Below are 72,089 nucleotides of genomic sequence, written 5' to 3' on the forward strand. Positions count from 1 at the left end.
GTCTGGCTAGCCTGGTCTACAAAGGGAGTTTCAGAACAGTCAACACTACACAGAGAAACCCTGTCTCAAAAAACAACAACAAAAACAAAAGATTAAAACAGAATAATTTAGGCTTATTTACCAAAGAGAAAATAAAGCCCAGGCACACTAACTTACAGCGCCCCCACCAGTCAGGACTGAAAAATGCACCTGTACCAAGACTTAATTACTCCATATTATACTATGCTCACCACTTACAGTGAGCACAGGTCCTTGTTGGGGTATTTCTGAGCAACCAAAAGCAACCTTAGAGCCCCTTTCTCTAAGTCATTTCTTGGACAATTCTCTCTCCCTTCCTGTGGGCTAGGGTTGTAACAAACAAGTGTTTCATGAGAGCATATACAGGGACTCAGACCAATTCCTCAAAATTTTGAGTTTCCTGCCCAACCAGGATGCCAGAAGTTAGAAGAAAATGTTGGCTGAATTCTGGTATCAGGTTGGCATTGACTCAGACTCTTCCTGTCGTTTGCCTCCAACACACCAGCCTCCCTCCCCACCAGCCCCAGAGCAATGGTTCTAAGGCATCTTCCAATCCTTTCCAATCTGTATTGGGTTCATTTCCCAGGCTCCCCTGTCTTCCTTTCTTATGGTTTCTATTGCTGTGAAGAGATACCATGGTTATGGCTATATACTCAAAAGGAAAAATATTGATTGGGTGGCATACAGTTTCAGAAGTTTAGTCCATTATTATTACAGTGGGACACAGCATCATGCAAAGTAGATATGGTGCTGGAGAAGGAGCTAAGAGTTCTGTATCTTGATTGGCAGGCAACAGGAAGTGAAGTATACTAGACATAGCTTGAGCATAGGCAACCACAAAGCCTGTGCCCACAGTGACAAGGCCACACCTCCTAAAAGTGGCACACCTTATGGGCTTATGAGGCCAGTTACATTCAAACTATTACATTCCCCACCCTCAGTCTCAGAACTGTTAATGTCTTTTCTGAGTCCTCTAATTGCGATACTCCCTCTGGACTTGTGCCCTCAGTATCTCTTGCTCACCCTTCAAGATATAGCACAAAATCCATCCTGCCATTCATCCTCCTGACTGAGGAGTGAGGCTTAATGCCATCATTACCCTATTCATTATTTTCTTTAGTGTGGTCTGCATTCACTGTATGCAGAGACCACTGAAGTATTGGGAACACAGCCTGAGTCTTCTCAGGAGGCCACAGTTTAGTGGGAGATAATCTCATTGGTGTAGGAGTTCCTTTTGTTTGTGTGTTGCTTTCATTGGTTAATGAATAAAGAAACTGTCTTGGCCTTTTGATAGGGCAGAACTTAGGTAGATGGAGAAGACAGAACTGGGAGGAAGAAAGGAGAGTCAGGAGAGAACTGCCATGGAGCCACCAAACCAGACATGCTGAATCTTTCCTGGTAAGCCACTGTAACGTGGCAATACACAGATTAATAGAAATAGGTTAAATCAAGATGTGAGAGTTAGCCAGTAAGAGGCTAGAGATAATGGGCCAGGCAGTGATTTAATTAATACAATTTCCGTGTGGTTATCTTGGGTGTAAGCTAGCGGGCAGCCAGGACAAACAAGCAGGCCCCTATTCTCCTACAACTGACGCCAACATGATGGACTAAATCCACTTAAAAACCTGAGAGGGCTTAATGCTACACACACACACACACACACACACACACACACACACACACACACACATGAACAGAGTTTAACACAGCTTTTTGCTGTTTGCTAGAGGTGTGCCACAGAGAGATTTTCCTGACTCTGCAACAGCAGCAGAAAAAAAGCCACAGCATTTTAAAACGAGGCTTTCTGGGCCCTGCCGGTGCAAACTCCAGCTATGGAGCATTTGGGGGCCTGGTGTTTGTGTGTCCTCACTCGGGGTCAGGAGGAAGGTAGCTGAGACCATGCCCATGGCTTGGATCTTCCTGCCTGGATAGGCAGCGGGATCAAGTCTACTAAACTGGGGCAGGTGGGAGAGCATGGTGGATTCCCGCCAACATACACAGAGATGTTTCCAGGCTGTGCAGTGCTCTGCGTGGCAGATTTGGCTGTAACTCAAATAAAAAGGGTTTATGTGCTGCACGTTCATTCTCAGGGTTGGACTGTTGAGCGTGGCTCCTGCCTGGCGGCCCCAGAGCTAACACTGGTGGTGCTTCCATCATTTTAAAATTGGAAAGAGGCGGAGCCAGCATCCAGAGCAGCTGCAACCAAGCTGCCTAGCATTTTAAAAGCTCTTCTATACAGTAGAGAATTACAGATAATGCAATAATGACAGATTCAGACATAAAAAACCTAAAAATGAGTCACAGTGTTGGATAAATTTACATAGGCTTGGGAGAGAGAAGAGAAAGTGTATACAGCGTCATAAAATAGAGTTAATGCTTAAAAAAAAAAAAGGGCAAAGTCTTTAAAGAGACAGAGTACAGATAGTCATAGATTAAAAGAAGTAAAGAAAAATAAGCCATGTAAAAATGGAAAATTCACAGAGAGTCTGAATTATGTATTTTATTGTGTTTTCTTTGAATTTTTTGACTGTGAAGGAGTTAAATAAAGAGAGGCATTTCATTGAATGGGCTGCTAAGCTAAACCAGCATGTATATTATAAACGTATCATGACTTTCAAATTTGAGTCTAAGGATAAGTTGCTTTGGAAAAGAGGTTCTTCTTTTATTTTCACAGAAGATGAGAACCTGTGAATTGCCTCCAGGTGAATATGGTTTCATGGATCAAGGTCTCCTGAAGGGTTGCCATGCATGCCCTCAAAAATTTACTTCACTTAACTGCTGACTGAGATAAACCTAGCACACAGGATACACCATAAAAGACCTGATTAACAGAGCCCCCATACAGCATAAAGCAGTTTGGAGAGAAAAACTATGTCCATATTCCCAAATATTGTTTATAAATGTACTTTTACATTTAAAGGGGACTATGATATAGATATGAATAATTTACATTGGTATGGATCTTGGTTTATTGATATAAATTTAAGGTCAATCTTATTATATGTATATTTCTGCTCTTGATTGAGGTGTTGTGATTGTGTAGTTCATTTAAAAAATGTAATGTATAATTAAGGAATATAGGTTAATGAATAAATAATCCTCTGTAATAGCCAAGTTGGTAGTCATGTTAGATTTTCTAGATGTAGAGAGAAGTATTTCATATGAATAGGAATTCTTCAAATCTTCCAGAGACCTTCAGAATATGGCTTTTAAATGTTTTAAAAATTTAGAATTTTTCATGACAGTGAGACACATCTGCTCCTAGCAGCACCAAGCTACTTCGAGAGGAAGATGGGCATCGAAGAGGCTCCTTTGCCATTTGCACAAGTAACTACTGTTGCCTGGACTGCTTCACTGGACATGCATGACCTGCAGAGAGATGACTGCTGAACTTGCTAAAGGTGAGATGGTCCTTTGGAGTTCCTGCTTCATGAAAGAGTGTGCCAGACATTCTGCAGGACAAAGAAGAAAGTGACTAAACTGTCTTTGAAATCTCCTGCTTTGTGGAGAAATATGCTGGACATGATGAATCTGTAGGCTGATGATGGATGCTCAATAGTACAGAAAAACTTTGGGTGACTGTCCAGGCAGCAAGATGTCTCTGTCATTTTTAGAGTTTTGGAAGTTGCTTATAATGTACTTCCTGTTTACTTAGATAATATTATATCCTTTTGGAGTAGAAGAATAGATAGATGGTTATAGATATAGTTTTCTTTAGTTATGATAAAAGAGAAAGTAGATATAACTATTGTAACTGTAATTCTTGTTTGATAACTGTTTTGTTATATGTAATTTTACTATGTTAAAGTTAAAGTCTTCCTTTTTGTTTAAACAGAAAAGGGGAAATGGTGTAGGAGTTCCTTTTGTTTGTGTGTTGCTTTCATTGGTTAATGAATAAAGAAACTGTCTTGGCTTTTTGATAGGGCAAAACTTAGGTAGTTGGAGAAGACAGAACTGAATGCTGGGAAGAAGAAAGCAGAGTCAGGAGAGAACCACCATTGAGCCACCAAAGTAGACATGCTGAATCTTTCCTGGTAAGCCACTGTCACATGGCAATACACAGTAGAAATGGGTTAAATCAAGATGTGAGAGTTAGCCAATAACAGGCTAGAGATATGGGCAAGGCAGTGATTTAATTAATACAATTTCTGTGTGGTTATTTTGGGTATAAACTAGCCGGGCAGCCGGAATGAACAAGCCAGACCTCTCCAAACAATATCTTATGACCAGGTACAGTTTGACAGGAGACTCCATGGGATACCAGGAATTAGGGAAGCACCTGATCAGCCAGGGTGTTGAAATCATGGATAGAAGGCTTGCTGCATCAGGGGACATGCAATCTAAAGAGACGGATGGGAACGAGGCATTAAGGATGCACAGGAACCCGAGAGAGAGAATAGAGCACAAAGAAGTGAAACATCTGTCTCATCTCATTTTAGTCTAGAAACTAAAGAAGGGAGGGATTTGAAAAGCGAGAGAGGGAACCAAGAGCAGAAACCAAAGAAGCCAACAAGTGCCAAGCTTCACAGAGCCCTATAGAGTGTAGTGAGGCAGCTGGGTGTAGGGGATCCACAGCTGACTCTAAGCAGAGAGACAGTGGTCTGGCTTGTTTGTTTAGCTACATGTCTCTGGCATTGTATGTGGGGTGGACTCAAGGAATGAGGACAGAAACAGAAATCCCTAGAAGGGGTCTTCAATGGGTCACATTTGGTCTTCTAGAATTTCAGGAACCTCAGACCATGACCCCACTTGTAAAAGCAGGTATTAAAGTTGTAATTGGTTAAGATGAAACTTCTCTTAGGTTCAGAGTGTGACTCTGGATGGAAAAGACACAGACACAGAGAACAATATGACTTGAAGACAGAAATAGATGTTGGAGTGAGGAACAGCCCCAACAGCCCCATGCACTGCTGAAGCCAAAGGAAACCAGAAAAGAATCGTGGGACACATTCTTCCTCAGAAGCCTCCAAAGAGAAAGCAACACTCTCCCCCCCACCTCCATTTTGGACTTTTGGACTTTGGAATACCAAGAATAAATTTTGGTTGTTTTAAAACATCCAGCCTGTGGTTGTGTTATATCAATTGTATTATTTTTGTTGTCCCTGGTTTTTGGCTTGTTTGTTAGACACGGCTTCTTTGTGTAATAGCCTTGACTATCCTGAAAATCACTCTGTAGACCAGGCTGGCTGTGCCAATTGTAAAACAACAATACTAGTACAGAGACTGATGCAGCCTGCTAGGTAAGGTGCTTTTGCACCAGACTGGGGGTCTTCGAAATGAAGACACAGAGAACAAGCAGGAGGAGTTGGTTGCTGAACTCTATCCGGGAGCATCTGGAAAGTTCACCCCAAGCCTTGGTGTCAGAAGAGCTGAGACTGACCTATTTCTCCATTGCCCCCAGTCCATCCTTCCTGGCTGCCTGGTTCCTGAACAACGTTGGCACTGCCGCTGAGATTGTGTCCTAGCCCCAGCACTCTGCTCCTGACAGGGCCAGGCAGAGGCCAACTCTGACTCCTTTCCTAGACATACCTAGAGCAGAACCCTGGACTTTAGGACCGGTAGACTCACACCTGACCCCGGACCTGAAACTGTCCAGATCTAGAAGTCATTTGGAAGATGTGAGTACCACATGCACACTGTTAGAGGGACTGATGGAGGTGAGCTGGAAATAGAGGAAACAGACAGACTTCTCTAGAAAGAGGAACTGTTCCTTTAATCAGAGCCACGGAAGGACCACAGTCTCTCCCAGGAAGTAGAAACTGATCATGTAGCACAGAGGGTTGGGGTTTTATAGGGCAGAAAAGAGGACTTTGGGGTGAAAGATTCCAGCTGTAGGTTACTTCCTGGGCAGTCTCAGAGTGGTTGAGACTTCTCAAAGAGCTATGTGAATCCTCTTATTAGAAGATTCTAGAAGGTTAACACAGCCCACAGGTGTCATCAGGCACCCTTCTGTTCGGAGTTTCTCTGTCCACCTATGGCTGTGAGGTCAAACCCTCCACTATCCTTTTCAGAAAGTCAAGGGGCCCTGCGATGTAAGGGAAGGGGAGGAAAGAGCTAGTCTTTTGAATTATTTATTTCTTCTAATTTTTAAATTTATACTTCGTGGTGTGTGTGTGTGTGTGTGTGTGTGTGTGTGTGCGTGTGCGTGTTTGTATGCGAGTACACACAGACATAGGTTGGTACCATGGCACATCTGTGGTTGTCTGAGGACAGCTTGTCTAAATCAGTAAACCCTTTCCAGCTTGTGGGGCCTACAGACCAAACTCAGGGTTTCAGGGTTGGCCCAAAGAACCTGGTGTTCTCTCTCTCTCTCTCTCTCTCTCTCTCTCTCTCTCTCTCTCTCTCTGTCTCTCTCTCTCTCTCTGTCTCTTTCTCTCTCTCTTCCTTCTCTCCTTCCCTCCCCTCTCCTTCTTTTACACACAGCATTTAATAATTAACATTTATTTAGAACTTAGTGCTATGAACTAGGTCTCAGTTTAGAAACTGTATTTTCTTTTAAAACAGTTTTGAAATGTATTCTTTAACAACTTCGCACACACGTATCTTATTTATCCACATTCCTTTCTCCTGTCCCCTTTCAACTCACTCAGGACTCTTCCAAACGCATCCTCCTCCTACTTTCAAGTTTTTTACTGTTTTAAAATAACCCACTGAGTGCAATTAGTACTCTTGCATGTGAATGGGTGTAGGGTTACTCTCTACAGGGAAAGTCGACTTTCCGTTCCAACCCCCCCCCCCCCCCGCCCCTTTTCCCTTTCTTCTGTGGTCCGACCACCCACCTGCTTCATCACTCTGTCCTCAAGGTAATTGTGTTCTTTGTGGGGTCTGTCCTGGGCACCAAGGGTCTTCACAGGTGGTTTCAGGATTACTTGAGCAGCTGCGATCTGATCATAGCGAAGCCTGGCACCAAAAAGGCTCTAGAGGGCTAAGATTATCTCCAGGGTACCCAGGGAGGCCCAGAGCGCATCCTGCCCGGGGATCTCCAGAGAGCGTTTTGTGATGAATATCTGAAGAGTACAAGGATAAAGCCAGGGCTCAGCCTTTAACCTGCCCACCCCCTTATAAAACTCACGGTGTGAGCTGGGAGGGGGGGGGGGGTGTCCAGCATCTCCTCTGCTACCCCTCAAAGCTGCTCCTGCTGTCGCCAGTCAGTGTGTGACTTCCAGGTTGCCTTCCCGGAAGAGCTAGAGCATAAGGGGTGCGGGTTGGGGAGACATGAGGACTGTTGAGTGTGACCCTCGGACCCAGTATGAAGCAGAGATCAACATGCAAGTGTGACTCCCTATTCCAGGATCCTGCACCCCGGACAACCTTGGGCTTCTCGTCACGGATGGTAGCGTAATGCTTGTACTAGAGGACATTAAGCTACCAACTTCTGTGTTGCTCCGACAGTGGGAGTGCCTATGTGTAGCGCCAAGTGCTTACGGGGGAGGAGGGCTGGTACCGGGCAGGTGTGCATGTATCTCGGTGGGTGAGACCTTGCTGTTTGTGTAAAAGCTCGGCTTTTTATGTAGCTCATGTGCACGCGAATCCTGTGAGCGTTCTAAGTACGCTAACATAATCTACAGGCCAGTTTATGGGAAGTGGGTGAGGGGGTGTGGGCGAGGGTGCTGTGCTCCCTCTCCCAAGGCTGCACAACTCTAAAAAGTGCTTCCCGGGAGTCCTCCTACCGCAACCACCCACCGAGGCTGCGTCCCGGGGCTGAGCTCTTTTTCTCTCTATCTCTGCCTAATTCCTCCTCTCCATCTCTCTTATTCTCTCTCCTGTTTTTGCTTTAATGTCTTTCATTCTCCATTTCTCTATTCTCTCGTTCACTTTTTTTCTATCTCTAGTTCTCTTGTCCTCCCTATCTCTCTGGTTCTCTCCCATTTCTCTCATCAAAAGCCCTCTCACGCCCCCAGCTCTCCAGACCCTCACTATGTAATCCAGGAAGATTTGGAATTTCCTATCCTCCTGCCTTCACCCTCCCGTGCCCAGTGCTGAGATTTCAGGTATAAGCCACTACTTCCAGATTCCCACTTTGCTTTTTTAAAAAGTGAGGTAAAAGCCACGTAATGTATAGTTCACCTGTCTGAATGCATCAGCCCTGAGCTATATACCACACTCACTGTGTTAGGCAACCATTATCTCCATCCGATTTTAAAACCTTTGCATCACCCCTGAGGTACCAGTAGCAGTCACTCCCCCTTTCTGTCCCTCTGTCCCTGAAGCCCTGGGATCTGCTTTCCACCCCTGTGCACTGCCTGTGAAGGGCATTTCCTAGTGACAGAGTCAGAACTCACGTGGCCTCTTTTCTGGGTTCTTTTACTTAACATCAGATTTCCCACCTTGGCCATATTGTGCCTTGTATTCTATTCTTTTGAGTCAGTATTCTATAAATCATTCATTTAGTATAGAATGAAGCATTTTATATTAATAAAATAATTAAGCATTTTAATTAGCATTCACAATGATATGTAACTATGGCATTTATTATTTCCAAGACTTTATTTTACTAATATGAAAGAAAATGTCGTATCCAAAACAAAGAAAGCCATAAAACAACAGAAATTTTAAAAATTAAATTCTGACAGACTAAAACCCACTAGCAAGTACGTCCCATTCTACTTTACCCTCATTTCCTGACACTAATCTGCCTTCTCTCCCTGTGGACTTACCTAGTGATAACATTCAAAACAAAAAAAGCACACACTATGTGCTCCTCCCTGCCTGGTTCTTACATTCAGTACCCCATTTTTTAGGGTCCTCACACTGCTGCAGGATCTGTACTGTGTTCCATCACTGAATGACATTGTTCAGATGGTCCCCCCCTTTTTAAACCATTCACATGCTGCTTCATCTTGCAATTTGAAGTAACTGTGCTTTGCATCAAGACAAAGAACCAGCAGGGGAAGCAGAGAACAAGGATCCTGTTAGGACACAGAGGAGAAGAGCTCCACCCCCAACCCCTGAAAACTGGGGCAGATGTGACAGATGCCACTTAGGTACAGAGAAGAGAGAATCACTGTTCTACATCAGCAGGTTGGTGATGGGAAGATCCTGGTAGGGATCAAGAGAGAGAGGAGAGGCAGAGACTAGCTTGGCTGTCAGTGTGCAATGGGTATCTGTGAGAGCAACCAGGAGTTTCAGGTCTGCTTGGACTAGATGCCAAATTCCAGATCTATATGGTGAGAATCGGTCTCCCAAAACATAACGTAACAGAAGTCATGGACAAAGAGGGAATAGCACTGGCAAAAAACCAGAGGCAGAAGGCTCAGCTAGTGTTAGAGGATGCAGCTCCATGGAGCTGCTGTCACACTACACCACAGCTCAGTACTTAGAGCTCATCAGCTCAGTTACACACCCCCACAACACCACTCACACAGATTGTTGCTCATTGCTCTGCATCTCAGAGATGGGAGTAGTTAGTCCTTTGTCATGCAACTAGTGAGATGTTGAGACTAAGCATAGCCTGTACCCCTCTTCTACTCTCAGTGAAGGGACGACTTCCCAGTAAAGCTGCCAGTCAGACGGATCTGCTCCTTAGTCCTTGAAGGATTTGGATGTGTGAAAATAGGGAGAAGAGTGGAGAGCTTGATATGAGTGAAAGCAGAAAAGCACAGAGGGGATGGGGAGTGTGCAGCTGATAATAGTAACACCAGTAGTCATGTAAAATAATAATCATTCATATTGTTTATTAAATTCCCAGTGTGCCAGGATCTGCACTGATCACTTAAGATGTTATTTAAACCTCAACACATTATTTATTTTATTTTACAAGGTCTTATTATGTAGCCCAGGTTCCCTTGAACTTATGAGTTTACTGCCTCTACTTCCCAAGTTCTGAAAGTATATTCATGTACAATGAGTAACACATCCTTTTAACTAATCACTTGAATGGGTATACTACTTTCTCCAGGAAACTTGCCCTGACAGCACTTGGGGATGACATGCTTCTAAACATGTGGTTTAATTCCTGCTCTATCAGGTGCAACAAAGATGCTAGGACCAAACTACACCACAGTGTCTGAATTCATCTTCATTGGCTTCTCCAACTTCCCACAGCAGCTCATGCCTGTCTTCTTTGTGGTGATCCTACTAATGTACCTCTTCACACTGCTGGGCAATCTGCTCATCATGGCCACCATCTGGAGTGAACGGAGTCTCCACACGCCCATGTACCTCTTTTTGTGTGCTCTCTCCATCTCTGAGATCCTCTATACCTTGTCCTTCATCCCACGCATGCTGGTTGACTTGCTCTCCACCCATCACTCCATCACCTTCATGGCCTGTGCCAACCAGATGTTCTTCTCCTTTATGTTTGGCTTCACCCACTCCTTGCTGCTTACCATCATGGGCTATGACCGCTATGTAGCTATCTGTCACCCACTACACTACAACGTGCTCATGAGCCCCCGGGGCTGTGCCTTCTTGGTGGCTGGGTCCTGGGCTGGAGGCTCAGCTGTTGGGCTGGTAGTGACAACCTCCATTTTCCACCTCCCCTTCTGTGGACCCAATCAGATTCAACATTTCTTATGTCATGTGCCCCCTATGTTGAAGCTGGCCTGTGGAAGTAATGTGCCAGTTGTAGCTCTGGGTGTAGGTCTGGTGTGTATCACAGCCCTCCTGGGATGCTTTCTCCTCATCCTCCTCTCCTATGCCTTCATTGTGGCAGCCATCTTGAAGATACCATCAGCTGAGGGTCGGCACAAAGCCTTCTCCACCTGTGCATCCCACCTCACGGTGGTCATTGTGCACTATGGTTTTGCCTCTGTCATCTACCTCAAGCCCAAAGGCCCCCACTTTGAGGAAGGTGATACTCTCATGGCTACCACCTACACGGTCCTCACCCCATTCCTCAGCCCCATCATCTTCAGTCTCAGGAACAAGGAGCTAAAGAATGCCATGAAGAAGGCCTTCCTCAGGAAATTATGTTCCTCAAACAACTGAGTGGTCAATACGGAATGTTTGGCAGGTGTGGATCATCACTTTATCAATGCCCAGTAAATGTATAGAGCTTCTCTTTGGTTTATGAGTTCTCATTAAGTGTTTACTAGAATGTAAGATGTCCGTTGGGATACAGTTCAGGTACTATGTAGTTTACTCATCACAGTGCACATTTCACCTGTATGTTTGGAACTAGGCAACCATCAACAAAATTAATTTGAGGAAGATGTTCATCACTTAAAAAGAAAACCAGGATGGAGAGATGGCCCAGTGGTACCGAAGTTGAGTTCCCATTGTCAAATGACCCACAACTGCCAGATTCTTGTGGCTTTCTTAGGCACTGGTATATAGTCATATAGACACACATGCATATATATAAATATAAATAAGAATAAAATAAATATTTTAAAAGAAAGGCAATTATACTGTTAACAGTTGTTCCTCAGTTCTTTTTCTATTTGTATGTTTATTTGTTTTGTTGTGCACATATTTGTATGTGGATGTACACGCACATTCACGAGTGCCTGTGAGAGACATTGTTAAAATGGTATCTAACCCGGCATGGTAGTGCACACCTTTAATCCCAGCACTGGGGAGACAGAGGCAGATGATCTCTGTGAGTTCAAGGCCAACCTGGTCTACAAAGCGAGTTCCACAACAGCCAGAGCGGTTACACAGAGAAACCCGTGTTACAACAAAGTACCACTGCTCTGCCCATCCACAGCACCAGGGTAACAACAGAGCATCACTGCACCCAGGTCTCTGCCCACCCACAGCACCAGGGTAACAACAGAGTATCAATGCACCCAGGTCTCTGCCCACCCACAGCACCAGGGTAACAACAGAGTATCAATGCACCCAGTTCTCTGCCCACCCACAGCACCAGGGTAACAACAGAGTATCAATGCACCCAGGTTGCTGGTGGGGGTGGGTGCACGGTAGGGCAGGGCAGGTAGCCTGTCAGTTCTTTGTAACCATGGCTGAAAGAGGATGTTGAGAGCTTAGAGGATGTGTGCAGCCTGATCTACCAAACAGCAGTCAATCTCTCTGCCCCTCCCTCCTCTTTTCCTCATTCTTCCTCCCCTCCTCATATCTCCCCACCTAATATGAGGTAGGAGTCTGTCACAATGATTTTTTTTTTCTCCGCTGTGGGCTCAGAATCCAAAAACCAAAGACTTTGGAGCCAATCAATAATTAATCTCTCCTCCTTTTAAGTTGTTCTGCTGGGATTTTTGTCACAGTTAGCACCCTGCCCTTTGTGGACAAAGCAGAATTTCCCTTAAATCTTAAAAGGCCTTTGTAACCCTGCGCGGTACCCAGATAACAAGATGTGAACTCAACACTCTTTCAGTAGGCTGAGAACAAAACAGTCCATTAACCACCCTTTGAACAGTATTAACAGACCACTTCTATTTCTTTTTATTTCCTTTTTTGAAAAAACTTATTTTTAATGGTGCCTTAATGGAACATGCCTTTAATCCCAGCAGGCAGAGGCAGAGGAATCTCTGTGAGTTTAAGACCTGGTATACATACAGAGTTACAGGCCAGTTAGAACTATACATTAAGACACACACACACACACACACACACACACACACACACACACGCACGCACGCACGCACACACACACATGCACACGCACACACACACGCACAGGCACACACATGTACGATCTTTCTCTCCTTCTTGGTGTCATGCATTAGGCACAAGCAAGTTGAGAGCAGGCATTTCATATAGACTACTTGTTAACTTATTAAGTTTGCTGCCTCCCACTGTTGGGTTTGTCCTTTCCCACAGAAACCTTAGAGAAGAGATGCCTTCCTTTGTCTGGTGGGACTGAAGTCTCTCTTTGGAAGCTTGCTGTGCCTGTCATCAACCTTAATATAGCCCAAGGACAACTATCTTTCATCTATGTATCTACGTATCTATTATCTATGTATCTATTTATCAATCTGTCATCTATCTATGTATCTATTATCTATTTATTTATGTATCTATCATCTATTTATATATTATCTATCATCTATCTATCTATCTATCTATCTATCTATCTATCTATCTATCTATCTATCTATCTTTTAGAGATGGAGAAGAGAGGAAAGAGGCCTGGAACAAGATAAATAGGCATGTCCCACCTCTAACTCCCCAATCCCTTCTCCCACTGTGACATAACCTACTTCCTTCAGCCATCCCCACCTCTTAAGGTTTCCAGAACCTCCCTGAACATCAGGCTTCATTTCATGAGCTTTTCTAGGAAGGATACTTTATATCCACATCTTTCTTTAGAAAGAAAAATGGAAGAAACATACTTCATGGAGTATTTTTTGGTGACTTTGCATTGTGTCTAAGACACTGGTTAAGTGGTTGCTGCCTCCATCAACTACCAAGGTCTCTCTGGTCTACTAGAATCCACATGGCTTGATCTGTAAGGTCAGGGTGCCTGGATCCTCACATTTTTCTTGGGAAAAGTCACTAACCAATAATCAATGGAAAAAAGTCATTAACCAAAGCTGGGGAGGACATGTATCCCATCTTTCTTTCTTGCCTCTAGTTGAAACAACTGTGAGGTGTGACCTTCAGGGTTTTGAGGAGTCCTGGAGGGCCCAGGCCAAAGTTCTTCTCTAAACATTGTTAGATGGGGACTGATGGAATCTAAGAGAAGACAGCATCTGCAGAAGCACAATTGTTCCTTTAATCAGAACAACCAAAGGAAATCAGTATTTCTGCCAGAGTAGGGACTGTGCCCAAGAGGTGGGGACTTTGTAGTTTTATAGAATGGGATGGAAGATTTCACCTGCAGATCAGCTCCCCTGCTGTCTCAAAGTGGTGATGTCAGCAGGGGGTCATTTGTTGATCACCTTACCAGAAGCTTCCACAGCTGTTCTACTGGAGGCCAACTTTCCTGTCCTGAGCTTCTCAGTCCACCTGAGGCGTCAAGGATCTTGCCTAATATGACCCTTTGTTTTTCCTCTGCTACAGTTTGAATCTGAACCATTTCCTACAGTCCCTTCCATGCTTTTAATGGTTGGCCCCCTGCTAGTGGTTTTATTTTAGAAGGTTCCAGAAACATTGAGAAGCAGGATTTAGCTGAAAGAAGTGGGTCACTGAGGGTATACTATCTCAACCTTCTTTCTATGCTGCCTATGCTGTCTTCTACCTCCCAGTGCATACATGACATGATCAGCCTCTTCCACACACTCCTTCCATCACGAACTAAGCTGGTCTGCTATTCCCTCCCTACATTATTCTTGCCACCACAGGGCAAGGGCACCTAGTACCACCTTCTCTCCTGTTCTCTCCTCATTGCTCTTCCCTTCCCTTTCCTTTTGTTTTCACCTCTCCTTTATTCTCTTCTCCTCTTCCATCTCTGATTTTTCTTCTTCTGAGATTGGGTCTCACTATTTGAGACAGATATCAAACTTTCATTACTGCCCATTTTAGCCTCCAAAGTTCCAGTATTATAGGAATATATCATCAAATTGTCTCCTTTCTTTATTGTTCTCCATCACTTCACTACCAAGTTTGTTTCCTGGAAATACATCTTAATGAATCCTCACCTCAGGTCAGTCTTGACTCATAAGGACCACGGGGATTCATAGAAGAACACTTTCTTTATTTGGAAATTTATCCTAGATATTTATCCTGTTGTACGTGGATGTTTCTTTCCTGCCCACCAGTTTCCAAATAACTGACAGAAAGACTTAATTAATTAAAAATGTTCAGCCAAGAGCTCAGACTTATTACTAGCTAACTCTTACATTCTAAATTAAGCCATATTTCTTATCTATGCTTTGCTACGTGGCTGGGTACCTTTTCTCAGAACTGCACACTCATCCTGCTTCTGTCTGTGTCCCCTCGATACTCCTCTGACTCCATCTTTTTTCCCACCATTCTCTGTTTGGTGCTTCCTCAACCTTACACTGTCCAGCTACTGGCACATCAGCTTCTTTATTAAACCAATCACAGTGACATTCACACAGTGTAAAGGAATACTCCAGGAGATCAGAAGTACTAAGATTGTCTTCAAAGTGACATTCAATCTTTGTAAAGTCTTAGGAAAGTTCAGATTTCCTGGTCAGTCATTATGCTATGTTACTTTTTCAAATGAAAGAATTAATCTTATGAAACTAAATACTCGGAAGTCTGTTTTGCAGCCTGAATCTTTTTAGTTTTCTTTCTGTATGTCTATCTGTTTCTCTCTCCATCCCTCCCCCATCTTTCTCCCATCCTTCTGTCTGTCTCTCTCCCTCACTCTCATTTTTGGGGGAACTGGGTCTTGTTCATACCAGGAAAGCCATCTCTATTTGAGATACATCTCCAATTCTTATGCTGATTCTTGATCATCGTCCCTCACTGCGTTTATGTTAGTCATTTATTTCTGAATTTATTTTTTGTCAGGTACCAGCCTAGACAAAAATACCTCTTGCCAGGGTAGAGTCTTGGGGATTTAGAAATATAGTAAAGAATATGAAGACGTGAATGAAAATAGTAAACTAAGAAATATATAGGATAGTATTGGGAGAGAATTCCAGTGAGTACTGAAATTCACCCACATTTAATTTCCAATTGCTTAAAATACCCCTAACCCCAAAAGGTAGGAGTAAGACAAAAAAACTGCAAGGAAATGAACAGACCAGTTGAAGGTCGTGGGCTACAACCATAATTAAACATTCTGTTTCTAGAATAAAACAAGTCTCTCTCTCTCTCTCTCTCTCTCTCTCTCTCTCTCTCTCTCTCTCTCTCTCACACACACACACACACACACACACACACATACATCCTAGACCAAAACATTCTGTAGGCAAACCACTCCTTGGGTGGAATTCAAAGTTATCTCCAAAAAGGAACTTGACCCTTAATTGGATCCTTAGACTTTTATTTGAGGTAGGAACAGATCTACTTATCTATTCCTGGAATACAAGGTCTGGCTATTAGCCACACCTGTTGACCATAACCTTGAGAGAGCAGAACTCTCTGGTCTGCGGTTAGATGGGATCTTTGTTTGAAGTAGAAGCATAAGAACCTTGAAGGAACTAGAGGTAAGTTCCAACTCTCTGACATTTGGTCAACATAGAAATAGGCTCATATTTTTGGACCTCCACAATTCTTTCCCTCAAGTAAGCTATTAAATTTTTTTTTTAACTGTAAAATATACATTTTTCTTGCAGTACTGGCAATCAGAGTCCACATATTAGGAAAGTGTCCTATACCTAAGCGACACTTCTACCCTGTGCACAATTTGGTTGCGGGGCGCCATCCTGTCCCGCAGGAATGAACCCCACCAAAAACGAGAATTCCTTCTCTGGTCACATCTTTATTTGGAGCATTCCCTTGAGGAAAATTGGGGGAAGGGAAGATAGAGCAGGGACGAGAGAAAGCTTAGAGAGAGGAAGTAGGGTCCCGAGGCATCTGCTTTTAAACGGTGGAGCAGCTTGAACGCTGTCCTGATTGGTTAATGCCATTCTGCTGGTCTGAGCATGTGCAGGCAAGGGTGCAGGCAGGGTTGCTCAGCCCCACGTGGCTACCTCCAAACTGCAGGACCACCTGTGCCTCCAGGTGGCTCCCAACATCTCCCCCTAATTATTGTCTTTAAGAGCAATAAGGCAAAACTATTTTCCAATCTGGTCCCCACCTAGACGCAGCATGCCAAGGATATCTCTGCTCCCACCCATTCCTAAGGAAGGAAAAGGCAAAGTAGAGTCAGTCAGAAAATTGTTAAGAGATGAGAGGTTGCACAGGGTGTTGCTCAAGTCGATGGTGTGAAACAGCTGCTCTTGGCACCGCCCAGAAGGTCATCTCTGCTGTCTCCGCACGAATCTTCCACAGCAGGACACTCAGCATCCACTGGGTCGTCTTCTTTATCTCTCTGGTCGGTCTCGCTGGCATCCAGATGTATGTCAGCATTCCTAGAAAAACATAAACAAAACTCTCCTCCCAAATTAACATTTAAGAGTATTAAAAACTCTCAGTGTAAAAATTCAGCACAATCAGTACTGGAAGTAGGCTGGTTTTGAACTTAGAGACTTGCATGTCTCCGTTTCAAAGAGCAAATCTTGTTTGCCTGTACCAGCAAAATTTTGAATTAAAAATTAAGTGTATAGAATGCAAGAGAAATCCTTTCTCTGGGGGAAGCTGTCACTGGTAGTGTAGTCCCCCTCTATTGTTTAAAAACCAAAGCAGTTGTCATTGGGAATTGAACTCATAACCTTTGGAAGAGCAGGCAATGCCCTTAACCGCTGAGCCATCTCTCCAGCTCCCCTATTTAGATGGAAAAACCTCTAGGTAGCATTGTTTATCTCACCAGGTGCCTCAGGCAAAAGGTCCGCCTTTCTTTGTTACCTAGGATACGTTAACCAGGTAAACATGCCTTTATTATGATAATCACGACCAGTTCTTTAAGGGAGAATGGGCGTAGCATCGATCTGGCTACTTCCTGCTGACGAAGGGACGTTGTTTAGGGGATAAATGTTTTTATCTGACTAAATTTTTGGCGACAAATGTTTTTATCTGACTGAATTCTTGGCGACCTTGACTGAGGGCGGCGGCAGCAGCGGACAGCGGCGGCTGCCACAGCTCCGCCTCTGAAGCCCATAATGGCGCGCTCCGCATGGCCCAAAGGCATGGCTCCGCCCCGGGCCGTGCGCGGGCTCGCCGTTTCACCTCAGGCAATGAACTCGCACCGCCGGCTGTGAGTCTTTTCCAAGCTCCGGCGAGGGGGGCATCCGCCCACCCGTGGAGGGGCTTCTCCTGCCCGGTCCGCCCGCGCGCAGAGCCCCGTTCTCTGGGAACTCACCTCCCCGCTCGCCCATGTTGCTATGGAAACACAGTTTTTCCGCAGAGCCGATTCAGCTCCTCTCTGCTTTCTATGGCGCCGCTGCTCACCACGCAGCTTCCGCCTCAGTCAGGCGAGTCCGCTCAGGTGCTGAAAAAGTCCTCCAAAAACCATAGCCCCGCCAGAAGGCCTCTGATGTCACACGGACTTTAGCCCGCCCGCGACCTGGCTATTCGCAGGCCTCTGCGGACTCCAGCAAATTTCCCGCCAGCAACTGGTTAGCATGGCCACGCCTCCCGAACGAGCTAGCACTGGAGAGTGCAATTTTGCGTCTCCCTCCTGAGTAGCTGGGATTACAGGTGTGCACCACCGTGCCTGGCCCACTTCCGTGTTTCTAATCAGGCATTACCGCTCAAAGGCGGGCCGGCTGCCGCCAGCACTCTCAGCACGATCAAGCAGCTTGTCTTTCTCAGTCAAAAATTAAAGTTTTTTGTACGTGAGAGCCAGAGACTGAGCTCTCTTAACAAAATTAGGCGAAAATCACCTCCAAAAGCTCTGTGGCTCTTTAAGAATAGGGAAGGCAGTGATCAAACTCGCCTCCCTACGAGACTGTTGCCTCCAGTCTCTAACAGCGAGTACGCAGGTGGACGGAGAGGGAGCGGAAGCCGCGGTCTCCCGTACCCCATCGTCCTCAAAGTCCCGCCTTAGTTACCTCGCCTTTTTTGCTGCTGTTTACATTCCTCCTGCACTGAACTTAAGGGATTTTTCTTCCCCGTTGCTTTCTGTACCTTCTTTCAGATACCTTAACTTTGATTTTTTTTTTTTTTTTTTGTATTTTCTTTTCTATTTTAGGCCTATCCTTTGAAATTCCTTTTTACATTTCTTTTCCTCCCCTTTCTGGGGATTTCAACCGACGTCACTCACCGCTCCATGTTCTCAGAGTTCTGAAATTCAAGGCTCTCTGTGTCCTGGTGTCTGATTTCGGCTTTTTCTCCCGGGCTTTCTCAGGGTCCCCCGGCGTAGTTGTCAGGGTCCCTCAGCGTCCCGGAGTTTCGAGCACCAGTTGCGGGGCGCCATCCTGTCCCGCAGGAATGAACCCCACCAAAAACGAGAATTCCTTCTCTGGTCACATCTTTATTTGGAGCATTCCCTTGAGGAAAATTGGGGGAAGGGAAGATAGAGCAGGGACGAGAGAAAGCTTAGAGAGAGGAAGTAGGGTCCCGAGGCATCTGCTTTTAAACGGTGGAGCAGCTTGAACGCTGTCCTGATTGGTTAATGCCATTCTGCTGGTCTGAGCATGTGCAGGCAAGGGTGCAGGCAGGGTTGCTCAGCCCCACGTGGCTACCTCCAAACTGCAGGACCACCTGTGCCTCCAGGTGGCTCCCAACATTTGGTTATTATATGAAGTTTAAGATTTCTTTGTTTTGTAATTTTATTGTGCATTTTAATCAACAGATAGTTGCACAAATTTCTCAGGTGCTGTGTAATTTTTTTTAGTATTTATATACTTTATATATAATCAAGTCAAGGCATTCAATAAATCTCTCAATATTAGTATTGCTGACCATTTTCTCATGTGCCTGCTGTCTATTAGTATGTCTTTTTTGAGAACTGTCAATTCATTCACACATCTGAAAATTGAATTATTTTTAGTTTTTCTTTCTATAGTTTAGTTTTAAAAGATTTATTTTACATATTAATTTATCTGTTTTTATAATTTATTTATTTTTATGTGTATTGGTATTTTGTCTGCATGTAAGCTTGTGTGAGGGTGTCAAGTGCCCTGGAACAGGAGTTAGAGGCACTTGTGAGCTGCCATGTGGGTACTGAGAATCGAACCTAGATCCAGTGCTCTTAACCACTGAGCCATCTCTCCATCCCTGATTTGTTTTGTTTTTACTTCTGTGTGTGTGCTTGTACATGTGCCTGTGTGTGTATGTAATGATAAGTCTGTGAAATACATGTCATGGTGCACATGTGGAGCTCCGAGAACAGCTTTATGGAATTGAATCTATCCTTCTCCTTTACAAGGATTCTGGACATCCAACTCAGGTCATTATGTTTGTGCAGCAACCACTTTTAACAAAGGATCCATCTGACTGTCCAGTCCCCTCCCCCCTTTTTTGAGACATATAGCCCAGGCTGACCTCAAACTCACCCTGTAGCCTAGAACCTTAACATCAACATAAACTTTTAATCCCCTGCCTCTACCTACCAAGTGCAGGAATTATAGGTGTGCACAGACACACCCAGTTTATGTGGTTTTGGAAATTGAACCTAGGGCTTTGTTCATGTTAGATCATCATAATCACCTTACCAATTGAAATATATCCCGAGACAAAAACAAACATTGGCAATAAGGCACTTCCAAAATATAAAAAGACAACACATAGAATGTAAAACATTTGAATATTACATATCTGATAACAGACTTGAAAGTCAGAAGTAGAAGCATTCTTGTATCTCAAGAGCAAAAATGCAAGCCAATTAAAATGGATAAAGATCTCAATGGATATTTCTCTAAGAAGATATAGAAATGACCCAAAGGCACATGATAAATTCATTAAGTAAATGCAAATCAAAACTACAAGATGGTACTGTTACATAGCCGCAAGACATGGTTATAATCAAAAACAAAGGTCTCCACATCATGAGTCATGCCTGTAATCACAATACTCAGGAGCCTGTGTCAAGAAGAATACCTCGACTTTGAAAACAGCCTGGACTACATAACAAGACCCTGTCTCATTAAAAAAAGAAAGGGCAATAACAAGAATTGGAAAAGTTATGGAAACTTTTAAAGTCCTGCTAGAAGGAATATAAAGTAGTGGAAACACTATGGGAAACAATCTGATCATTCCTAAAAAGCTAGAGATTCCATTAATACAATAATTCCACTTCAAGATATATATCTGAATAAGAAGGAAGAGATGTGTGCATGGTCATTAATAGCAGCATCAATCCAAAAGAGTGAAAAATTACAAATTCTGAACTATCCATTAATAAATAAAAAAATATGCAACACAATAGAACATGACTTAGCAATTAAAGGGAAGAAAGTATAACACAGGAGAGCTTTGATGATAATATGTTCAGGAAATAAGCAGATTGGGAAAACTCTAAATCCTCTTATGGCCCTACATTTGTAAAATGCCAAGGACAAACAAAGTTATAGAAAGAGAAGTTGGGTTCTCAGTATATACAATTGGCAGGTAAGGGAGTTAGGAAAAATAGAGAATGAAAATGAGGGAATGATGGGTGATGGATCTCTTAGTAAAGTGCTTATTATGCGAGTGCGCAGATCTAAGCTCCATACTGAGTGCCCATGTTAAAAACAAACAAATAAAATCCAAAATAAAACAACTTTGTGTAATGACGCTGCTTTTGTAACACAGTGCTGTGGGTAGGCAGGGAAAGTTGGCTCTCTGGAACTTTCTTGAATTGATGAGCTTAAGGGTGAGAGACCCTGCCTCAAAATAAAAGGTGACAGAGACCAGCAAGAAGGTTTGGTAGAAAAAGGAACTTGCCAAGACTTATGACCTGAATATGCTCCTTGGAGTCCACAGGTGGGAGGAGAAAACAGACTCCCACAACTTGTACGCTGTATTTCATTCATATACATATGGTGGTGTGCTAATAGGGACAATATTAAACACAAAAATTAATTAAATGAATGTTTAAAAAATTAAAGATGTGAGGGGGTCCCCACAGGTGTCATGGTAGGCAGGTAAATGATCCAAGAAAAGGTAAGAATGAAAACTCAGTTCAGCCGAGCTTACTCTGCCAAGCTGGATTAAACTTCTAAAGAGTCTGATGCCCGGCAGTTTATTTCCAGCGTATTTAAACACAATAGCAGTTGGGAAAATACCCAGGCAACAATCACGTTCATTCTGTAAGCTTCCAGTTTGTACTATTAGCAGGGTCCTTTGCCTTATACAAGCTTTTCAGTCTCATGAGGTACCCTTTATTAATTGTTGATTTCAGTGCCTATACTATTAGTGTCCTTTCTGTCCAGGAAGTTGTCTCCTGTGGCAATACATCCAAGGTTATTTCCCACTTTCTCTTCCATCGGGTTGAGTGTAACTGGTTTATATGTTGAGGTCTTTGATCCACTTGAACTTGAGTTTTGTGCAGGGTGATAAATATGGATCTGTTTTCATATTTCTACACATAGACATCCAGTAAGATCAGCACCATTGAAATTGCTCTTTTTTTCCCCTTGTGCATTTCTGACTTCTTTATCAAAAATCAGGTTTCCATATATGTGTGAATTTGTATCTGGGTCTTTGAGTTGATTCCATTGATCAACATGTCTCTTTTCATGCAAACATCATGCGGTTCTTTTATTCCTATAGCCCTATAGCCCTGTAGTACAGCTTGAAATAAGGGCTGTCTGTATGCAGAAGAATGAAAATAGATCCATATTTATCACCTCAACATAAAACCAGTCAAAGGACACTGTAAATAGGACAAAATAAAAGCTTACAAAATGCAAAAGTATTTTTCTTAACACCACATTTGATGGGGAGTTAATATCCAAAATACATTTAAAAAAACAAACTCAAGAAACTAGACACAACAAACCACTCTGCTCACATACCCCATTTAAGTGCACTGTAGCAAGAACTCTCGAAAGATCCAGAGCTGCCAGCATGAACTATGAAGTTTTTGCTGCCAATGCTGAGTCAGGAAGCCTTCTCTTAAAAGAGTTGCTCCTCTGCTCACCATCAGCAAACAGATCCTATCTGAAAATATATGGCTACCAAGAAGCTCCAATTGATTCCCATTTTTGTGGTTCTAGCAGCCTTTTCTAAGCTTTCTTAGGCTTTATGTGAATGTAAGTTGCTGAATATTGGGTTCCATTATGTAAAAGGAGATGCTTTTGTTTTCTGGCCACCTAGACCCAAAAATAATGACAAAAAATATATTAATTATAACACAGTTTGACCAACAGCTCAGACATATTCCTAGCTAGCTACTACATCTTAAGTTAACCCATTCTGTTATTTTATATTTTACCATGAGGTTCATGATTTGTTACCTCGCATCTTGCTTCTTGGGTGGCTACATGGCATCTGCCTGACTCTGCCTTCTTTCTCCCTGCATTCAGTTTAGTTTTCCTGTTTAGTTATATTCTGACCTGCCATAGGCCAAAGCAACTTCTTTATTAACCAATGGTAATAAAGCATATTCAGAGCATAAAAAGGGCAATCACACATCTTTGAAGAACCTCACTATGCTCCTGTCTTGGGGGGTTGTGAGTCTAGTAGAATAGGGGACATTGCTGAATGAGTTATTCCCATGACAATGTGTTGAGCACTACAGTGGAAAAAGAGGTGTCAGAGCCCTGCAGGACATCCTTGAGTGCCAGGAGCATGGGTTACTCATGAGTCCATGCTCTGCAAGGCAGAGTGTCACAGTACTGTCTGTAGCAGTTGACTCTGGGACTTTTGTGTCCTGGGAAAACAGAGGGCCACCTCCAGTACTTAACTTTAGGTCTTGCTTGCTAAATACTCTCAAGTTTAGGCTGGAAACTAAGTAGAAAAATCACCTGGGGGACCATCCTTGCTCTGGTGTGGGTAGCATAGTTTCTCCATCTTATCCTGGAGCTGTGTATGCATCAGCCTCAGTTGTCTGCATCTCTGTGGCTGGTCCTCAGAGGCTCTGTAATTTGTGCAAATGAAGTAGAGACTGGAATTGTCTGTCAACTTTTAATGAGTCCCCAGGTGCCACTAAAAATCCCCCTGCTGTGAGTTCTAGAAAAGCTTGGATGGAATTGGTTTCCTGGGGACTGTCATGGAAAGGAAGTTTGGGTATCTGTAAGAAGATGTCCCATCTGACTATTTAAAGCCAGAGAAAATAATTGAACTTTGTTCTAATGTGTCTTCTAGGACAGAAGCCAAGGGGCTTTGCCTGATGGGCATGGAAAGTTTCTAAGCAGGGTTAGATATGGCAGGTTCTTACAGAGCACTGTAACTGCTGGCACATGAATGCCAGGGCATCACCTCAGCTGGAGTCTCCTGGGGCTTTTGTGTTAAAACTGTGACTCAGCTGATAAGTATTTCTGTTCATGCTTTTCTTTTATTGTGTGGTGTTAGGGATGGAACTCAGGACACAGCATTTTGGCAAACACTTTAGTATCAAGACACACCCTGAGTTATATTTAGCTACCTAAACATGGATCAATTGTCATGGACTGACCTCGACAAACATATCTCTTGCCAGGGTAGGGGTGTGAGGTTTTAGGAATATTAGTAAAGAATATGAAGACATGTGTGAAAATAATAAGACAGAAACCATACAAAGTACTGGGAGGGGGTTCCAGTGAATCCTGAAATCATGTGTGTTTATTTTTCCATAGTTTTTATACCCAATATAAACAGGGAGTGGGAAGAATGAAACAAAAGACTTTATTAACATGATACAAAGGACAACTCAGTCAATTGCTTTAACACTTTGAGACATCAAATCACTACCATTCTATTCTTTAAGCCGTGAAACTGCTTTAGACAATGTATCCTGAAGGCAACCACTCCCCAGGTGACCTCATCATTACAAAAGAAAGAGCAGAAGTGCACTCTCATATCCTGACCACCTGTCAGGATGACATGGACCTAGCTGTAAGAGCTATCTTATTGTCAAAAGGCTCAACTAATTACATCCTGAGTTGGCACATGCAGCTATACTTGTCAACCACTTAGAGCAACCTCCAACTCTCTGACCATCAGACAAGGTGGAAATAGTCTCACATTTTTGGGCCTCCACAATTAGCAGCCAGGCATTACTACAATAATCAGATTAGTGATCAAGAACAACTATGAACCCTATACTACATTTTGCAGTGCAGCATGCAAGAACAGAGAGGAGTGGCTGGGGAAGTCATTTTCTCCAATAGTGTAGTCAATGATTAATTACCCATGCTCATGGATATAAATGACTTCATATCCATGTTCACTAAAGCAATCCTAATAAGGCTCAATGAATCATTAAAGGAAAACAATACCAAAAACCAGACATGGCATTGTCACTGCGTGGGTCCCAAGTGAGGATCTGCCTTCTGTTCTTTGAGGTACTAAAGGTGTTCTAGGAAAAAAATATATCATACACTCTGCTGAAATGTCTATATCTTAGAAATGTCTTATGCTTTCTGCCCTCTCCAGCTGCTGTGAATAGTAAGGGAAATGTGAGCAGAAGAAGATCGAAAGAAAGGCAATACCAAGTACCTCAGGAGAGCTGCAGTACTGAAGTAAGGTTATTAATCTGTTTCATGACAAGACAGTGTGTAGTAAGAGGACAAACTTTCCCCAAATGCAATACCTACACTACAGTTCTTCAGTTAAGGACACAAGCATTCGGAAGACCAATAAATCAGCCTGCCTTCATCTTATGGTAAAGACAAACTAGGTTCATTTCTGTTTATGATTAAATTTCTGTTTCTCTAAGATTGGGCTATGCTCCATCTGTAACCTTAACTATAGATGGTCCTGTTCTGCCTACTCCAGGAAATAGCAGTCATGCCTTTGTTTCAAAAGCTTATTATGACCCACCTGTTGTTATGACTATCTTATGATCATCTTGCAATCATGTGTTTGTTTCAGAAGGTCATTATTACTAACTAGTTACGCTATTGCAACTCTGTCTATTTGCCTGCCAAATTCCCCATTTCGAAACCCCCTATCCCTGAGCTATAAAAACACTGTCTTGCCCATGTCCAGTACTGACTTTTTGAACCCTGTCTTAGGGGGAGGCAGCTTATGTGCATGAGTAAAAAATGATTGCTCCAATTAATTGCTTGCTTGGATTAATTTGGTCATGATGATTTGATCTTTCTCTTGCATCTTTGGAATTAGCAAGACAACATAACAACAGCTAAGGGAGAAACCTGTGGGAGAAGAAACTGACACCAAAGTTTAATTGTTGGGCAGTAGATGAGATGAACAAGTGAGAAGGACTTAGGATGTAGAAGGTAAGGATATGAGATGAGTGGTACTCAAAATATTAGCATTGGATGGTACCATCATGAAGAATTTAAGATTACATGGGATGGGGAGATGATAGATTCAGGTAGGAAATATAAGGGGTCAAATGTAGGACTGTGATGTAAGGTAGTCTCTTAGGGAAACTAGGACAACTGAATATCAAGGGAAAGGAGCATTGACCACTGGAAGAGTTGAGTACGTTAGTTGAAAACTCAGGGCTAATACCCACAAGAAACTGGTGTGGGACAATTGTTTGTATTCTGTCAATTATATTTTAAATAAACGCTGATTGGTCAGTAGCCAGGCAGGAAGTATAGGTGGAAAAACAAGACAGGAAGTAGAGACAGGGCAATGAGAACATGAGTATTCTGGGAAGCAGGAAGCTCGCACTGCAGTCCTGTCCAGACACTGAAGAAGCAGGATGTAACCTGCTCTGCTGGAAAAGGTACTGAGCCATGTGGCTAACATAAATAAGAATAATGGATTAATATATGTTACAAGAGTTAATAATAAGCCTGAGCTAATGGGTCAAGCAGTGTTTTAATGTATACAGTTTCTGTGTGATTATTTTGGGGCTACGCTAGCCCAGTGACCAGGGCAACAATCAGCCCCTCATGTTACAAGAACCACTGTTAAGGTCAATGTGGTCGGTCAGTTCACAAGCATCTAAGACCTTGAGGCCTTAGTAAAGTGAAGATAATAATAATTGCTCACTTGATTCATTGGAGGGACAAGAGCATAGAGTGGTACTTAGCCATGTATAGGGTAGATGGATGAGGATTGTTATTATAGATGCATGGCTTAGTCAATTCCTAGTACAGATTTTTCTGTACTAGGGTTCCACTGACACACATGAAAACCTGTTTGATGTCTTGACGGGGTTGAGGCATATATGTGCATCACATGCATGTAGTGCCTTCAGAGTCCAGAAGAAAGATCTGGAATTATAGAAACTTATGAGCTGCCATGTGAGTCCTGGAAACCAAACTTGGTGCTCTGCAATAGCAGTTTGTTGGGGGTACAAAAGTCCTTATGCCCACAGCCCACAAGGAAACAAGGAAGGCCAAATATACAGGGACTGCTCCTCAGTGGAGGATATAAAATACCTATTATCCCACACAGAATGCTGAAAGTGGATTCTATTAATGACCTGGTGACCTTCTGTTATAGAGTCAGACTTCACCCATATTCTCCAGAGGCCATTTCCTAGGCCATTATCTTTAGCTCCCAGTTAAATCCATCCTCAGGGGAGATGTCACATCTTTTTTATGACTTGCTGATCTTTATCTTACCAGTCAGAGACAACACAAGATTCTAGACCTTTTAACTACAGAACGCACCCTATACTTTGTAAAGGAGTTTCTATGTAGTCACACCTTAAGCTTTATTGTGTACCTGGAATGAGAATGATTGTTGCCTGAATATTTTTCCCCAAATTTATTGTGTTTTAAATATGGTGATAATTTAAACCTGAATCTGACTCCTCAAGTATGATCTAGGTGGAAAAAATCAATTTGAACAGAGTTATCATTCTCATCTCTTCATGGGTTGGGTTTGCTTCCCTGCCTAGACACCTGCAGGAACTCCCTCAGCAGTCAGTTTAACCATTGAATTTATTGTAGCTGATCATAATCCCAGTTATCCACCAATATGTAATCACCTGCAAGACTTGAACTCTGTGACTTGAAGGACTTGAGACCCCAATAGCCATGGAGGCGGCAGGGCAGGTACAATCAAAATACGCAAGAATGTTTCCTATGGTATGTACTACTGTTGTAGAGCAATTTCCTTCAAATCAAAACATTAGAGTCTAGAGAAAGGCTTAAGACTTAAGAAGAAAACAAAACTTACAAGGTTCAAAAAGTAAACACCTTATAAATCTCAGGAAATCCCTGAAACTTACAAGATTCACAATGCATTATAAGCAAGGAGTGCCAGAGAGAGAGTGAGAGAGAGACTTGAGACTTTTATAAGTCATTCAGGAAGAACCAAGGATACGATTTTCATGTGTTGTCATAGATGGGTTTTTCTATTTTTAGCTGCCTTTGAGACATCTATGCTTCCATAAGTAACCTTTGTGAACACCTTGTAAGTAGTGTCAACAAACTCACTAGTTCACTATACCAGGCTTGAACAGATTCTTGGGTGTCTTTGGTGCCCTACCTGGGATGAATCTCCCCCAGAAAAGTATCAAAACAAGCAACAAGAACCCATTCTCCCAACCACTTTGTCCTCAACGAAGCATAGCCATTAGGGCTAGCCCAATACAGTATGCTATAGTTTAAAGTTACAGCTGTTTGGAAGACTAGAACAAAGGACCCTTTAAGACCGGGAGTTTAGACTCACTAGAGAAACAAACTCCTCTTAAAGACAGGCCCCAAGCTCAGCAGTAGATGGCCAACACCAAAGGAACTCCAGATAATATTTGGAGGTTCTTTGTCTCATAATTTTTCTAATACAAAAGAAACTCAAAGGCATTTTAGAAAGTTATTTGTCTCATCATGGTAGGGCATTTACCCCCCCCCCCCCAAGCTGCCTTATAGGTCCTTTGCATATATAGTATGGCTTCCAGGTTTATGTTTTTATGGGGTTCCTGTGTGTGTGTGTGTGTGTGTGTGTGTGTTTCTTGTGCTATTTCTTTGGCTCCTTTTCTTGTTTGGTTGTTCTGTCCTATTCTGATTTGTTTGATTTTGTTTTATCTTATTTTATTATTATATGCCTGCTTGTTTCCTAATGAGAAATAGAAAGGGTGTGGAGCTGGATGGAAGAGAAAATGGGGAAGAGTAAGGAGAAGGGAAACCATAATCAGAATATATTGCATAAGAAAAATCTATTGTCAATAAAAGATAAAAAAATAGAAATGCAAAGGAATGATAGAAAAATAAAATGAGGCATTAACAATCAAAAAACAAAAGAAGAAGGAATTCAAGAGTACCCAGGGCAAAGTAGTGAGACTCCTATTCAAAAATCAAAACAAACAAACAAAAACTAGACAAGAAAGAAAGAAAGAGAGAAAGAAAAGAAAACCCAATAACAAATGCTTGACTTGTTAGGTTTAATAAACTTAGAAATGTAGTTTTTACACACTGTAGAATCCCAAAACGAGAGAAGTTTTGGGAGTAAAATGGAGGTCAAGGCGATGGAAATGTACCTCAGTTTAAAAGGTTTCCTGAGCTCGAGACTGGCCTCCGTCCTGTCCGGACACTTCCCCTTAGCTGTCTATTGTTCAAGAGAGTAAGCCCTGCTAGGTTGGAGGACAATACAGGGCCTGTGAACAGCCAGAGGAAGTGAGTGGTTTTGGCCCAAGGACTTCTCAGCCCCATCCCTCCTCCCAGACCCCAATTGTTGGTTCCCTGTTGTCCTTCAGTGCCTTCTGCTGGTATTCGGAGAGCCTCCAGCACAGGCTACTGCTCTTTTATTCTGGGATCTACAGAGGTGGATGGGTGGGATGATCCGTCCAAGCTTAGTGGTCACTGTGGGCTCAATGGCTCCACGGGCAGCCACAGCCCGACCTCTGCGCGCAGGATCAGCTCCTGCAGCCAGGCGGCTCCACATCATCGAGCTGGACGAGGAAGCTCAGCAGGGTGGGCGCCAGCGCCACCTTCATCTCACTCATGTCCTATGCAGGTCCTGCGGGAGGGCGGGGTAGGAACTTTGTATCCTGGAACTCACCTATCACTGAAACCTGACCTAGGTACCTGGTCAGCCAGCTGGAGGGGCACCCAAGGGGAACTAACATATTCAGGATTCCTTGTCTACATCTACATTCTGTATCCCCTGAACCTCAGTCAGACTCGGGGGCCAATTGAAACTAGCAGCTGGGTGGCGCCTGAGCACAGGGTTGTGGTTCTTGGACCTTCCCAACCCCGACACTGCACATCTTTGCTTAACTTGCAACGATGCAGGAACGAGACCTAGATCCTGACTATCCCAAATTTCCATCTTCTCCATCTTTCTTAAACCTTTGCCCCATCACCTCAAGCCCTCTGGCCTCACCTGGGCCCAGCAGACAAGGGAATAAAAGCCAGAGGTGACCTGTCCTTGATGTTCTCTGGATCAAAGCGGGAGGGGTCATAGACCTGAAAGAGACAATGAATGGCATCTCCACACACAGCCAGAGACAGAGTCCTGAGTGCTGTAGGGAAGGCAAGTTCTGATTTCCCCAGATAAAACCTCCTCCTTCTGCTGGGATCATTGTGGAGAAAAAGAATGGGGAAGGGCGATTGCAGCATCTCAGGGTCAGGCCACAAAGTTGGGTTGTGGTGGGTCCCGAAAATACTGATCATGCAGACGACACCTGTGGTGAAGTGGGGCCAGGGGTTAGCCAGCTGCTGGATAAACTTTACTGTGTGCCCAGGGCCCTCCTTCCCTGTCCCGTGGGCACCTTTAGGGATGACCCGGCCATCTGGGAGACCAACGTCCTGGGTGCAGCGGCGGGAGATGACTGTAACCGGAGGATGCAGCCACAGACTCTCCTTGATGCCCAAGGTCAGGAAGGGCAGCTGGGCCAGGTCGTCCCTGAGGAAGCAAACACACAATTGCCAGGAGCGAAACAGAAGCTATCAGGCCCTATGTTGCCCACATAACCTTTCCCCACAGTCTTAAACTATCCCCACAAAAAAGAAGAGACTTAGGAAAGTAGTGGAGAAAATTTAGCCAGGTATCTTTAGAAGTTTTTTCTGAAGTAAACATGTCCAAACTCAAAAATTCCTTTTAAAAAGAAATCTTCCTTCGATAAGGCCAAAATCAAAGAACTAAGAGACAACACAGATATCATGTTTGCCTGTTTGCTCTTTTTTTTTCTTTTTTGATATAGCCCTGGCTGTCCCAGAAGTCGATCTGTAGCCAGGCTGGCCTCAAAGTCATAGATCCTCCTGCCTCTGCCTCCAGAGTGCTGGGATTGAAGGCGACGCCACCACTGCCTGGCCGTGCTTACTCTTTATCACCTTTCTCTATCTGCCCTGCTGCCTCTGTTTGAGTCTTTCCCTCCCCGCTCACATCCTTGTATCCACACTGTCTTCTTTTTTATCTCTGTTCCCACCCTGCTCCTTCACAGGCAAGCTCTCCGTCCTCTCTCTTTTCATTTCTTCCCTTTCTCCTCCCTCCCTCCTTTCATTCTCTGACTTCTTTTACCCCCGTTCCCCCTCTTCCCTATCCCCACCTCACTTCTTTCTCTTACACTCTCCCCGTTCTTTTCTGACAACCTTATCCTCCCTATTTCTCCTTTTTTTCTATTTCTCCTCTCCTTCCAATTTCCCTCCACCTCATTGTGTAGCAAATTTGTCCAAACTAAGACATTCCATCCCAGGGGGAGTTCCAAAAGACTCAGGTCGTACACAAAACTTCTAAGACTCAAGGTGTGAACAACTCACAAGTCTTAGGAAGTTCCTGAAACCTAAATGATCTTCAAGGTTAAGTAAAAAGTGCTGGACAGAACTTCAGGGATGGAGCTTTCCTGAGTCCTCATCCACATTAGGGTGGGGTTTTCAGTGATACAGCTGTAATAACCCCTCATTGAAACTGATGTGAGACTTTCTAATAAGCTCACTGTTTCCCTAAATTGGCCTTTCATAGAATTGTTTCTTCGGTCTGTTGTCCAAGAGACAAATAGATATTTGCTCACAACTTCCCAAGAAAAGTCACACAACACCACTCCTCTTGTCTCTATCCTTTCCCATCACCTCTGCCTCTCCTCACATGGATCTTCAGCCCTGTACCCAAGTCTCAACTGAATATCTCCTCCTCCTCATTAAGGCTTCTAGATGGAAACAGATCCTTTAACCCTCCTCATTAAGGCTTCTAGATGGAAACAGATCCTTTAACCCAGCCTGGCTTCTCTTACTCTATATCTCACAGCTGCCACTGTGTCCCAGGAGTGCTCTGAGGCAGGACTGTCCTCCAGTCAGGCTTAGAGCTGCTGACAGCATTTCCTTCAGCTGTGTCCTTAGCACAGGATAGCTGCTCCTACAGTTGTCATGAGAAGGCATTGTGGGAGGGTTTGCTGGGTAGAATCATAAATGATACAACATACTTCACAGCACACTGATGATGACTTTTGCCCCCATGTGTCCTTTATGAATTCCTATTCTCGCAGGAGATAGGGAACAGAAGAGCAAACAGACAGAGAGGTAAGACAACGAAAACATGTTATATGAGATGGGGAAAGAAGAGGGAAAGTTTGCATACATTGATTTTCTGCAAAGTGACATCATCTACCCTTACACACTGCTATATTGTCAGTCATTCTCTTAGAAGTTCAAATCTTTCTGTCTAAAAGCACAAAACTTCTTCTTTTTAATGAGATAGGCACTGTTCTCACCATTAAATAATGGAAGAATCAGCAAAAGAGCCCCTCTGCCTCCTGAGGAGTGGAGCCAGGAGAAGGACGCATTAATATGCTCACCACTCAATCTCTGTAGAATTGCGGTTCCTCAACAGCTCCTGCACCTCCTGTCAGCAGCGCTCCTGGTATTCTGGGTGCCTCGCCAGGTTGTACAAGATCCAGGAGAGCACACTGGCTGTGGTATCATGACCTGAAGGGCAGATAGGTGGGCTTGGATCTCAGAGTCACTTCAACATCACAAAGTGGGCAGCAGCCAGGTAGGAAGGGGCCCAAGAAGGATAAGAAAAAGGGAAGACAGAGGATTGTGGGATTTTAGGGTCCATTCAATATGTTCCCGAAATGGAGACTACTGCTCCCCCTATAGTACTACACTGGGACCCTCACCCTCAAACATGAAGGTGTCAGCCTCTGCTCTGATGTCCTCATCTGACAGCTGCTTTCCATCTTCGTCCTGGAGACAATGCAAGACTCCAGATCACAGCGGTTCTGACTCTATGTCTAACCTGAGACAGCTCTTTAAGATTCGTATACCAAGCCCACTGCACCTCTGTACCTCTCTTGATCATCATCACAGTTCTTCACACCCCAGGGATAGTTCTTGACTGTGCTCTTTCCTGTGTGTTTTTGAAATTGGTGACTACTGGCTAGATCACAATTTCTCTATGTAACCTTTTATCTCTGTAATATTTCTTTTACTTCTTTTCCTCACATGCCTTCCTTGGCCCCATACGTATCTCTACATCAAGCCTCAAATCTGAAATGTCTTTTTATTCCAATACCATATTTGACTCTATCATTTATCCTACCACTTAAAGCAAAGAATGTGACAAATGCATGTAGTCCCATGACTTTGAAAGTTGGGATAGGAGGATTCATTCGCTAGCAACACAGACCTCAACACAGACCTTTTTGAGAGTGACCTGAAAAAATGTGAACTAGACCTAAGTGATGTGGCACACATCTGTGATTCCAGAAAGTGCAAGGTGAGGGAAGGAAGAACATGAGACTGAGGTCAGTCAGGGCTGTTTAGTGAGACTCTATGTAAAAATTACTCCCACAAACAAAAAGACAGCTATTTAATGATTTAATAATTTAATAATTATTTTGAGATAGGGTTTCACCATGTAGACTTGGCTGGCCTGGAATTTAATATATAGACCAGGCTGGCCTCAAACTCTTCCTGCCACGACCTCTGGAGTGCTGGAATTAAAGATGTGCACCATCATGTTCAATGAATTAAGTTTAAACAGCTCCATTCCATCTCTTGAGAACCCACCTTGGCCAGAAGCAGCACATCAATGAAATCCAAAGTCTTGTACTTGGCTTTGGCCTTGAGGACATCATCACCATCCTTACTGGGAAGAGCGTGTCGCCGATCCCGGATGACAGCATCTGTGAAGTCGTGCACCAGGCGGCAGGCCTTACGGAAGCGCATCCCATTAGGGGTGAGCTGATAAAGTGAGTCTACATGCGGAAGCAACTGCTGGAACCATTTGGACACTAAAGCACTGAGTTCCAAGATGGCAGAAATATACTCACTGGATTTTCTGTATTAGTAGAGCATGAAGAGAAGAAACACAACTCAACCCAACTGAAGCCCAAGAAGCATCTCTCAACAACAAATGGGAATTACTTGCCAACAAGATGTTCAGTTGTCAGAAACAGGTGGTCACACAAATACATGCCTGTAATTAGTCATAATATTTGACTATAAAGTCTCTTATCTCTCTGTATCCCATCCTCATGAGCCTCCATGTAACAAGGCATCTGGAGTGCAGCACAGACATCATGCCTCTCATTTCTCTCTGATCCTAGATCTAGATCTGACCCACCTGCTTCCCAGTACTTTCCACTAGTGAAGACCTTTTTTTTTCTTCCAGTCTCTCCTACAGGGCTTCTGCTTTCAGTGACAATTTCACCTTGTTTCCACAAGACAGTCAGTGTCTACAAAACTCTGATATGATCATGTCAATTTACTATGGTTTGGGGCTGTTTCCCAAATGTCCATTTCTGTGGCTGTTAGAAAATTGCAGAAATAGAAATAGGATTAACAGAAGCTGGGTAGGCCATTCTAAGTGTGCCTTGGAGAGGATGTTAGGACCTGATCTTTCTCTCTCTCTCTCTCTCTCTCTCTCTCTCTCTCTCTCCTTCACAACTGCCATGAAACAAACACTTTTTCTAACACATGCTCCCACCAAAACGAAAGAGGCCAGGTGTTGGTGACACACACCTTTAATCCCAGCACTTGGGAGGCAGAGGCAGGTCTCTTTGAGTTCAAGGTCAGCCTGGTCTACAAAGCAAGTTCCAGGATTGTTACACAGAGAAACCCTGTCTCAAAAAAATAAAATGGAAAAAAAAACCATCAACAAAATTCTATAAAACTATGAGTCAAAAACAAATCCATATTCTGATTAAGTCAATACCCGCAGAAATGTTGTCACCGTAACAGAAGTGACTGCAAATACCCTTGGTAGAAAGAGTAGGAGAAAGTTCCCACCTTTGTCTGGCTTTTGTATCCTTATAGTTTAGCCCCTATGTTGGTGTATACAGATTGTCGACTTGAAAAGATCTAGAATTACCTTGTAGACATATTTCTGAGCACACCCTGATTCTCTAGATTAGCTTAATTGAGGTGGAAATACTCATCTTAATAAGGGCAGCACTGTGTCATTGCTGGGCTTTCAGAAGACACCAAAAGGAGAAAGCTGGTTAGCGTAGTCATTCACTGCTCTCTGCTTCCTGACTGTGGATGCAATGTGATGATCACTCCCCTACTCCTACACCAGTAAGTTTCCTACAGTGATGGACTTCCCCTCAACTTCAACCCAAAACAAATCCTTCCTTCTTTAATTTCTGTTGTATAAACAAGAAACACAAGTAATGTGCAAATTGGTACCAGAAGTGGGGTCATAACTGTAATAACCCTGAACATGTGATTCTTAGGCCTTTGAAACTTGTTCTGCAGAAGGAATGTAGAAGAATTTTAACTACTGGGTCAGAAAAGCCCTTAAATCTTTTAAGGGGAACTTAAAGGAAAATTCTGATGGGAGTTTGGTAGACCAGAATGTGAAAAAAGAAATACAGACAATGGAGACCTAGATCATGTGGGGATTTTCTTGAATGGGTGAGACTCTGTTGAAGCTAGAATAGAGTCCATCCTTGCTACTTTTCTGGCAACAAATTTGACTTCTTTCTCCCCATGTCCTAAGAACTTGTGTGGGGTGACAAAAGGTGTTAGACCTTTAGAGTGAAGAAAATTTCAAGATAGCATAGCATTCAGGATATGGAATGGCCTCTCTCTGCCGGTTTTCATACATACAATGGGGAGCAGGTTTCAGACCACACAAAAAGGAGAAAGCTGGTTGAGCATAAGCATTCATTAGTCTTTGCTTCCTGACTGCAGACACAGTGTAGCCAGCCTATTGCCCTGCCTTCCTTGCCATGATGGAGTTTCCCTCCAAGAGACCTGAAATAAACTCTTCCTTAAATTGCTTCTATCAGTTATTTTGTTGCAGCAATGAGGGAAGTATCTAATCCAGTAAGTGTCAACGTACCAGTCTCATGTCTAAGGTGCCTCCTCCATGCCAGATTTACATGTCCACTACTCATTTGCATCCCCAAATCTTGTTCTAAATCATGTCCTCCAGGGAGTCCTCTCTTTTCCTACTGCTAGCAATCACTCTCACACCTCCTCCCTTAGGTCCATGCTCTCAGGCCAATGGGGGGGGGGACTCACTCCTGACAGTTGCTATCAAAGCTGAAGACACATTTCTGCAGACTGTCCAAGGTCATCAGGCTGATGTTCTCAAACATGTCCAGATGGGCACTGCCACCTGAGGTCAGGCGCTACCACTTGGCCTTTACAGAAAAGAAACAGTATCACAATCCAGGCTCAACTCCTTGAGACTCTGCCCAACCACAGCCACAAGAACCGATACCCAAAATCAGCCTCCCAGGTCTCTGCTCCAGACACTGGACCCTAGGGATAACCAGGCTTTGGTGAAACTGTTACATTGGAGAGGAAGACCTAAGGCTGAGGATCAGGAGGTGTGAGTTTTAGCCTCATCTCTGATGTCCATGCTCTGTGCACCCTCAGTCAGCTCGTTGCCCTGTTTCACATGCTGTGTCTTCAGCAAGAAGTTGATCTGACTGCGTCTGATAAACCACGATGGAGCCCATGTGCCACTATTTCTAGATCACTTACTATCTGGGCATAGTGGGCATTCCTTTATCCTTCCAAACTTCATGTTCACCCTAATGAGGAAAACGTAGCCTCTATTTACAGATTTGCTAAATATTTAATTTGGCATAAATTATGGAATTGGATCATGACCATCAGCTTCAGAAGTACTATGAATACAATAAATGGTATTATTTCTTATCTTGAATATAATAAGTCAAGCTCAAAGCTATCTCTATATCAAGTATGGCGGACTTCCATTGTTTTCTAAATATCCTTACTAAGTATTCCAAACATAAACCATCCCAATATTATTTTTTATTTTTGGTTTTCAAGACAGGGTTTCTCTGTGTAGCCCTGGCTGTCTTGAAACTCACTTTTTAGAGCATAGTGGCCTCAAATTTACAGAGCCTTGCCTGCCTCTGTCTCCCATGTGCTGGGATTAAAGGCATGTGTCACCACTCCCGGGCTCATTCCAATGTTCTTCATGTGGACTATTTCATATATACTTGTGGAAATCCTTGAGAGATCCAGTGATATTCTCCATGGGCTGCTACGGACTGGCTCAGGGGAGCCACTCAGACCGTAAGGGAATCAGGGTGAAGGCACAGGAGAAATCAGGATATGGCGAGGAAAGTGACACACAGACACTCTCAATGTTGAGACATGCTGTTGCAATTTACTTACTTCAGTGCAGGATTATATATTTATTTTTTACAATCAAAGAACTTGGCAAAGGCATACATCATCAAATCATAAAACAGAAAAGAACAGCATAAAACAGTTTACAAAAAGAATCTTTGAAGATGCTTTGACTTGGGAACAAGGACTTCTGCTCTCTCACACTTTTCAAAACAAACTCTCTCCTCTTGCCTTCAAAGAGATCACTGCCCTTGAGCTAGACCATCTTTATCAGCTTGCAGGTGGCTGGTTGGTTTGAGCTAAGTGACCTTGTGTGCCTGGGTGAGAAAGAAAAAGGCTACTATCTCCCTGGGAAAGATTTCTGCTAGGAAATTTCTAATACATAGTCTTGAATCTCTCTGAAGTTTACTTTATATTACTAACTTCAACTCTCCTCCCTTTTCAATTCTCAGGCTCAGATATTGTCAGCTTAGGCTAGGTCTTTTTCGTCCCATAAGAAAGGTTTCATAGGCCTTCTGTTTACAACTGTACATATTTCTCAGGCAAATGCCTAAAGCTTCTAAGGTTTTTCCTAGTAAAATTACCTCCTTTTGTTCCACATCATCAAGGAATTGTCCTAATGATGATTCTGGCAATTCCCAGAACTGGCTACTTTTTTAAGGCTTTAATTAATAGTGGAGCAGAATTCAAAAATGTCCTTAGCAGTCTTGTTTATATCCGCAACTGCCTGGAATAGTCGGATCTGTTAGCAATATGCAAGAATCACAAAAAACACACAGACAAGGGGAAAAGACAGACATATGGCTCCAAGGACAGCCAGGTTGAGTCAGTACTAATGGCGACTCAGGTAGTATTACACCACAACTGATTGCCAAGGGACTGCCTGGAACACACAGCTCCGAGAAGCATGAATCCCAATCCTTCCGGCAATATTTGCCCATCCAGTCAGCATTTCTGCTACACTGGCGAGACAGCTGTGGATGTAGCAATGGGCAAATATCAGGCTTGCTTCAACGTGCTATAAAAGCAGATTCCCTAAAACTAAGTAATGCAATGGGTTGTATCTGTTGAAGCCCACCTGTAATGCCCCTATGGGATTTAGATTCTTTCAAGAAAGAACAGAAGCTAGGAAGATGCACAGTGAGTAACTGTATATCTTTTGTATTTAAACAGGAATCTTGTGTGGTCAACAAAATGAGCAACCATCAAGCAAGTAGAAAAGAAAACTGTTGGCCCTTCATTAGACACTCGCCCCTGTGCCTATTTTGTTCCTCAACCCAGTGTAACGTGAGTTTTCAGCAATGTCCATTACAAAGTTGAGCCAATTCTTTCACCCTTTGCTTTTGTGTTAGATTTATGACTTTAATTACTATAATCTAGGAGAAGCAAAGGAGCTATAACTTTAGTGTAACCCAACCTTCAAGTGACTTTCAGTTTCTCTTCTGTGGAAATGTGTGCCATAGAAGCAAGCCCAGGATGCTTCTGGAGAGAGAGAGAACATTAGAGACCAGAGTCCAGTCTGTCCTGTTGAGACCACGCTAAGTTATCTTGACGCTGGTCAAGTCCCCAAGTCAGAACTATGCTGGTATCAGACAAGCTGAGCCACAGTTTATCATGTGCCACAAACGACCTAAACCCTGTCCAACAGAACCAATCCCCTGACCTTATTTCTCTATTAGCAATATCAGACCTCATTGTTTGCAAACTGGTGTGTGTATCAGTGCCTTGCTCCTTATTGGCAGTTTCTATATAGTTCTCATAAAAATCGCATTTAGTTTTCAGGACAACCATCTGATAAAAATAGGAACTAACTCTATAAGCACTCACCATGTGGGAAGATATGGCTCCATAGTATCATCTTGGACACAACATGGAGAGACAAATAAAATAAAACATGGCCGCAGTGTTACGCTGTAGAGTACAGACCAGATCTATCTGAGACCAAGTACCTTCTTCCAGAGAGGCTGCGTTTTGGGGACTCACATGCATGATGTTGGTGCTGTCATTGAAAATCTTCACATAGGACTTCAGGATGTTGAAATGGAAGGTAGGGGTCAGCATACGGCGGTGGCGGCTCCACTTGTCACCAGCACTCACCAAGAGCCCATCCCCTGGGAGGGCAGCATGGCAATGAGCAATGGTGGCATGTCCCCCACCCACCTCCAAGGATGTCCCTAGGCCCTTTGTTGCGGGAGTATCTTCCGCTCCATCAGCCAATAGCTGCTGAAATACCAGCCCACTGGGGCGTAATTCTAGAACAAAATGACAGCATTGCACGTGGTTTCTTGGTAGCAGCAATTTCTCGGGTCTGCTCTGCTTGCTAGAGGCAAGCAAGGATTTCACCTAAGAGAGGCTTCCTGACTCAGCTTTAGCTGCAAAACTTTGTGGCTCTTTTAAGAGGTCCTGCCATGAAACACTTAAATGTTGATGAAAAGCTGAACACACGCTTTTCGGTTTTCAGCCATAGCAGGAAAAAAGCTGTGCTGTTTTAAAATGCTGACTTTCTGGGCCGTCCTGCCAGGACAAACCCTGACTCTTTCAGGCCGGTAGTCTGACTGAGAGTGGTCTTTGAGAAAATGCTGCAGCTTGCTTGCTAGCAAGGACCTTGAAATGCCATAGAGTTGTGGCAGTGAACACAGCTCTGACTGGTACCTCAGCCATGAGGCTGGAAAGCTAAGGAATGGGCTAATTCCAGCTGTAAAAGCCACAGTTTTAGTCCTCTCCTTAAAGACTCAGCCCTTCATCTGCAGCTACTTACCCAGCCAGGGTTTCAGGAAGGTGTAGAAGATTACTTCTTTTGGGGCAACCGCAACTGACATAAATAAGAATGATTAGGGGCCATGGAGAGGCTAAGACATGAACTTGCAGAGTGTGTAGGTATCTCAGTGAGGTGTGTGCATGTTTGCCCCAAACCCAGCATGTCAGAGTTAGAGAAATGCACATCAGAAGCAGAGAAGAGGAGGAGGAAACAGGATACAAGATGAGACAGTCTCAACTCACCACCAGATCCCTTCACTTGGCTTCAGCACAGTCTGCCATGTCTGCCCGTCAAGTGTAGCACAACAGTCTACAGACCTAACACAGCTGTCCATCACCGAGTGCTGTGACATCTCCTGACACAGACATGTGTCATGGACATGTATGGGGCAACATGGGCTAAGATGGCCGACACACACATGACCTGCCCTAAATGATCCTATCTGATGCTAAGAACAGAAATAGTCTGATACATCTCAGTGTGCCCCATAGGCAGGTCCCAGACAAGAGTTTATAATAGTCACAATATTTTCACAGATATGGCATTGGTGTGGTGCAATCAGACATCAGACCTGCCTCAAACAAGAAATCTCAGTCATATTTCTATGTCAGTGGGACTCTAGGTAATAAATGCCAAATAACTCCCCCAAGCACTTTGGTATTTGATAGCCTTTGCTGAAGCAAGAGAGAAAGATAATTCCAAACAACTTCTCAGGCAAGAAACAGATGTTTTGCAAGTGTCCACAGCTCTCTGTGAGCCCCAGATAAGGGCATAGTAATGATTACACTTGGTTGATACCTGGGACAGTATGAAACACCCCAAGCAGATCATGTTTTGAAAGATTTAGTCCTCAGATGCTGCCTCTATTTTGGAAGATTCTAGAAGCTTTAGGAAGTGGTGTTTAGCTGGAAAAGGTCACTGAAGTAAACCTTTGAAAACATATTGAATTGAGTTCCCTCCTCCCCGCTTTCCTCCCTCTATCTACCCATGATGATATGTCCGTTTTTCTTTTATCATGATGGACTCTTAACCACAATCTAAACCAACCTTTGCTCATTTAAGTTGTGCTAACACCAGCAACAAAAAGAGCTGCTACACTGAGTGTAATCAGGAGAAGGACACATCAGTCAAGCTTCATACTGAAATACAGGTGAGGCAGTGGCAAGGGAATCACCAGAGTCCCTCTGCCTTCATCATAGGAATGTGTACCCCCTGGAGGCAGCACAGAGACTTTAGCAGTGGGCAAACAGGCTGGTTCAATGTTTTCCTGGATGGGAAAACAGGGGCCCCTTTAAGGCTTGATGGAAGATGTAGATAACCACCCGCCAGGACTCCATTCACCAGTAGCATACACCCCCAGCAGTGCACACCATGCCATAGGTGCACAGAATACCTTCCTCTTAGCTCTGAATGGAGATGAGAAGAAAGGGGTCCTACAATCTCTAGCTTTCCAATAAAAGAATTACCAAGGCAGGGGCCAGAGTGAGCCCTGAGAATTCTACCCAGCACTCTTACCCTCCGTGCTGAGCCTTGCCTGGGCTTCCTCCTGACAACTTCAGTGAAAAGTAGAGAAATCCAAGAGAGAAGGACTGGGCTGCTTCATGAATCTCACAGAAGCATGAATGTGGAGACTAGAAGCCTTCCCTTTCCCACAGCCACACCACTACCAGTTTCCCCCAAGTACCTGAGGCACTGAGGACAGATCAAATGATGTCAGGGTGGCACAGAGTGATGATAGGGAGGATGGGACCCATCCATGTCCTGAAGCCCTGGGGATAGGTGGCCACCAGCTTACTCACCTCCTTTAGACCCTGCTCGGTGGATGTGACCTATAAGCAAGATAGAATCAGTCACCTCCTGGGACGGTTTGTCAGGGGTCAAGTGAATTATGCTTATGAGATGCTCAGAAAGCTGAAACCACACGACTTCCGGGTATCTCCATGGTGGCGTTTCCAGAAGGCATTGGTGTCTTCGTCAGTAGTCTCAGTCAGGACGACCCAGCTCCCACAGGGTGGGCAGACCGTCCATTCCATTGAAGAACTGTATAGAGCAGTGGCTCTCAACCTTCCTAATGCTGCAATCCTCTCATACAGTTTTTCATGCTGTGGTGTCCTCCAATCATAAAATTATTTTATTGCTATGTCATAACTGTAATTTTGCTGCTGTTATGATTTGTAACAAAAATATCTGATATGCAGGATATCTAATATGTGACCACCCCCAAAGTGGTCTTTATCCTTCTGATTAGGAACCTCTGATATAGAGCAATAGATAGAGAAAGGGAAAATTCACTCCCATCTCCAGACTGGGGTACCCAACTTCTTCTGCTCACAGACTTAACCGTCCAGGTCCTTGACCTTTACACTCTAACCCATCCCACAGGATCGCTCCTCCCCTAAGAATCCCCCGTACAAAGGATGTTAAACCTTTGGTATCAGATTGAATTAAATACAGCCTGACTTCTCAGTCCTCCACTTTGCAGATGGCACATTGTAGTATGCTCAGAATCCATAATTAAATAAACCAGTGACCATACCACAATGTACCCTCTCTCTGCCCTCACCCTCATGTGGATATATATGATACACTCTTTAATGATATACATAATGTATTGTATAGAGCTTATATATCTATTATGTATTTGTCTATATATCCACATAAATATATACACTTACATAACTACATGAATAAAATCATGTGCTGCGTAATGATGTTCTTATCACTGACACACTGCATATGTGTGTGACTATGGCCCTATAAGATTATAATGGACCAGAAGAATTCCCATGCATAGTATTTTGTGTGGATGGATGGATGTCGTGAGCTTTGCTATTTGCAGATGAAGCAGCCGAGACCAAGTCATCCAAAGGAGAGGATAGACTTGGTCAAAGTCCGAGGGGTGGGTCTCAAGGGAAGGTGTGTGAAAGGGCAAGTAGGTGACTCTTGTTCTGCTGGGGCAGCATGACTCAGGGATTCAACTCAGGGGAAAACTGCAGCTTTAAAAAAAGGTGGGGGGAGGGGGCTTCAGGTACAGGAGGCAGGAAAACAGGCCATAGCTCTCTTGTTCTATGTGTGGTGGGAGAGCGATACCAAAGACCATTCTCAGAAAAACACAAAAAGCCAGAGATGGACTGACAGAAAAAATGTCACTGACCTTGGACAAGGCTTCTCAGAAGGCCTCAAGTCCACAAGCAGACAATGGGGGAACACAGGGGTTCTCACTTGTGTGACCACCCTGGAAACCCCTCAGTGTACACCAGTGTAAGAAAGACAGAGCAGAAATTAATCTAGAGCTGACTCGGGGTGGAAGACAGAATAAGTGAAAAGCTAGGGAAGGATATTGGAGGACTCGGGGCTACTGCCTCCCTGAGCCCCATTCCTAATGCATTCACTCCTAAATAGGAGAGGCACAATCTGCTGCCACACTCACCATGCCCAGGTGACCCAAGAACCAGTTCCGTTTTCGGGGCTGAGGGAAACCACAAAGATGACGATATGTACCATAGTAGGTATAGATCTGAGCCAGGACACGGGCCAAGAGCCAGGAAGTTCCGATGAGCAGCACAAGCAGCCATGGCGAGGATACCTCCAGGCTCAATCCCAGCCAGTACAGGTCCAACTGTGGCATCCTGTGGGGCAGGTGGACAGAGAGATTCAGAGGCTCAGAAGCGGTATGGGGCCCTCAGGGATAGTGGACAGGGGTAGGGAGAGTGAGGGTTGTCAGTGGGAGGAGCAGTCCATGGGGAGGAGAGAGGCAGTAAGAAGAGGAGAGACAAGAGTTCCCAAATACCTGAATCATAGTGAGGCTGCCCGGGACTATTACCTGGAAGTGGACAGAGTCACTGTGGCTTTCGGGTTTCAGACAGCTGGCTAACTAGAGGTAAACAGCCAGGCTCAGAGCTCTCTCTAACCCAGTACAGGACCCTACAACTCTACCTCCCTTGGCCTGGCACCTCCTCGCAGGAACAGCCTTCTTCACCCTCCTCTCGAGCTAGTTTTATTCCTGGCTTCTGCCCTGGAGGAGGTGATGGGAGGCTGGGCTCAGCTGTGTCAGCCATTCCTTTACTGGCTCTTCTGCTTTCTCGTGGGAAGATGGTCAAATGAGGCATGCTGGTCAGCATGCTACAGAGTGGAATCGATTCAGGTGCACACAGCATGGATGCCGCCAGATCTTAGGACTTGGCCCTTCTGACACAGTGGGGGCCAGGGGTGGTGAGATTTGGGGGTGAGCAAGATTTTGAGGAGAGCAGAGTTGAGACTGAGCCCCACATTTTTAAATGCCCCTACTCTTCCAAGAATAAAGTGTATCTAATAAAATCATTAACAGCAGTTCAGGTGCCAGAGCAATGGAGACAGGCCAGGACTGTCATAGACCACCTCCCAAGGTCTTACCGTTCATTTTTAAAAATGAACACATACTAGTTTTTATTAATTTGTTGGGAATTTCATGCATGCATAAATTGTATTTTGATCACATTCAGCTGCTACTCTTCTACTTTATTCCTTGCAGATCAGCTCCCCACCCCTCCCTCCTTTTTTAAAAACAGATGTAAGGCCTACCGGGGAGGGGGGGGGGCAGAAGGCTTTCCAGGGCCCAGATTCCCTAAAGAAAACTGACTCTCCCTCCACCCACAGCTGTCAATAGCTCCTCAGCTGGGGCTTCAAGATCCCATCCCCGGTGCTGGAATGTTGACTGCCCTGATCTTGAACAGTTCTTGTACAGGCAGCGGCAATTGCTGTGTGTTCATGAGTTCAGAAGTTCTGTCATATCCAGATGGCATTGTTGGTCCTATCCTCCCAGACTTCTGGCTCTTATGATCATCAGCTTCCAGAAGGATCCTTGATTCTTGCAGGTGTGGCTGTGATATAGGTGTCCATTTATTCTCTGCACTGTGACTAGCCATGAGTCACTATATGAATTGCTGTCCATGACACAAAGAAACTTCTCTGGTGAGATCTTTCATGGCACAAAGCTGGGAGACTCCAGGATTTCATCTGCTTACCAGGGACACAGGCAAAATTCAAATCCTACTCTGAAGCGGTTCAGAGTCTGGAGAAAGACACGATTCTTGGGGTAGGATCAAAGAATGCAGCCCTATGATTTCCCAGGTCAGATTCCAAGGATCAGTTGGAAGGACTGTGGAGGCCACAGATGTGAGCCTGTTCTGCCTTGACTAAAGGTCAGAGAGTTTGAGTTTATTTTTATTCTTTCAAAGTTGTTGAAAACAGGTGTGGCTACAAACAAGATACCCTGACCTAGGGTGTAGTTCCTGTTTTGGACATTAAGATGGCCCAAAGAAGTGGATCCACTCCACCCTGACCAGAAGTCAGAGAATTCAAGCCTATTTCTGATCCTTCATTTGAAAATAGGAGGTTTGACATAGGAAGTGGCAGCCTACAGGATACTTGGTTTAGGGTGTATTCACTGCACATCCCGCCCAAAACATCAGAATGCTTTACTCAGGAAACAATGACTTGGTATCTCAAGTACCGAAGCAAGTAACTTTGTGTGCTGTTAAAGCAGTCTTTTGCCTTCTTCCCCCACTTTTGTTTTGGGGTATAAAAGCATATGTAAAATAAATGCAGGTGGATTCAGGATTCAGGATTCATGGAGTTGCCCTCCTGGTACTATCCTATGTCTCATTCTTTTGTATCTCTGTTCCTCCTACCCAAAATTTCTAATCCACACACCCCTACCCTGGAATGTATGAACCTGTCATGGCTGAACCCCAGCAGCTATCACCCCAAAATGTGGCTTATAACAAAGAACAATGCTTAGGTTGATCTGGTGGTGAGGTCGAGAGGAACTCTGAGAAGATGGATCCAAGCAGAGGAGACCATGGCATTGGTCAGAGGACAGCCATGGGTGTCAGTCCTCACCTTTCTCCTTTTTTTAAGTCTCGATTTTGCCGCTCTGTACTCCAGGTTAAGTGACTCACTAGGTCCCAGGGATTCTCACATCTCTGCTTCCCTTTCTACAAGAGTACTAATGTTATAGATGTGTGTTACAGTGCCTGACTTTGTGTGGATTCTGGGGATTTGAACCCAGGTATTTACATTTTTAAGCAACTGCAATACCTTCTAGGGTTGCAAGAACAATGTTTGTTTGTTTGTTTGCTTGGGTTTGTTGGTTTGCTTGCTAATTAAAGATTGAAAAGGCAGGAAAGAGGCATTACTGGAGGTCATGGGGAGCTCCTGAAGAATCATCATATGATAACAGAAAAGTTGCACTCCCATGGGGTTTTCAGTCACAGTAATAAAAGTGTGCTTGTTTGAGTGAGAAATAGCTCCCATAGTCTCAAGCATTTGAATACTTTATCCTCACTTGGTGACACTGTTTGGGGGAGGTTTGGTAGGTGTGGCCTTGCTGGAGGAAGCATGTCACTGGGGGAAGGGCACTGAGAATTTAAGGCCTCACACTCCTTGTAGTTCACTTTCTCTGGTGTTTATGGCTCACGATGTGAGCTCTCGGGTTTTTGCTCCAGCTGCCCTTATGGACTCTATCTCTCTGGAACCACAATAAGCGCTTTCTTCTCTGAGTTGCCTTGGTCATGGGGCTATAGCACAGCAACAGACATGTGACCGATAAATGACACCCATGAACAAATAACAGACTCAGGCAGAGGATTAAGGATAATTTATTAGCATTTTAAAGGAAATTCCAGGCCCACTAGCTGTCAGTCTCAAGGCTATGTGGAGAAGAAGGCGGTTTGGTTCAATAGAACTAAGTAGCTGGTTTTGGTTCTAACTTTGTAAGTCTAAACCCAAGTAGTTTATTTTAAGCATATTTAAACACAGCAAAAATTTAGTGAAAACTTTCCTAGTGATAATTAATTAAATCCAATTTGCATAATAAAGCTCCTTGAGGAACAAAGTAACATTAAAAAAATCAGGTGTGACTACATTAAAACTCTTTGTAAAGTACATGTGACAGCTTCCATAAAATTGGATTTTATAGATTGACTTATAAAAAAAAAGCTTACAATAAGGGTCTTGAGGATAGTCCAGTGTAGTCTCTGGCCACACAGATAGCACAAAGGTTATCAGGTTAGAATGCACATTTGCTCCCAGCTTTCTGGGCAGATTACCAGACTATGTGTTCTTTCCCTTGAAGGAACAATCCTGTGCACTAATAGTTCAGGTTCCTCTGGTGCCTATCTGTGAGCACAAGGACACACTCCCTCCCCTCTCTCCTTGTTCCCCTCCCTCTCCCTCTCTGTCTTACACACACACACACACACACACACACACACACACACACACACACCTTCCAATATGTTGTTCTGATCTTACCACAGTGCATGGGTTCTGCACACAGGGCTTCACCAATGCGCAACAACAGCTTTATCTTTAAACCACATGCACAGTCATCCAGTGTCCCTTTCTTATTTGAACAGCACTAGTCATCCTAGGTCTCCACCAGTCTATCATTACCCAATAAAGACAGTCATGGATCCTTTCTTGAAAATCTTGAGATGCCCCCTACAGCCACAGAGTGGGAAGTTTAGGTACACCCACGGGGCATAGTTCTGAATGGAGTGGTTTTCATCCTCACAGCCTTTTCAGTAGAGAGAATCTATACCACATGACCAGACACATTATAGAACAGCCCAGTACTGCGTTCCATAGGCTCTAGTCCCAGTTATGAAAGACTAAGGCAAGATGAGTTTTTAAAGCTGGGCACATGACACCATGCAGGGAAATATAGTGATATCCCAACTCAAACACAACAATAAAAATGCCACACTTGCTAGATTTACTAAGCCTAGTAATTTTGTTTCCACAAAAGCACTGAAGAATCCAAAGGTGAGAGAAGATGGACATATGAGGAGATTAACAATGGGGGTTAAGGTGGTGATGTGTAGCGCAGCTAACGGTTTGCCTCTGAGATCCTGAGCCTCCGCCTTGCCCTTCATCCTGGACCCTCTCTACTCAGTCACCAGCTCCTGACTCCCTATTCTGGACTGTTGTCCAGAAAATAGTCCATTTAGGCAAAAGAAGAATCACCCTCACCATAGGGGTTTGTGGTCAGCTAAAGAAGTCAGAGTCTTTGCTTCAGACACCCGAAGCCTCCTTGATTCAGACCACTTGATCCTTAGCTTCCCTTGCTGGTAATCAGTGATGCTTGGGCACAGGTGACAGTTCTGTTTATTCTAGAAGTCCTTGGAGAAGACACAGATTCTGCCGCCATTGCCTGAAAGCTGGATCCAGCTATGCCTGAAAACCATCTTCTTTGGTCTCTGTAGTCAGGAACAAACTCTCCTTTTCTTCAACCAAATGACATGAGTTTCCACCACTCACAAATGACAGAGAACTCAGCATCCAGACGGAGCTACAGAATTGCCCAGCAAATACATATGACACTTAGCATTTTCTGTCCTAGAGCCATAGTCTCAGGTGAACCAAGAACACGCAGCAGGACTGTCATAGTAAGTAGGGTGATGTGGAATAGTAGACCCTATCACACACCAACCACAGCCCTCTCCATCTTGTTGCTGCATAGTCCACTCCTGCTTTGAACATTTCTACCAATGGCTGCAGAGCTGCATCATTCCAGATGTCTGACTCTGTCTCTCCTGCACCTTCACTGATCTAACCCCTGGATATATCTGGTCTGGTCATGTCTCCTCCTCTAGGAATTCTTTCTCCATAACCTAGCAGATAGTTCACTCCATTCAACCATCACAACCCAACTCCTTGGTCCATTTATACAGATCTCTCTTCTTAACCTACAAACATTCTCCCCCCCCCCCCGCCAGGGACTTGTAACTGAGAGCCATGACCATTTTTGAGGGTTGAATGACCCTTTCACTGGGGTTGCCTATTATCATCAGAAAACGAAGTACAAGTCCCTAGGGGAATCAAAAACCCATTCCTGGAATAAAACAGAAACCTAAAGGTGAATGACAGAAAGGAATGGAGCAACCAGAAAGCTGAGCCTGGAACAGAGCTTCTCAGAAGACCTAAACAGCAGAATGCATTACTGCCCTGGGTCCTGACTCTGTGCAGCTCATGCTTAGAGTCCCTCAGCATGTACCAGAAAAACAGGTTGGAAATGAATCCAGAGTAGACTGGGGGAGGACAGGGATGTGATGACTTGAGGTAGAACACCCAAAGAACCCAGTTCATCCTGTCCCCAACTCCTTGACCATTAGGAGGTCCCTGCACTCTCATACCCCAGACTCCAGTCCATCCTGCCCCCAACTCGCTGACCCTTAGGAGGTCCTTGCACCCTCATACCCCAACCCAAGGACGCTAACTGCACCCACAAAAACACAGGCATCTGATAATCCTACCAGCATAACCCAAAGAAGGGAAACAAACACTACCACCGAAAAATAACCAGAATTGACAACTCTGGTCATTAATATTGCTTAATATCAATGGACTTAATTCCCCTATTAAAAAAACACAGTCTAAGAGAATGGATACATAAACAGGATCCAGTCTTCTGCTATATACAAGAAACACACCTCAACCTCAAAGACAGACACGACCTCAGAGTAAAGGGTTGGGAAAAGGTTTTCTAATAAGATGGACCTAAGAAACAAGCGGGTGTAGCTATCCTAATATCTAGCAAAATTGATTTCAAACTAAAATCAATTAGAAGAGATGTAGAAGGACACTTTATACTCATAACAGAAACAATCCATCAAGATGAAGTCTCAATCCTGAACATTTTTGCCCCTAATACAACAGCACACACATATGTGTACAGACCCACATCAGAGCACTGGACTGACCTTCCAAAGTCCAGTTGAAGAGTGGAAAGAATGAGAATATGAGAAAAGAGGTCAAGACCATGATGGATTCACTCACTGAAACAGTTTATCTGAGCTAATAGGAGCTCACCGACTCCAGCCAGACCAGGAAGGAACAAGCATAGAACCAAACTAGTCCCTCTGAATGTGGTTGACAGTTGTATAGCTGGGGCAGACTGAGATGCCACTGGCAGTGGCATCAGGATTTATATCCACTACATGTACTGGGTTTTTGGGTTCTTGTTCTCTTTGTATGTATACCTTGCTCAGCCTAGATATAGTAGGGAGGGCCTTGGACCTTCCACAAAGCATTGTGCCTTACCCTCTCTGAGTATTGGATGGGGGTGGGGAAGGAGGGTATGTGGAGGAAATGCGGGGAGAGGAGGGAGTGGGAACTCGGATCTGTATTTTTTTTTAAATCTAATGGGGCTGAAGAGATAGCTCAGCAGTTAAGAGTACTTGACTACTCTTCCAGAGGTCCTGAGTTCAGTTCCCAGCAACCACATGGTGGTTCACAGCCATCTGTAATGAGATCAGATTCCCTTTCATGTGTATGAAGACAGAGCACTCACATACATGAAATGTATAAATAAATAAACCTTTAAATAAATAAAAAATCTAATAAATTAAAAAAATACAAAAAAAAGAAATCTCCCAAATGGATGTGTTCCATTTTGTAGAATTTAGAAAACTAGTCAAGCAGTGGTGGCATACGCCTTTAATACCAGCACTCAGGAAGCAGAGGCAGGCAAATCTCTGTGAGTTTAAGGCCAGCCTGGTCTACAAGAGCGAGTTCCAAGACAGGATCCAAAACTACAGAGACACCTTGTCTCAACAAAACAACAACGAAAAACAAAAAACAAAAAAAGGAAACAAAACTATGTACACCACATCATTGATAGCTGTTCAGATTTTCAACGTACATGTACTTTGAGTTCTGAAAATGTTGATTTGGTAATCACATATTTTCTAGAAGTTATGGCCATATGGGTACACCTGGACGAAATAAGACTGACAATACTCTAGCACATGAATCTAAGAAAATGAAACAGTTTGGTTTTTTTTTTTTTGCTTTTTATAATATAAAACATATTACTGGTATACCACACAATTCTACAGGACAAACAGTTAAAGTTCAAATTGACCTTTAAAGAATTTATGCTAAATAAATGGAAAAGGGTAATAAAGACCCTTCAGAAATAGATTGAATAATGTTTATTAACTCTGAAAATTCTAAATGCTAATGAGAAAGGAAAATAGTTGTGGAGAGATAATGGATAATAGAAAAAACTACAAAAGTAATTCAGTCTGTATACTTTAAAGATGTTCTGTCCTTAGAATGGAAACCAGGACATGTGTTACATTGGGGAAGGGGTTTTGTTTTGGCTTTCACAAGAGAAGGAAAGCTATGGATACCATCACAATTGATAAAGGTTCGATTTGAACCAGAAATACCTCTTGATTAGAAGAGGTGATAGTTCATCATACAATTTGACCATTCAATATAGACTAACTTATACAACTAACAAATGCTTTTCATTTGATTAAATATACTTGTCAAAAGGGAACCTCCCAAAAATTAAGGTTGGGGAAGGGTTTTTGTTTACATCTTTTCAGGAAAAAGAAGGCATCCACCTAAGGGATCTGAAAATCCCAGAAAATATGAGACATCTGAAGAAAAAGGACAAATCATTTAAAGACAAAGTCCCATGAAAAGAATAATTGACTTATTAGCATATTACACCTCCGACAGAATAAAACTTCAAAAATCTTCCCAAATGTTTGTTTTTGATATTCTCTATAGATCTATAATGCAAATAGTCTTTTTGTAGTGCCAATATAATTAAAAATTAAAGCTGTTTTTGGAGTTAGATTGTATCTCACTCCGTCACTAAACCCAAGCATGTTTGTTAAAGTAAAATCCAAAATCTATGCCTCATGTCAGAGGAGTCACCTGATATGGGAGAGAAGAAAGCCCAAAATTTAGAGACTATTGTATTGACACTGATGTCATAATCCTCTGGTTTTATTTTGATTCTTGGAGACTTTTTTTCAGATATAAATATTATCTCAAAATTTATCAGATTGGTGTATATATATTTTAAACTTTTTGTCATGATATTAATGGTTATAAAGAGTACTAACTCATTCTAGAAAAAAAAAACCCTTCATCTAACTTTCTGTATTTGCTTTCAGGTTCGAGTCTCTATCAGGTAACAAGGAATTGAGTTTCTATACTCTAGATGTACATAACAAATATTGATCCTTTAACCAATCTAAGATCTGCTGCACATGACATTTACAATGTTTCAATTTTCTGGAGTGTACCGTACATAGTCTCACCTAACAGCGACCTTTGAAGTTTCCCAAATGAGGATTGGGCCCCACAATGATGATTCCACCAGGACTTTTCAGGACAATGATAACACTACTAAGGTGAAAAACACCATGTAAAGATCGATTTTAGACTATAAACTGTCCAGGACAATTTCGAGGTAGCTAGCTGAGAGGATCCAGCCTTACAGATTACTCTAGTCAGTGAGAAAAGCTCTGCACTTTCCCATGATGCAGAGATCAGACTAGACAGCAAATGATACAGCTGCCTCTCCCTGGACACCACAATTCACCCAAACTTTTCTTTTCAGGATACTGTAATGTAACAATGTCTCCACCCCCCCAAAAGCAGAAAGTAGCAAGAATATGACACTCACATTCGCAAGAGGTGGGGTGTGTGGTTATTGGTCATTCAGTGGGTTATGGACATTTAACATTATTTAGGGAGATTGGATTCAAGTTATTTTTGGTAATAGTCAGGAAAAAACCCAAACAAAGGAGAATAGATTTAGGGATCTTGTTCTAAAATACAAAAGGGGAATATGGATAGGATAGGATATAAGGGTAGATTATTGAATCTACTCTGAAAAGAAAAAAAGGGGATATAGATATGATAGGATATAAAGGTAGATTATTGAGTATACTCTGAAAAGAAAAGGGGGTTACAGAAATAAACTAGAAAGGTAGATTATTGAATCTACTATTAAACCAAAATAGCAACTACATGATTTATATATTTTACATTGATATGGAAAGCATTTTTTTTAGAAAATGTGGAAAATATATTTCTTTTTTTTTTTTTAGTTTTTCATTATGCTGTTTAATCTAGCACGTTGCCTAGAAAGGCTTGTTAACAAGAGTACAAATACATCTCCATCATGTCTCTTAGAGACCTGTTTCACCCACTGCTCTGTTTGGCCGCTAGCCTCTTGTCTCTCTCTTCACCAACTGTGAGGTGGATTCCTTTTCCTCAGGGAAGAGGAATCCATGGTTTGTTGCCCTTGCTAATAACAAAAATGTTGGAAAGCTGGGTGGCAAAGCTGTTCCCATTGGCATCTTTCACAAGGACCACATCAAAAGAGCTGGGATGTCTCTCTCTGTTGCTGATCACACCAATTCTTCCCAAGTTAGCACCCCCAGTCACAATACGCAGGTTACCAGTGTCAAACTTGATGAAGCTGGTTATTTTGCTGTATCCAAATCAATCTGAATGGTGTCATTCACCATGATGAGGGGATCAGATGTGGAATTCCTTTTGTGCCCACAAAGATCTTTCTCACTTTGCACAACTTGTGCTTGACCTTCTCAGGTGTAATCCGATGAACGGCAAAGCGATCCTTGGTGTCAAATATCAGACAGAAGTACTCTCCAATCTTGTCAATGCTGATGACATCCATACACCCAGCAGGGTAGGTTATATCGGTCCTGACTTTGCCATCAATCTTAATGAAGCGCTGAATACATATTCACTTCATCTCCAGTCAGGGCATACTTAAACCTGTTCCTCAGGAAAATGATCAGAGGCAGACATTCCCTCAGCTTGGAGGGCCAGTGGATGGACAAGGCGCAAACACGCCGGCTAGTTTATCCAGCATCCAATGTTTGGGAGCTGCTACATGCTTCAGGTGTTTCTTGGGATCACTAAGCCATGGCTGCATTGTGATCGAAAAGAGCAAAAATATTTTCTATAATATCTATTTATCACTTTAAAATAGATACTACTTATTTCCTTTAGAATAGATACATTGAGGATATTCATTATTAACAAGATATTGGAGCATTCATGGTGACAATAAAGGTGATTCTGAACTACAAGAGTGATGTTCTTATGTCCCTGCCAGAAGTAGAGCAAATATGAAGAGAATCACAGTTATTGACAATTTGTCCATATAAATAGACCCCTTTCTATGTCCCCTGTATTGATACCTTCCATTTTGGGGGAATGAGGTACAACAATATACCATAAATCATTTATCATTATGAGAAGAAAGTCATTGTCTATATATTGATTCACATTTTATGTTATAAAGCTTTCACAGTGGGCAAATTAACATGAAAACACAACCATGTCTACACCAGAGCACAAAGAATTTTCACAACCCTAAAATTGTCTTATGTGCTAGCAAATAATCTCTGCTTGTGAAATATTTGTTCAGTAATTTCATGATAGGAATACAGAGATTCTCAGCAACTATTATGTTCTTTGGAGAAATGGGGGTTTCTCTGACACCCTGTTATAAAGAGACAAAGAGTAGTGACAAAGATTGTAAGGAGGCTACTGAGTACTTACTGATTCAGTGTTCCAGCATGGATAAAAATAGAGAGCAATAGTATACAAGATCAAAGCTAAGGAGCAACCAGGAACTTGATTCCTGCAATGAGGTTAAGTAACTGATCTGTAGTAAGAAGTTCAACAGCACAGTTGGTTTTCCAAGGATGAGGCACAAGCTATCTGGAGCAGAGGATGGACATAATTTTGATAAGTAGATATGCATGTATCATAGACAGAATCCTCAGACCAAAAGGAAAATAAAAAGTAAACATAAGATCAGATCAGAAGTATTAAGTTTGGGGACTATGGGTCCCCCTTTAATTTAACTGAACAATTGCGAAGGTGGGACTTTTCTTGCCTGCTCTTTTTTTTTTTTTTTTAACCAAACATGGCTTGCTCTAATGTAATATGTTTACATCATCCTCAAGGGCTCTCACATGAACTCTTCCTTAGTAAACCCTTGTGTTCAAGTACACAGAAGAACCCAACCCAGGGAGCATGAAATCTTGGAGGAAATACTTGTTTTTATGGCTGGAAATGAAAATGTCACTTAATACAATTACTTGTTTTTCACTGAGTACGGTGCCTCAGATGCATGGCCTGAAGGAGAAAGAATCACAGAACTCTCAAGTGGTAGTGGAAAGGATCCTTGGAAACGTCTCAGGCTGAGTAGAGTGACAAATTCAGTCAGCAACAAAATTGCAAACGTACATGTACACAAGCAGTTGAGCTGCATACATATATACAGGTGACACACTGTGCACCCCAGATCCCCAAGACTTACATCTTGGCAGATACATCTATTAATATGCTGGTATCTTGGATTATTATCTCCTGCTTTCTGCAGATCCCAACTCTCATCTGTACAACTGTAACCTCTTCCTGCCTAGCAGAAAAAAAATACCGATTTCACAATAATAGTTCTATGACCATTGGTGCATTTTTCTCTATTTATTTTTACTTCCCAAAAAGAGCAAAAATAGATTGGAAAAGAAGACCTTCGGATGGAGAATATCTGGAATTGTAAGTGCATGTATTGAATCACTCTTTTTTAAGATTCATGTGTCCTAGGATATGTGTGGCTTTGAATATTATTATTGCTTGTATTTTCGATAATGAGGTTCACTATCTGTCCTTCCCAGATCCTCTCTTTAATTTTGTTTTCTTGGTGACTCCTTTTGTTCTCTCAAGTGGGAAGAGACAGATTTGATTTCAGTGGGTTTTTCATATTTGATAATTATAATCTGTGAACATATCTTGTGCTTCCATTAATTCCTCAGACTCTGAGAACATTCATTTCTAGATCTGCAGTAGAAGGGTAGTTGACAGCAGTTTGGCACAGCACTTCAGAAAATTGTGGAATTTCAAAAGTCTTTCTGTTAGAAGAGATAAATCCTTTGAAAGCAGTGACTTTGAAATCCCTCCTTGTGTTCTATAAGGATAGGATTTGCCTGTGTCAGTTACTTCTGATTCAAGTGCAGGAATGCCAGGATTAAAAGTTTAATTCTCTCACCTACTGTTTTATATCCTTAACATTCCTCAGAGTATTGAATATAAATATTCCCCACATTTTAGATTCCCAGGCATTTTCTTATCATTTACCTATTTGATCCATATTTTTTCATTTTATCTTTGCTTGATTCAGTGAGATCATGTCCACTAAGGACTCTTCCCTAGACACTCAAATTTTGGGGCAGAGATCTAGACAGTGTGTTTAGTATGCTTCAGGTATCTTGGACTATTTCCAGAGAAATAACCATGTGCAATTCTTTTGAAAGGAATTAAGGCATATTAGGTATCACGCAGATAGTTCTATCACTGTAGGGAATACATAAAAGAAAGATCTGAAATGGAGAAATAAAGCAGGTACTCAACTCTGAACTCAATATGAGTAAATAATAATACATAATCAAGGTTTACCTTAAGTCAGGTGATGGAGAATGCTGAAAGTGTTGGGTGGGTTCTGGTGTACGTGACACTGCAACATGTTGCTAGCACCTTAGTATTGTGATGAAGCATCAAGTCAAGACAGCAGAGAAGGGAAATAATTCAGATGTAAAACATAGTTAGGCAGTGAGTATATCCTTTCACATTTTGTCCAACATTGAAACACAAAGAAATGATCAGAGAAATCCAAAATTTTACAACTAGGCAAAATATTTCATATTGATCTCTATGAGAGATAATGATACATTTAAATCTTCTTTTCTTCTGTTGTCAATTTCAACAGCTCAGGCACCGCTATGTACTAGGTCCTTTGTCCCTCCAGACAGTATAGCAATAACAGTCTTCCTACAGAGAACACATTTGCAGTAAAACAGATTTCTAAGTGTTCAGCATGTCAAATATGAGCAGGAGTATAATCCTTGTCAGGTGATATAACATGTCATGACATAAAGAAATAGGATTCTGAGATAGGAAGTTTTGATTTTCTGTGTATGATAAATATATTTGCCTTATGTAACACATTTTCAAAATCTCTGTGTTTATACAAGATAGGGTATATGAAGATAATATATATATACATATATATACATTATCTTTTATATTACTGTTAGGGAGTGCATAGCCATTTTGAAATCTGACTCTTCTGATTGTTAGTCATCAATCCACTTTTCTCACATTTTGGTTCAATGTGCACAGATATAATCGTAATTACAATGGTAAAAGAGATCATGGACTGTGAGACTGGCAGTATTGCTCACAATAATGATGTTTGTATTTATCAGGTTGCAATTCAATTTTATTTTCCTATTTTCATTCTTAAGAGATGAGAAATTACAATTCAATAAATATGAAATCTAAAGTAGAAGCATTTACTTTCTGAGAACTGTAAATGAATTCATAGGAGCACAGTAGCTTGTCTCATGCTTATATAGACTGTTACTCTGATACTATGCTATACCTTCTCAGATTGTCAATGAAATGCTGTCGTGGAGGAAACATATAGAAACATAGAGGATAGTTTCAGTTTACTGTCTTATCCTATGGATTGAGCTCTAGATTCTGTGCCTATATTTATCTCTATTTCATTTATAGGTAAAATCATGTAAATAATCAGGTATTATATTGATTTTTTTCTAAAGAGTCATATTTTCCACTTTCTAATCTATTTACACTGAATTTTAAGCTTTCATGTTGACAAAATCCTCAAACATAATTGCACATGTTAAAAATATTCTTATTATTGTCATCAGGTAATATCACTTAACTCATTGCTTTCCTCACTCAAAGTCTCCATTGTTGTACCCTTTTATACATTCTCATACACACATACTAATCCCAGTCAGATTTATGGGCTCCTTTTTTATAGTTATTACTGTTACCTGTTTAACATATAAACAACTATGTAACTACTACCTGTTGAGTCCTGTTAATGTTGCTTGTATGCATATGGTTTGGGAACTGAGTATTTGGGGTTGTCTAATTGGTTAGGTGCTCATCCATAAAATGATTATTTTATCCTGTTCTCAATAGGAATTAGTTGCCTGCTGTCCTATGTCTAAGAGTGGCTCATCATGAGAATACTTCCCCTTAGGAAGCATGTCTATAAATGTCATATTTGAGCTCTTTTAAAGGCAGCTATATTGTTGGGGTATCATGTGTGTACCTTTTCTGTTACTTCTAAGGCAAATAATGCCACATATCTCCATGTTCCATGACTCTCAGATTCTTTCTGTCCATCTTCCACAATGCTTCCTAAGCTTATTTGTAAGAGATTTGTGATATATTTATCAGTTATCTTGGGCACCCCTGAGAATAGGTCATGCTGCCTTGACAACTGTTGTTATTTTTTTTAGTTATCTTTTTGTTGTGCTGAGTATTTTCTTTAGTGTATAGTGAGAGCTACGGTTTTCTGTGGGTATAAGGAAGAATATTTAGAATGCCTTTATAAATGGTTCAATCTTAAAAAGCTCTGCCCTACATTTAAAAGGTTTAGGAACCAAATAGGAGGATCCAGATGCACCATTTGGCACTGAGAAGTGTCTGTTTTCTATTCACATAAAGTTAAATGAATTAATCTCTTTGCCAATGGACATTTCCAACATGAAAAAAATATTGCATTTTGTTAAGCAACTAAGGTGTCTGGATATGAACAATTATTTTGGGTTCCCCAGCACAGAACAATTTGAAAAATATACAATACTGAAGCCTTGCTTTATATACATTGCATGTTGAAATTTTAATTATTTGCCTCCTTGTAGATGTACTTTTAACCTTCCAAAGTATACTATCTTCTTCACTACAAGTCATTATATTGTAACAATAATGGGGTGCCAGAGCATGTAAAGTGGTGACAAAACCAGTGAGGAACGTGACTTTGAATCCATAGGACCCAATCACACTGGGCATGGTAGGGCATAGTTGCATTGGGAGTTCTCTATCAGGTAGATGCAAAATTCCCAGAAGCTTCACTGGCATGTGAAGTAGCAACAACTAAGACACATAATCTTACATGGACTGAAAAACAAACACAGTCAGAGAAGTTATCATCTGCATTTCCTGCACAAGCATTGAAAAGTTTTCCCCACAAGAGATGTGTATCCAAACATATCAGAGATAGAAACACTGATACACAGCATAGACACATGCAATCTATGACAAATATATAACTGTAAAACATCCAACAATTGCCACAGATAATTTAACTTAATGAGGGTGATTCATTCATAACAATATGTCTCAGGAACCTTATGGCTTAACAGGGAAACAATTGCATTTCATAGTTTTGGAGAAGGTCATATTACACAATTTTAATCAAAACCATTCATTAGCAGATGTAAAATTACAATGTGTTCTAACAAAATACAAGCTTTCAAACTGTAGAAATGGTTGCATTTAAATTTGTTCATTTGATTGTTATGAATTCCCACCTGAATGCTATAACTTCTATGTAGGCTGATTGAGCAAAACTACCAGCTTATTTTGGCCATGTTATTTGCCATCGAGGAAATCAACAGGAACTCCCATCTTTTACCTAACACCTCTCTGGGAATCGAGGTGTATAATCTCATACCTGCTGAAAAGAATATTCTAGAGAGTGTGTTTTATTGGCTCACAGGTCTGAGCATCTTCATCCCTAATTACTGCTGTAGAAAAGAGAGAAAATCAGCTGCCTTACTTACAGGAACAAGATGGAAAACATCTGAAATCATTGGGACAGTATTGCATCTTTACAAATTTCCTCAGGTGAGAGTGACAAAGCCGACAGATTTTAACTCTGTGCAAAATGATAGTGAGAGATTTTAATTACTATAAAAGAAAATCTTGAAATATAGATGAAGACACATCAATATTTTCTACTTTAAAATGTGGGAAAGAAGATGACCAGTGGAGAGGGTAGACTGAAACATTGAGACCTTCCAGTAACTTTCTAGAAACTTCATAGAGTGATACATGACTTTAAAAACTGTTGAGCAGATTTTCATCCCTGCCACATCGATCAAAGACAAAGACAAAGATTGCTCTTCATGGCAATACTGGTTCTACTAGTAAAAATACTGTATTCCTTTCAGCTTACTTTTGGGCCTTTTGATCCTGTTCTGACTGAAGGAAACCAGTTTTCATCTCTGTATCAGGTGGCTCCAAAGGATACAGCTCTAACACATGGCATTGCATCTTTGATGCTTCATTTCAGCTGGAACTGGGTTGGAGTGCTCATCTCAAGTGATCATAGAGGTGCTCAGATTCTATCAGACTTAAGGAGAGAACTGGACAGGAATGGGGTCTGCATAGCTTTTGTGGAAACAGTGTCATTTCTAGGGGAATCAGTATATTATAATCCTGTGCATACTAAGTCACGTATTCTAGAATCATCAGCAAATGTGATTGTAATTTATGGAGACAGTACTTCTTTTTTAACTGTAATAGTAAATAAATGGGGAAAATTCATATCTAGGTTTGTGTGGGTCATGAACTCAAAATGGGGTGGTAACAGGTTTCATGAATATACCATGTTAGATTCATTCCATGGGAGCCTCATCTTTTCACCCCATCATGGGGAGATTTTGGGTTTCATAAAATTTATGCAGGAAGCCACCCCTGCAAAATACCCAGAAGACATTTATCTTCATATCCTTTGGAACATTTATTTCAATTGCTCACTTTTGCATTCTAATTGTCAAATCTTTGAAAACTGTCTGCCCAATGCCTCTTTGGGATTGTTGCCAGGTAACATTTTTGACATGACCATGACTGAAGAGAGTTACAATGTGTACAATGCTGCATACGCAGTGGCCCACAGTCTCCATGAGATGATTCTCAGTCAAGTTCAAGATCAAACGGAGGCAAATAAAGATATAACTCTGCCATTCTCTTGGCAGGTAATGTCCCTTTTATTGCTTTGCACCATCAGAAACAGGACACCAGATACTATAAACGCTGTTGATCTATTCGTTATAGAATCCTGTTTTTCTTTAATTATACTAGAGTTGATTTTAAATATTTTGGGGACTAGATGTCAGTGCACCCCCATGCCAGTGTACACGATGAGTGTGGGTAATACTGCTCAAGTTTTCATTTAAGAGAAGAATACTCCTTTTGGTAGAAACAGTATCTTCTCTTAGTAATAACTCAGTGTGATAATACAACCTAAATATTCCTGATTGTCCAACAAACTCAAGTGACTTCAGGCCCCCACTGAAGATCTGAGAAATTTGGAAAATTCAAGAAGGTAGCTAGTTTGTATAGAAGTTGAGATTGGCTTGCTGTATACTCCTTAAGTAACGAAGGATTATACACAGTAATGCTTGGGTTAATACATTTTATAGAAAATGACATTTTAGAAACTCAGTGATAGCTAATTTCTTCTAGGCTTTCCTTTTTTCAATGTTGTGGATACTTTCTCTAAAACGACATTAACATCATAGTCACAATCAGGGAGCAACTTAGTATTTGTAGTTCTGTTACACATCTGTGATACCAGTTTTATGACAGGATTTCACATCTCTTTCAGCTTCACCCTTTTCTGAAGAAGATTCAAGTGAAAAATCCTGTAGGAGACCTTGTGGTTCTGGACGAGAAAAAGAAGTCAGATGCAGAATATGATATTAACAACCTTTGGAATTTCCCAACAGGTCTTTCACTACAGGTGAAAGTGGGTACATTTTCTCCAAGAGCTCCACAAGGTCAACAATTGTCAATATCTGAACATATGATTCAATGGGCCACAGTATTTTCAGAGGTGGGTATGGGTCTTTTTAAAAAGCTTCTAATGTATGTTAATAACAAAACAAATGTTTCTCGGTCTGATGACTTGCTTCCTAACTTGGGCCTTATCAATATACCTATAACTCTCAACATAAAAAATTACTGTTTGTTCATTCTGGTGAATATATTTTCCCATATGTTTCTAATTATCCATTTATTTTGACATTAAAAACAAGATATGATTTAGTAGTTTGTGACATCATAGTCACACAACAGCTGATAGGATGCTTATTTTGACTTTCAGGGTTTTAGTTAATTGTTCTCAACTTGACATAAATTAGAGTTACCTATGAAGAGGAGTCTCAATTGAGGAAATATTTCCAAAATACTTGCCAAAATGTAAACCTCTCAAGCATTACCTTGATAAAGGATTGATGTGGGAGGAAGTATAAAAATGAGAGTGGTGGTGGCAGGTAGTTCTTAGTTGTTTCAGAAATACAGCTAAGAAAGTCATGTTTAGCCAACCAGAAATTAAACAAAAGTCTTACATTGTCTTAATTTCAATTCCTATCTCTTTTTTTTTTGCTTTTAAGTCCTGTCCTTAATTTCACTGATGATAATTGGTAGTGTATAAGTGAAAGACGAAATAAGCCTTTCTGTCCACAATTTGCTATAGGAATGCTGTCTCATCACAGTTATGTAAACTGTAAATAAGACACCTAACTTAGAGTGTTACAGTCAATCCTTGGGTGGCATTTTTTTAAGTGTAGGCAAACAGAACAACAAAGTGAGAGGGTTCCCATTTTTTACATACATAAACATTTATTCAATAGCTATGAATTTTAATTTAAAAGATGAAAATTACATACATTTAGACATATCTTTTTAAAAAAACTATCTTTTCTCATTTTACATATCAATTCCAGCTCCTACTCCCTCTCTCCTCCTTCTCCCTCCATCTTCCTCCCCAACACACCCCATCCACTCCTTAGAGAGGGTAAGGCTTCCCATCGGGAATCAATAAAGTCAAACACATTACGTTGAGGCAGGACAGAGGCCCTCACTACTACATGTAGGATGAACAAGGCATTCCTTCAAAGAGAATGGGTTCCAAAAAGCTGGTATAAGCAATAGGATAAATTCTGATCTCATTGGCAGTGCCCCACAATCTGCCCTAGTCATACAACTGTCACCCACATTCAGAGGGCCTAGTTTGGTTCTATGCTGGTTCCCTCACTGTCAGGCCAGAGTTGGTGAGCTCCTATTAGCTCAGGTAAGCTGTTTTAGTGGGCATTCCCTCATGGTCTTGACCACTTTGTTCATATTCTCACTCCTCCCACTCTTCAACTGGACTTTGGGAGCTCGGCCTAGTGTTCTGCTGTGGATCTTTGCCCCTGCTTCCATTAGTTTCTGGATGAAAGTTTTATGGTGACATTTAAGAGAGTCATCAATCTGACTACAGGGCAAGGCCAGTTCAGGCACCCTCTCCACTATTGCCTAGGGTCTTAGCTGGGGTAATCTTTGTGGAATCCTGTGAAATTCTCTACTGCCAAGTTTCTTGCTAGTTTCATAATGGCTCCCTAAATCAAGACATCTCTTTCATTGCTCTCATATCTGGCCTTCCCCCATCTCGACTGCCCAGTTCCCTCATGTTCTCCTCCCCACTTCACTTCTCCCCTCCTCCTCTTCTTCAGCTCTCCCTACTCCCCCTATCTCCATGTTCCCAATTTTCTCAGGAGATCTTGTATATTTCACCTTTCTAGGCAGATCTATATGTCTCTCTTAGAGCTCTTCTTGTTACTCACTAGCTTCTCAAGAGTCATGAAATGTGGGCTCATTATCCTTTGGTTTACAGCTATCATCCACTTATGAGTGAGTACCGTTGTAAGGAGAGAGGGCCTGCTTATTTTTCCCCTGCCCGGCTAGCTTTCACCTGAAATAACCACACAGAAACTGTGTTAGTTAAAACACTGCTTGGCCCATTAGCTCTAGTTTCTTATTGGCTAATTCCTATATCTTAATTTAATCCATTTCTATTAATCTGTGTATTGTCACATGACTGTGGCTTACCGGCAAGATTCTAACCAGCGTCCATGGATCTAAGCAGCAGATCCATGGAGTCTCTCACTCTGCCCTTCTTCCCAGCATTCAGTTCTGTCTTCTCTGCCTACCTAAGTTCTGTCCTATCAGGCCCAAAGCAGTTTCTTTATTCATTAATCAATGGAAGCAACACATGAACAGAAGAACCTCCTACACATAGTACATACCATGTTCTTCTTTCTGGGTCTGAATTATCTCACTCAGGATGCTTTTTTCCTACTTCCATCCATTTGCATCCAAATTTCAAGATGTAATTGATTTTTATTGCTGAGTAGTGCTCCATTTTGTAAATGCACCACATTTTATTTAGCCATTCTTTGCTCGAGGGGTGTGTAGGTTGTTTCCAAGTTATGGCTACTACAAATAATGCTGCTATGAATATAGTTGAACAAATGTCCTTGTAGGGTGTCCATATTTTACTTACCTGCCTTTTTGGAAAGTGTAGGTGATTAAATCAACACGAGACAAGAAGGTGGTTTTTGTGTTGTTGTTGTTGTTTTTTTTTAACATCACAGTCTGCAAGTAGAGTCCATCATGGCAGGAAAACATGACAGAACTGATTTGAGGAAACTGGACAGATTTCATCCAAAAGCAGCAAAGAGAGTGATAGCTGCTACTGACTACCAATCTTTCCATTTTTGTTCAATTGCCCAAAATGATAGCACCCATTTGGGGAAGGTGATTAAAACTCCACTAACATAATGTAGGAAACTATTCTCAGAAATGTCCAAGAATTTGTTCTTATTTTGGCACTAATTTATACTGAGCTGACTGAAGACACCACAGTTACAGTAGAAAAAAAACATCCTCATTTATCCAGCCAGAATGATATGAACTGGATCAATCTGAAGTTTCAACATGCCTTCCACAGACTTTTCCCCAGTGATCTAACTTATACCTCTTCATGGTCCTACCTTCCAAAATGTCCGCAGATCATAAAGAGCTTCATAGTCTTACAAAGTAGCTTAGGAAAGAATGGTCTTTGTATGTCATACCACATAGAAACCTGGAGTAGCACAGCAAATTCTTACATTTATAAATACAAATTTTAATTGACAAAAGTTCTATATTCTAAACACATCATTTACTTGGACTGTGATAAAGAGCTATGTGTTTGTATCTTATATTAAACTTTGTTTAGATTCCTCAGTCTGTATGCAGTGAGAGCTGCACTCCTGGATTCCGGAAAGCCATCATGCAGGGCAAGCTTTCTTGTTGCTTTGACTGCACTCCTTGCCCAGGAAATGAAGTTTCCAATGAGACAGGTAAATGCCCAGTCCCTCAGGGGACTTTCTGTCCTTTCCACAGTATTCTGAAAATCTTAGCTAAAGGAAAAAATTTCAAGATGGCCATTTATTTACCTTAAATTAGCGATTTAATTCTTTCACATTTATTTTCTCTTGAGTAACACATAGGGTTGATTTGTTTTGTTGACTCATTGCAGGCACTGTTGCCTCAAGAACTGACTTTCTACAAGCAGAGATTAATGTTCCATTTCACCAGGGGATTTAATTGATAATATCCAGTGTATTAAGTTTTCATTTCTTCAGATCAAATTTCAATCACAGTTATGACTCATTCCAAAAATTGTAAGTTTTCAGCTTGCAATCATAGTTCCCTTATAGCCTTGATTCATACAGGAGATCAGGAAGGCTTGTTTCAGTTTCCCAGTAGCATCTCTTGTTGTACTGCTAAAATAAGTTTTTAAATTACCTTAATAAGAAAATTTTATTACCAAGCTTTTTCAAATATTATGTAAATGTGTGAATCCTTATGTTACTCGGAACGTAAGGTATTGTGAATAGTCCAAAAGAAAAAGATAGTAAGATACTTGTGGGATACAATGGAAAACAGAATCCATATTTAGCATAGTAATTCATAAACTTATTCACATTTTTCCATTGGGAATTAATTATTTTAAAATTCAATATTTGCACATCTACCAATGAAGTTGATGCTATAGTTATTTCATATACAAAATTTTTATTATAGCTGTAGCAACATTCATGATGTTTTCAGAGACTTAAGTATATGATATTATTCAATAACCCATCAATTCCCAAATGTCAATCATGCATGAAAATTCTCATTAGAACTATTTTTTCTCTCCCAAGCCTACGCACACTCATCCAACAGTGTAACCCATTTAGAGATCTTTTATGTCTGAATCTGTCCTATTGTGAATCTGTAATATTTTACCATCCAGAAACATTTTTGTTTTGCAGTTTTAAATCATTAAGCATTTAAAAATCTAAGCTGTGACATTCGTAGGTCAAAAACAGGTACTACCTGCTTGTCACACTCAGTCAAATATGGCGGAGCCGCTTGTGCTTCTGAGCTGCAGAGTCACGGGCTGCACTGGATGTTGGTTCCACCTCTCTCCAATTTCAAAATGGTGAATGCACCATTTCTGTTAGCTCTGGGGTGACTAGGTGGGAGCCACAGTCAGCAGTTTAACTCTGAGACTGAGCGTGCAGCACAGGAACTCTTTTCATTCAAGTTACAGCCTAATCTGTACTGTGCAGCATGGAAACATCTCTGTGTATGACAGCAGAAATCCACCATGCTCTCCCGCCTGCCTAAGCCTGATTTTGCCATCTGCCTAGGTGCAGGCAGGGAGTGCTGAGCCATTGGCATGGTCTCAGAGTACTTTCTTCCCGATCCCGAGCGGGCACACAAACATCTGAGCCCAGAAATGCTCCATAGTCGGAGTTTGCACAGGCAACAGGGCCCAGGAAGCCATGTTTTAAAACGAAGCAAAAATATATCCTAAAAGTTGTATCAATATACAAAATGTACTAAACAGAGGTAGAACCATGCATATTTACAATCTGACAGAATAACTTTGCATAGGAGCACAAATATTGTAAACAGAAATAACAAATATAATTTGAACTTGTATCAATATACAAAAAATATATCAATATAAATTATCCATAAATAATAGCTCACAAATATTCACTCTATTACCCACTATTATTATCCCCCTTTTTTTAAATCTTCGAACTTAAATAGATTCCACCCCAGTCTTCTACCTTATACAAGTAAAAATCAACAACCCCTAAATGGTGTTTCCAATCCTGACGACAAACTTTTTTGGGAGAGAGGACACTGTCCTCTAGAATTGCTTCCTGCTGTCATGGGGCAATGTCTTGTTTATGAGATCCTGTAAAAGTAAAGTGATGGTTAAGTTTCACGATTACTGTCTAGTATAGTTGCAATCAATTTCTGAGCAGTTGATAGAGATTTTTCCAAAGTTCTTATTTGGAGTTCTGGCCAGAATGTCATGAGAAGGTGCACCATTTCAGTATCTGACACCCCCAAAAATCAGTCTTATACTAGCACTATCAGCATCATGACGTCATCTCAACCAGGTGGAGTTGTTGCTGTCAGGCCCCATCTTCTTCCTGGAATCTTCAAAGATTACTGCAGGAAAAAGATCTACAGGAAACTCAATTGTTCATTGTGGAGAACTTAAACATTATTCATATAGACATACATTCAACAAGGAATACAATATAGATAAAATAGGCACGGAGAAAGTAAAATTTTTGCAAAAGTCTTCCTTCTGTCCCATACCAGATGGCTCCTGACATGAGACAGAAACTCTGAATGTTCCTTTTAACAACATGCTTGAATTTAGAGAAGAACAGAGGCATTTTCCAACTCCAAAACCAGCTCTATATATTCATAAATATATATTTCAATGTATATGTTCTGATCACCTGTCCTCATAAGTTATATTCCTTTTTCTTGATGATCCTTACTGGATAGTTATTTTTCCTTCTCTCGGTATCCAAATATCCAGGGTCTCTTGAATTTTTGAAGATGTATATTTTCCGGTAAAGACAAGAGCAAAATCCTGTCCCAACCCAATATGGTTTCCTTACCACCTGTATGGTTGTCAACATTATGGATGAGATGTCATTTCTCTTTTTCAAGAGGTTTCAGTTTTCAAAGCTGGTGTGGGAGAATTGTCTGTATTCTGTCAATCATATTTTAAATAAATGCTGATTGGCCAGGCAGGAAGTATAGGTGGGAAAACCAGACAGGAAGTAGAGGTGGAGCAAAGAGAACGGGAGTATTCTGGGAAGCAGGAAGCTCCCTCTGCCATTCCTGCGCAGACCACCGAAGAGGCAGCATGTAACTTGCCCAGCTGAGAAAGGTACTGAGCCATGTGGTTAATGTAGATAAGGATAATGGGGTAATATAAGTTATAAGAGGTAATAAGTAGCCTGACCTAATGGGCCAATCAGTTTATAACCTAATGTAGACTCCGTGTGATTTTCTTTGGGGTATGCCAGCTGTGGGGTACCGGGTGGGACAGAAACCCCAACAAGCCGGCCCTCATGTTACACAAAGCGAATCTTTATTAATTTTAATGGTATCCATAGTTTTTCTTCTCCTGTGGAAACAAAAGCAAAACCCCTTCCCCAATGAAGCACATCTCTTGGTTTCCATTGTGAGGTCAACTAATCCTTGAAATTTACGGGTTGATTATATTCAGAAGTTTTTTTTTTCAGTATCCAATGTCTCTATGTTGTCATTGTTTCTTTCTCATTAGCATTAAGAGAATTCAAGGTTAATAAAGCATTATGCAATCTATTTCTTGGAGTATTTTTCATCACTTTCTGGTTGTTTAGCATATCCTTTATACTTCAATTTGTCCTTTCTATAACTGCCTAACCTGTAGGATTATGTGGTTATACCTGTAATATGCTTTATATTATAATGAGCAAAAACCATTTTATTTTCTTAGATACATATGCTGGATCATTGTCTGTCTTTATTTGTGCAGGAATGCCCATGATGGCCATAACTTCTAATAAATGTGTGATTACTGAAGTAGCCTTTTCTGAGCTCAAAGCAGTTGCCTATTAAAAACACGAATAAGTATCTATGCTATGGTCCACATATCTTAATTTTCCAAATTCCATAAAATGGAACACATCCATCTTCCAGATCTTATTCCTTTGAACACCTTTGGGTTACTCCCTACAGCCAATGGTGTTTGGTTATAGAAAGAGCATGTAGAACATCTCTTTATAATCTCCTTAGCTTGTTGCCATGTAATAAGAAAGTCTTTCTTTAAACCTTTGCTATTGACATGATGTTTTTTAAATGACATTCTGAAGCCTGCAACACATTTCCAATCAATAATTGATCAATTCCTACATTACTTTGTACTAGAGGACCTGGCAGACCCATATGGGACCAGATTGTGTTATGTATATAGGACAAAGCCTACTCCTGATTATGTTTTGCACCTGAATGAATAATGAAGTCAATTCTGTATCATCTGCTATAAATTCAGTGGTTTTAATAAGCAATATAATTCTTTCTGCATAATGAATCAGTATCAGTAACGATATTTAGAGGTTCTTTAAAATCCCTTAATACCATAAGAATAGTATGTAATTCTGCCTTCTGGACAGAATTATAAGGGCTTTGTTCCACTTTACTAATTCTTCTGATTTATAACCTGCCTTACCTGATTTATTAGCATCAGTATAAAATGTACAGGCCCCAGTTATTGGAGCATCATGTACAATTCAGGTAAGAATCCAAGAAGTTCTCTTTGTAAGGTTAAGTCTATCATTTTTGGAATAATCACTATTAATTTCTACAAAAATAGCACAAGTTCTTTGCCATGGTTCATACATAGTCTTTCCATAACTTTTTTATTTCATCAGCAGTAAAAGGTATTATATTCTCTGTTGGGTCTATACCTGCTAATTGACAAAGTCTCAATTTACCTTTTATCACTACTTGAGAGACATTTCCCACATAAGTTTCTATTGGTTTATGTGGTAAACAAAAAAGGTCCATTCTAAGATAATATTGTCCCTCTGCATTAAAATTCCTGTGGGAGAAATTCTGGAAGGCAATATGACTAGAATACAATTAAGATTTTTATTCATCCTATCCACATGTACCTCCTGTAATTTCTCCTCAACAATCATAAATTCCTTTTCCACTTCTGCTGTTAATTCTCTGGGACTATTTAAGTTTTTGTCTCCATCTAAAGTTTTGTTTAAATAAATTATTAGATCAGGTGTTATCACAATAGCCATTCATAGACTGGAAATGTCTCCTAACAATCTTTAGAAGGCATTAAGAGTCTGCAACCAGTCTCTCTTAATTTGTGCCTTTTGTGTTCTAAATTTCTGCAAACCTATTCTGTAACCTAAGTAATTAACAGAATCTCCTCTTTGAATCTTTTCAGGAACAATTTGTAATCCCCATTTATATGGAACTTTCTTTTCTTCTTCAAACATTTTTTCTAAAGTATCTGCATTTGAATCAGATAACAAAATGTCATCCATGTAATGGTAGATTATAGACTTAGGAGATTCCTTATGAATTATTCCAATGGCTGGTTTACAAAGTATTGGCACAGGGTAGGGCTATTGAGCATTCCCTGTGGAAGGATTGAAAATTATTATAAGTAGTCACTGTGAAGGCAAATTTCTCCCTATACTTTTCTTGTAAAGGTATAGTGAAGAAACAATCCTTTAAATCAATATCTATGAGAGGCCACCCTTTTGGTAACAGAGAAGGCAAAGGAAATCCAGATTGTAGAGGGTTCATAGGCTTAATAACCTTGTTTATAGCTCTAAGGTCTGTCACCATTCTCCATTTTCCAGATTTCTTTTTAAACAACAAATACAGGGGAATTTAAATGGCTGATAGATTCTTCGATACAGTGAGCATCTAGTTGCTGTTATACCAGCTGTTCTAAATCCTGCAACTTTTCCTCAACTAGAGGCCACTTTTTAACCCATATTGGTTTTTCAGTTAACCATTTTAAAGGCAGGGCTGTTAGTGCCTCTGAAGGTTTGTCAATGGTTTTGTGTTCTTGTACAGCCTGAATGGCTGGTGACCTTTGTCTATAATATTTTCTAATATCTTTCCCAGAAGCATAAGTTTTTGGGCTGCAAGAATGTTAATCTGGGTATTCTATTGCTATAATAGGTCATAACCCCACAAATTCCCTGCAATAAAAGCTACCTATGGCCTCAGCCTTCTTCTCTGTCCTTCTGGCTCTCTGCATTTGACCCATCTTGTGCTTTGTTTCACTTGAGATAGGGTTCGAAGTCTTAGGAACTGAACATCTACCTCTTGAAAAGGCCAATGTGGATGCCAAGATTTGGGGGTAATGATACTTACATATGCACACATGTTTAATAAGCCTTCAATAAAAATGCCATTTATACACTCTTAGCTTTGTTCTTTGATCATTTATAGAAGTCTACCAGAATATACATTTTCTATGTCCTACTGGAGTCTTTGATTGATCCTCCACATCTATTCCATCATCAAGACCAGTATGGGTTTTTCATTTATTTAATTTTATTGATTTTTATTGAGCTCTACATTTTTCTCTGCTCCCCTCCCTGACTCTCCCCTCCCCTACAACCTTCTCCCAAAGTAACCATGCTCCCAATTTACTCAGGATATCTTGTCATTTTCTACTTCTCATGTAGATTAGATCTATGTATGTCTCTCTTAAGGTCCTCATCGTTGCCTTGGTTCTCTGGGATTGTGATTTGTAGTCTGGTTCTCCTTGCTATATGTTTTAAAACCACTTTTGAGTGAGTACATGTGATACTTGTCTTTCTGGGTCTGGATTACCTCACTCAAAATGATGTTTTCTAGCTCCATTTGTTTGCCTGAAAAATTCAAAATGCCAGGGTTTTTCTGATGTGTAGTATTTCATTGTGCAAATGTACCACATTTTCCTTGTCCATTCTTTGGTTGAGGGGCATTTAGGTTGTTTCCAGGTTCTGGATATGACAAACAATGCTGCTATGAACATATTTGAGCACATGTCCTTGTGGCACAACTGAGTATCCTTTGGATTTATACCTTAAAGTGGTATTACTGTGTCTTGAGGAAGGTTGTTTCCTAATTTTCTGAGAAATCACCACACCGACATCCTAAGAGGCTGTACCAGCTTGCACTACATCAGCAATGCAGAAATGTTCCCTTTACCCCACAACCTCTCCAGCATAAGTTGTCATCAGTGCTTTTGATCTTGATCATTCTTATAGGTGTAAGATGCAATCTCAGAGTTGTTTTGATTTGCATTTCTCTGATAGCTAAGGATGTTGAGCACTTTCTTAAGTTTCTTTGAGCCATTTTAGTCCTCTGTTGAGAGTTCTCTGTTTAGGTTTGTACTCCATTTTTTATTGGATTATTTGTTCTTTTGATGATCAATTTTTTGAGTTCTTTGTATATTTTGGAGATCAGACCCCTCTCTAATGTCAGGTTGGTGAAGAGTTCTTCCCGTTTTGTAGGCTGTTGTTTTGTCTTGTTGACCATGTCCTTTGCTTTACAGAAGCTTTTCAGTTTCAGGAGGTGCCATTTATCAATTGTTTCTCTTAGTGTCTGTGCTACTGGGGTTATAACCCATATATTTTTTTATAGTAGGCACTGGATTTTTTTAATTTTCCTGGTGAGACACATTCTCCACAGTAACTGGGAATAATTGGAGCACATTTGTCATAAGGGTCTGCGCAAGGCCCCCAAAGGAGTTTCAAAAGTGGTATATAAAAAAGCTATTGAAGTCCTATATTGTTAAATTATCTGTCATCTTGTCCTTTTAAATCATAAATTCATAATTTATATTTTAAATTAGAAATCTTACTTGTGGTCGAGTTTGCGATGAAGTAGGTGCAATAACCATCACATGCCAGTAGGTGTTGCAGTGTTCTTGTAGCCACATGGTCAGTTTGAATCTGATTTTAACATTAAACTCTGAAAGATATATTCAGATTAAAAACAGTTATTTAGTGTAAATCACAGACTTTGTGCTCCATGGAGGTCCCTGATTGATCAGCAGCCACACAAGC

The 72,089-nt window shown here is 41.6% G+C and overlaps 3 protein-coding genes, 1 long non-coding RNA gene and 2 pseudogenes across 4 annotated transcripts in view; 2 read left to right on the plus strand and 4 right to left on the minus strand.

The window, feature by feature from the left end:
* The first annotated feature begins 9,996 nt into the window (after nucleotides 1–9,996).
* On the plus strand, nucleotides 9,997–10,947 carry LOC125403987 (olfactory receptor 10H2-like). Its single transcript, XM_048439616.2, has one exon. It carries the CDS (start codon nucleotides 9,997–9,999, stop codon nucleotides 10,945–10,947), a length of 951 nt encoding a protein of 316 aa, XP_048295573.2.
* Nucleotides 10,948–17,597: 6,650 nt separating this feature from the next.
* LOC148121806 (Nuclear RNase P) lies at nucleotides 17,598–17,786 on the minus strand (annotated as a pseudogene).
* An 11,883-nt stretch (nucleotides 17,787–29,669) lies between these two features.
* LOC125404169 (cytochrome P450 4F4-like) lies at nucleotides 29,670–35,903 on the minus strand. Its single transcript, XM_087907168.1, has 6 exons — nucleotides 35,775–35,903; nucleotides 33,315–33,585; nucleotides 32,423–32,489; nucleotides 32,099–32,228; nucleotides 30,080–30,213; nucleotides 29,670–29,992 (listed from the first exon to the last, which is right to left on the minus strand). Exons 1-4 carry the CDS (start codon nucleotides 35,849–35,851, stop codon nucleotides 32,149–32,151), a joined length of 495 nt encoding a protein of 164 aa, XP_087763294.1. The 5' UTR covers nucleotides 35,852–35,903; the 3' UTR covers nucleotides 29,670–29,992; nucleotides 30,080–30,213; nucleotides 32,099–32,148.
* A 3,714-nt stretch (nucleotides 35,904–39,617) lies between these two features.
* LOC148121807 (uncharacterized) lies at nucleotides 39,618–43,261 on the minus strand. Its single transcript, XR_015738107.1, has 3 exons — nucleotides 43,049–43,261; nucleotides 41,303–41,447; nucleotides 39,618–39,672 (listed from the first exon to the last, which is right to left on the minus strand). It is a non-coding gene; the product is annotated as an uncharacterized LOC148121807 (long non-coding RNA).
* A 9,350-nt stretch (nucleotides 43,262–52,611) lies between these two features.
* LOC148121808 (small ribosomal subunit protein eS4, X isoform-like) lies at nucleotides 52,612–53,344 on the minus strand (annotated as a pseudogene).
* A 1,449-nt stretch (nucleotides 53,345–54,793) lies between these two features.
* Nucleotides 54,794–72,089, plus strand: part of LOC125403925 (vomeronasal type-2 receptor 116-like) — a 20,244-nt gene continuing 2,948 nt past the window's right edge. Inside the window, exons 1-5 of the mRNA XM_085690731.2 lie at nucleotides 54,794–55,008; nucleotides 58,884–59,175; nucleotides 59,502–60,308; nucleotides 60,941–61,168; nucleotides 64,376–64,499. Coding sequence (XP_085546857.2) covers nucleotides 54,794–55,008; nucleotides 58,884–59,175; nucleotides 59,502–60,308; nucleotides 60,941–61,168; nucleotides 64,376–64,499 — 1,666 coding nt within the window. The remainder of the gene's footprint in view (nucleotides 55,009–58,883; nucleotides 59,176–59,501; nucleotides 60,309–60,940; nucleotides 61,169–64,375; nucleotides 64,500–72,089) is intronic.

Source organism: Myodes glareolus, chromosome 6, assembly GCF_982192425.1.
Source record: "Myodes glareolus chromosome 6, mMyoGla1.1, whole genome shotgun sequence".
Taxonomy (NCBI): Eukaryota; Metazoa; Chordata; class Mammalia; order Rodentia; family Cricetidae; genus Myodes; species Myodes glareolus.

What these genes read in the sequence shown, in the direction of transcription:
- LOC125403987 (XM_048439616.2), top strand. Translation starts at nt 9,997, where the DNA reads ATGCTAGGACCAAACTACACCACAGTGTCTGAATTCATCTTCATTGGC.
- LOC125404169 (XM_087907168.1), bottom strand. Translation starts at nt 35,851, where the DNA reads ATGTTTGAGAACATCAGCCTGATGACCTTGGACAGTCTGCAGAAATGT. An exon ending in ATGTGCTGCTTCTGGCCAAG is followed by an intron (nt 32,490 to 33,314) that starts GTGGGTTCTCAA and finishes CATTGTCTCCAG; the next exon opens with GACGAAGATGGAAAGCAGCT. An exon ending in TGACACCTTCATGTTTGAGG is followed by an intron (nt 32,229 to 32,422) that starts GTGAGGGTCCCA and finishes TCTGCCCTTCAG; the next exon opens with GTCATGATACCACAGCCAGT.